Raw genomic sequence first — 51,418 nt, forward strand, 5'->3', positions numbered from 1 at the left:
GAGGTGGTAGAATCTCCTTCCTTAGAAGTTTTTAAGGTCAGGCTTGACAAAGCCCTGGCTGGGATGATTTAATTGGGGATCGGTCCTGCTTTGAGCAGGGGGTTGGACTAGATGACCTCCTGAGGTCCCTTCCAACCCTGATATTCTATGATTCTATGATCTTGTCACATCTCGGACAGACTGAAATTAATAATCTTGCCAAGACAAGTGTTCACTGCAGCCACTGAAACATTACCATTACCGTGAACTGTGAAAGTTGGTGCAAAGGCCAAACTCCCACCTTGATTTACAACATTTTAACTGTGACTCACTAATCAGTAATCTACAAAACCCACAAACTAGTCTGTTCGAAATGTACTTGTAACCCTTCTGCCCGTCAGAGTTGGCAGCAACAAGGGCCGGGTTCAATATCTAGGGGATCCATTCCAATAACACAATGCAAAACGGCTCGAGCCCCCACCCAATGACCTGGGACAAATATATACCACCCCCGCTGGGCGCCTCCAAGAGGCAATACTTCCCCTCTCGCAAGCACATAGTCTGAGTGTAGCAAAAGTCTTTTAATAACAGAGAGAAACAATGTGGCATTATGTTGGGGAAACACCACCAACAGGATTCATAACACAACCCATGAGCAAAAAAAAACCCACCCCAGGCAAATTGGGGCATGCCCTTTTCCCTTTGGTTCTTGAGTCCAGCAACCCCAAATCACCCAAAGTCCCAAAAGTCCAATGCCCCAAAAGTCTCTGTCCCTGGTCAGGGCAGCCCCAGAGTTCGAAAGTTTATCTGCGGAGCTTTACCTCCCAACCTGGGTGGAAATGGGACGGGGGTAAGAGGCACCTTACGTGATCTGAAGCTGACCGCCCCATAGCTCCATAGCGGCGCTCCACTCCGCCAGCCGCCCCACAAACTCCTTCACTCAGCTGCGCTCCGCTCCGCCAGCCGCCCCACGAACTCCTTCGCTCAGCTGCGCTCCGCTCCGCCAGCCGCCCCACAAACTCCTTCGCTCAGCTCCACAGCCCACAAGCAGCTCCTGCCATCCACACACTGCGCCGTGTCAAACTGGTGAAGTCAAACTGCTTCACCAGCCGTCCCGCAAACTGCTCCATAATATATCTTCAGGCTCCCCCACTACTTAACACAACACTCAGTGATTTCAGCTCTTAGGTGAATTCAGCTTATAATAGGGGAGCCCCAGTGTTGGTGCACTGTCAGCCCAAAGTGAGCTCAGCAGCCTATAACTAGACTTCTAATGAAATCAAAATTAGCTCTGATATTCCACAGTGGAGAGAGGAGGAAGTGCAATTAGCATGTAAGGCCCTCACCAAGGGGCCCATGCCACCAAGTATTAATACTTGTCCCCAGCCTCTCTCCATTCACACAGTTTTGGAACCCATGACCCTTGCCTAGCAAGTGCTACTTAGTTGATGGTGAATCCCTCCATCATAACAAAAGGCCACGTACAGTTCCAAGCACAGTTCCCATAATCAGGGTAATAACAATTTATTCTTCCTGCCCCAATAACAGAGACACTGGGGATCCCACAGCAGCCAAAGTGACCATTTGGGCAGCTATGGTCTCATTCTAGGCGTGGTGGGTGTGCCTATGCAAATGAGATCGGCCCCTGAAGTTCTTTTCCACAACTTGCCACACCTCACCACCAGATGTCAGGGTGGAGCTCATCCTGACACTGCTTACATCCTGAAAGAGAATGGCATTTTTCATTTAACAGGGAAATAAGGTTTTGCTTTTAATCCAGTGATGTTTCATTCCTCAGTTCCAATAATAAGTGTTTTCCCCATCTCCCAAGTGAACTTCATTCAACTACTAGACCTCTCCCAGGTTGACATCATGAAGCAACCTCCAGGTTGGGCTTTTCCAGAGCTCAGGAAAGGCTACTGATGCTTGGAGGTGGACTTTTGCAAGAGTCACTCCATTTAGATGCTGTGGGAGTGTCTGTTTTACAGTGCCTGGCCCAGTGGGATTCTAGTCCATGGCTAAGGCTCCTAAATTGTTATGGTAATACAAATAAATAATAATAATGTAAAGGGTTAATGTCTAGCTATTCCACCTGGAAGCAGGCGGGGCACACCCTGACTGTTTCCTAGAAGCAATGCACACATTGCTCTATCCAAGGACAAGGGCTAAATATGAACCCTAAGAACTTAATTGTTTGGACAGCAACTGTGGGAGGTTTCTTTAGCCTGGGCTCAAGGCCTAAGAACCAGAATTGTAGTAAATAAAGAATGGTAACTAAGCATATGAATCAACGTCATACATTCCTTTGTGTAGCAGTGTGTAATGCTTAGGAAAAGAAATATAATAAAAGGAGTAGGTGGAAGGCGGGGGGGGCAGAACAGCCCATCTCCGCTGACCAGCCTGCTTGCTTGCATAAAGCTGTGTTCTGTCTCATCACTGAACCGCAACAACTGGCGCCCAACGTGGGGCCCTCAGCACTCACCTCGCCCGGCAAGGGTTTCAGACGCGTCACTCATCCACTTCGTGGATCCCGGTGAGTATTTTTCATTGTGGTAAGTATGGGAAGCTCCCTCTCTGCTTTGCAAGTGCAACACCGCAATGAGCTGCAGTATTTGCTGCGTAAGGCTCAGCATGACTGCCCGGCTCGAGAACTCACTCTCCTGCTACAGGAGGTGCGTGCCAAGTGCCCGTGGTATCCTGAAGCTGGAAGCCTTAAGCTAGCGGACTGGGAGCGATTGGGCCAAACATTGCACAAAGAGCCTCGGGCACCCGTGCAGGCTTTACATGCCTGGCACCTCTGCCGCGACGTGGTACGGCGTGTCGCCTCGGACAGACCCTCCCTCGCGAGGCTGGTGCTCTCGCCGCCCCCGTCCGCCCCTGCAGCCATCCCCCCTCCTGGCGATGCGACACAGCGTGTCGCCTCGGAAAGGCCCTCTCCAGCCCCAACAAAGAAGCTGCCGATCCTGCCACCCCCGTCCGCTCCTGCAGCCATCCCTCCCCCTGCTTCGCCCCCAGTGCCTCTATTACCACCGCCTCCCTGGCCTTCCCCACCGGAGCCGGTGTGTGATCACCCTCCCCCCATGGGGCCCCCCGGAGAGTCATCTGCATCTGCTCAGAAGCTTTCGCTGGTGCAACAAATGGTTCACGCAGCGAAAGCTCGATCAGATCTTACAGCAGAGAAGCTGGCTGATCTGGTCTCCGTTTGCCCGGTGACCTAGCAGAATAATGACCAGAGCAACCCCGTGGGCACCTGGACCACTCTGCCATACTCGGTAGTTAGAGAGGTAAAAAAAGCAATTCGTGAATTTAGCCTGACTAGCACCTTTGTGCGTGGTCTCATTGAAGGGATGGGTACTGGGTACTCCCTAATCCCTGAGGATTGGAAAACGCTGCTGCGCATAATGTTGTCACCCAGTCAGTATGTTATTTGGCTTAGTGAGTATCGGCAAATGGCAAAACGCCAAGCCCAGGTATATAAAGAGCAAAGTATCATTTATGAGCATTTGGCAGGGGAAAGCCAGTTTGCTACTATTAAAATGCAGTCTCAACTCCCTCAAGCCGTCTTCCCCATTATTTCCACCTGTGCCCAGCATGCTTTCAAAAAAGTCCCGAATTCAGGCAAGCCTACCAAAAGCTTTGTCAGTATCCGTCAGGGTGCCTTAAAGTCCTTTTTGAATTTTACCAACAAATTGCAAAAGGCTATCCTCCAACAGGTGGATAACACTAAGGCAGCTCACAAGCTCCTGTTAAAATTGGCAGTTAAAAATGCAAATGAGGATTGCCGCCCTGCTCTCCAGGCAGCACAAGCCTCTGGTATTTTAAAGCCCGTATGGATTGACCAGTAGCCCCTCCCTCTAAAAAAGCTAAAAGCGCTTCATTCACTTGTGCAGCAGCATTTGCAAGCACAGTGATTAAAAAGCTCCACCAGTCCCTGGAACACCCCGGTGTTCGTTATTAAAAAAAAATCAAGTGCTTGGCGGCTACCATAAAATGGCCAACTTCAATAAACAAAAAAGGGGAGATAAAGGGTTAATGTCTAGCTATTCCACCTGGAAGCAGGCGGGGCACACCCTGACTGTTTCCTAGAAGCAATGCACACATTGCTCTATCCAAGGACAAGGGCTAAATATGAACCCTAAAAACTTAATTGTTTAGACAGCAACTGTGGAAAGTTTCTTTAGCCTGGGCTCAAGGCCTGAGAACCAGAATTGTAGTAAATAAAAAATAATAACTAAGCATATAAATCAACGTCATACATTCCTTTGTGTAGCAGTATGTAATGCTTAAAAAAATATATATAATAAAAAAAGTAGGTGAAAGGCAGGGGGGGCAAAACAGCCCATCTCCGCTGACCAGCCTGTTTGCTTGCATAAAGCTGTGTTCTGTCTCATCACTGAACCGCAACAATAATGAGCAAAAATGAGTTTTTCGGGTCCTTTTCCTAGTAAAAACCCATGTCTTCAAAATGGGGTTTCCACTTCCTGTCCTGGATGCTGCCATGTTACCTGCTTAACACTCTGAAGCATTAAGCAGGTAACACTCATTTTTCAGCTTGTTTTCCCAGTTAGTTTATGCTGCTGCAGAAATACAGAGCATTGTCCAAGTTCAAGGGAGAGGAGCTTGTTCAAAGCCATTTTCTTATGAAACACTAATGCCTCAAGCATAGAAATCTGGTAATCCCAGCTCCTGCTGGGCTCAGTTAATATGCACATTCTAGGCATATTTATCTCCTTTAAGTGCCTGATCCAACGCCCATTTAAGTCAACATGAATCCTTCCATTGATTTCACTAGGAGATGAACAAGGCTCTCAACCAGCACCTAGTGCTGAGCCCACGAGGAACCCCTGGCTTTCTCATGGGGACTGTATTCCAACATGAGAGCAGGATCTTGAATTTGACTCTCCTTTTGGAACAGGGAAGGGTCTAAAGAAAAAGTCTGACTAGGCTCTATTCTCCCCACACTCCTGATACGTGATGCTGTCAGAACAGGGAGAGGGGAGGGCCCACAGTAGACAGCTTAGAGCAGTACAGGAACACACTTAAAGTCATCCAGGTTAACATGGTTACATTGCTGATCAATTAGGGAACATGCTCATTTAAAGCTGTGCAATGCTCCCTTCTAAAGTCGTTTGGCAGCCTCCTGCTTTGTCCACTGCTTGCGGGGAGAGCAGCCCGTTGCAGCTAGCTGGTGGTGGCTTGGAACCAGGGTGGATCGGCAGACCCCCTGTCAGCTCCCTGCTCCCCAAAGTTCCATGTGCAGCAGCCGCCCAGCAAGCTATCAGTTGCCAGAAGTTCAGCTGTCCCTCTCCCCACTGCCATGTGCTGCTCCTGCCCTCTGCCTTGGAGCTGCTCCCTGAGACTCCTGCTTGCTGTGGGGGGGAGGGGAAGAAGAGGGGGGCCAATGTCAGGGTGACCCCCTGCACCCTGCTTACCCTATCTTCCATAGAGCAGGGGCGGGATGGTCTCAGCTTGCTGATCTAATTAACAAGGCAGTGTACTTCTGACCCCACTCTTCATACTTAAAGGGGAAATGCACATCTCTATCTCTCAAACACACACAGGGTGTGTGTCTCTGTCTGCCCTCCCTCCTTTCCTGCTGCCTTGTAGAGTGTGAGAGTTAACCCTTGAGGGCTCAGCCAATTGCTAGTTCATCATTTAGCAGTAAGGCATTCCCTGGGAAATATCCCACCCTCTGACTTCTCCACCTCAACCAAGCTCCACAATCATCATTGCTGTGTACCAGTATTAAACTGTTTAAAACTTATACTGTGTGTGTGTGTATATATATATAAATATAAAATATAGTCTTTTGTCTGGTGAAAAAAATTTCCCTGGAACCCTAACCCCCTCATTTACATTAAGTCTTATGGGGAAATTGGATTCGTTTAACATTGTTTCACTTAAAGTTGCATTTTTCAGCAACATAACTACAACGTTAAGTGTGGAGTTCCTATATAGCATAGAACAAAGCACAGTACATTAAAACTTAGGTCTTGGGCATGGCTACACTTGCAGATGTAGAGCGCTTTGAGTTAAACCAGCCTTCGTAGAGGGCAGTAGGGAAAGTGCTACAATCTATCCACACTGACAGCTTCAAGCACACTGGCATGGCCACATTTGTGGCACTTGCAGCGGCATTGGGAGTAGTGCATTGTGGGCAGCTATCCCAGCATGTAAGTGACTGCAACGTGCTTTTCAAATGGGGGGTGGGGTGGAGTGTGACAGGGAGTGTGTTGTGTGTATGTGGAGGGAGAGAGAGTGGGTTTTGGGGGGCCTGAGAGCATGTCAGCATGCTGTCTTCGAAGTTCTGACAGGAACAGACCCCCCCCCACAGCATTCCACAGTAATGGTTGCTTTGTCTCGGAGCAGATAAGCAGCCGGCTGTCAGAAACGGAGCTTTCAAAGGGCATATTCGCATTCCTGCAGCGATTCAAAAATAATGACAAGAGTGGCCACTTGACTCAAGAGGATTATGGGACATTTCCGGAGGCTGATCAGGGCGCAGTAAAGCTACATCTCGTTCACACTGGCGCTGCGACGCTCCAGCGGGGGCGCAGCAAACGTTATTCCACTCGCCGAGGTGGAGTACCCGCAGCACTGTAGCCGCGGAGTCAGAGCGCTCCACGTGCCTTGCCAGTGTGGACGGGTAGTGAGCTAGTGCGCCCGGGGTTCCTTTATTGCACTGTAACTCGCAAGTGCAGCCAAGCCCCTTGTCTATCTGGGAAAGTTGCACCAGTATAACCTAAGGTGTGAATTTAACCCAATCTAGTTAAACTGATGCAAACCCCCATGTAGACACTCTTATTCTGGTATAAAACTGGTTTATTTCACATTAGTTTAAATGGATTAGGAACAGCTTTAAATTAAACTGAAATAAGCCAGTTAACTGAAATAAGAGTCCTCACGGGAATTTAAACTGGTTTGAAAAGAGATGTTAGTTAAACCAGAGCAACTTTCCTGTGTAGACATGGCCTTAGCCGAGTCTCTTACCTTTCCTGTTGCTACCTTATTTAGGGTTACCTGTTGCCCTCTTCTTTATTTTACTGATGCTCAGCTACAACATTTCCCCCGACATCAACCCCATTTCAGGTAAGCACAACAAAAGGGCTCTTGCTTTGCTGACAAGATCTCAGCATGGTCCCAACACCCCAGAGCACTAGAACTGTCAGTTGGGATTGGACTCCATGTCCTAAGAAGCACTTGGATACCACCACAATGTGTGTGCTAGAAATGCATAGACATCACTTTGTGTCTTAAATGGACTGAGGCATCTGCCTGTGGCAGGACAACATTCTGACAAGTCAATGACACAGAGATTCTGAAGTGAAGATTTTATACAAGGAATGTCATGGATGGTTTCTCTTTGTGCATTAACATGGTAGTGAAGCTACATGCATGGAAGCCACATAGGGCATGGCCTTCAAACCAACAACAAATATTAATTGTATTGTCCATCACCGATTCAAAAATAAACAACTCAAAGTGCAGAGCTATGCTGTAAAATGTCTTTTCTAAGACAGGACTGTTACCCACTCCTATCCCCCACTCCCTTCCGGGTGACTATCAGCTTATGACAGCCTTTGATTACAAAATACAAGTTCGTCTCTGGAAGTTTAACCAGCAGGGAAGGTTTCCTCCCACACATTCCATTTCAGCTTCCGCGTGAAGTCTAGGAATAGATGCCTGGGGCAGTCACTTTGCAAACAGGTTCCTTTGGGGGTGAGAGCAAGAACTATTAGTTAAAAGGCCAAAGCCAGCACACTTGTTCAGAAGGTCTAGTCTTTTATAGCAGCTAATTTAATAATATAGTCCTAAAAGAGGGTGTCAATCATTGAGCTACCCAGCAGGTAGGACTAAATCAGTTTCAGAGTATCGTGTCAAACTCCAGCCACTACAATTGGAGACAAGTCCCCTCCATGGGAGCATCCCTTGTCTACATAAGCCAAAAGTTCAGTTCATGATGGACTCTTTATTTCTTGTCATGAGAGCCAAAATCCACAGAAAGGGAGCATATCAGTTGAGCGCAGTGGTTTGCTCATTGCTGATAAATTCAGTGGTTCAATGCAGACCTTTATGGAAGGGTAAAGTCCAGTGAGTGCCACTTGATAGGAGCTGAGAAGAGATTCCTGTTTTCCAGCTGGATCTGTAGGTTTGGTTGGTTGGTTGTTGTTTTTATAAGAAAGATCACAGTCAAATCTGTGCCGTTTCTATGCAGCCATCTGAAAGACCATTGGTGGCACCATGGATTTGGAGACCCTTTAAAACTTTAGTAAGCCTAGCAAACACTAGACTGCAGGTCATGCAATCTTCCAGAAAACTGGCACTTGCCTCGTTCTGGTCACAAGCCTCTTAGTGTCTGACAAACCTCATAAAGCAGTTAAAGTCCTCCTGAAAGAAATCCAAGCGCATGGGAATGTGGTCAAGAAGAGCGAGGCCCTGCTACCTTGTGATCTTGTGCTGACATGGAAATGGCTTCTACCACAGATACCCTAGCATTTTCCACATCAGTTGTTTTCCTTTCAACAACTCTAGCTTGGTGTCTGCCACGGTGCTAGGTTCCCCTCCACTCGCCTGCACCGCAGTCCCGTGACCTGCCAGACCAGCACCTGTGACCACAAGTCAAACAGATTTTGCAAACCCTTTAGTGCCAGCAGGCGGAGCCTCCAGAGGCAGGGACCCTCCCGTTATCAGCTGCAATTCACGCATCTACGTTTGGGGAGCCTTGGACCCTCTTGGCAGCAAACTTGACACTAGGACCATGTGATGAGCAAAATGCTCCAAGAGAAGAATTAGAAGGCACTGCAGTGGCTACGAATTCAACCCAATACAGCAGGGTCCAGCTGCGTCTCTTATTTGAACTAGAAATATTCAAAACTTCACTAGCCACCGGTATCCTTAACATCCTAAATTATATAGATATAGATGTTTAAACTGGAATAAAATACACTGGATTTTGGGTTGCTCATTTACATGAGCTCCCCTCTTCCCCAATCAGTTTACAATTAAAACCTGAAGGTCCAGTTTACTCACTTGAGCTCATGTCCCAGCATTCCAAGATGGGTAGAACATGAGAGCAGACCAGAGATCAGAAACATGCACTCTAGCTGCTAAAGGTGAAAGGGAGACCAACTATTTTTTTCTAACCCTGAGAACCTAAGGAATCGTGAAGGACCCAGACAGGAAGCTGGGGTTAAAGATCACCGGGTTTCTTATTGCAGTTAAAACAGACTCGCACTGGATGATCCCATCCACGGGAAGGGACCGCTCGGCGCTCGTTTGAACATTCATCACAGAATCCCTGGCCACAGGCTCGACAGTGGTGTTTAGAGAGCTTGATGTTGAACTCCTTCTGGCAGTTGTGGCAGTGCAGGATTTCATGATCCGGCACCCAGTAAGCAGGTCTAGCAGCATCTTTCACAAGCCCTACAAAGGATGAGAAAGAACCACAGCAATTAGAATGTCTCCTGTTCTTTGCTAAGGCAGAGGAGGGGAAGGACCCAAGGATACCAGCCATGTCTGTGCCTTTTCAAGGAGCTCATTATGGAAACTGTTAAGATCTGCCCACAGAACACTTCATTCTAGCAGGCATCTGCTAGTAGTTCAGGCTATTCCAAATCTTTCATATTGTGCCCCTGTACAATTCAATGGCATTGTTTTAATGGGGACCCTACCACCACTACGCCGCTGTTTAATAAATAATAATAATAATAATTAATAATTAGTTAGAGCTGGTTTGGTAGCCCCAGAGAATAAAATCCAATAGGCACAACATGCACTGGAAGCTTCCCCTCCACATTCAACCCTGACCAAGTCAGGGGCCAGATAGTAGATCAGTCTCCAAGTCTCTCTCAATCCTAGACCTTTGTGCTAAGACTGCCATCCAGGATACCAATTTATAGCACATGATGTGGATGCTTGTTTACTAGTAACCAGACTGAGAACTCCAGTTCATTTCACATCAGGCACCAAATAGTATCAGTGGCTTACTACACTTGGTGACTACTGACCTTGGCTAGATTTGGACCAGTGACCTAAACATGAAAATTCCTGCATTAAATCTTATTCAGTCTGGCATATCAAGTTAAGTAGATCTAATAGATCTCGGGGGGCCATACAGCCCACAATGTCATGGGCTTCTTGTACTTCACATGTGGAAGTAGGGCAGCTATTATTCTTAACCTCTAGTCTTGGCTCCTCAAGAGAACAGGGTGATCAAATCTCTCTGAATGACTGGAATAATCCCACAATCAGAGTATTATGCCAAGAAAGGCAGAGATTCTGGGCTGGGAAAAAAGCACAGCCCCACGTTGCTATTTTTTTTTGCCATTTTTTGCAGAAGGCCATCCAGGGTAAGTGGAGGTGGACACCTCCTCCGGCCATGACTCGTTCAGAGAACATTGGCTTTCTCTGCCTTATCTTCTGTCCATTGTGGTTCAGCTGGGTGGTCAAAACAATCTAACCATCACTCTTTCAGGTATCAGAGTAGCAGCCGTGTTAGTCTGTATCCGCAAAAAGAAAAGGAGGACTTGTGGCACCTCGGAGACTAACCAATTTATTTGAGCATAAGCTTTTGTGAGCTACAGCTCAAGTGAGCTGTAGCTCACAAAAGCTTATGCTCAAATAAATTGGTTAGTCTCCGAGGTGCCACAAGTCCTCCTTTTCTTCTTTCAGGTACGTGTACAATGGTGGTAACACCAACATCTGGCAGCTTCATTCCTGCTTCCATTTTATTAGATAATAAAAGATCTGCCAGCCTGATTAAATTCCAGACAGAGCAATGGAGAGAAGGTCTGATGAGTGGTTAATGCAATTCATCACCCTCTACTGCTGTCTACCTCCTGTGGGGGTTTGGTCAGCAGAACAAACAGCAGTTCAGCTGTGGAACAACATTTAAACCCAGGTACCTGCTGCGGCACCTGGGCTGGTACCCAGTGCACTAACAACCAACACACTGTCATTGTACTAAGTTCAGCATTAGGAACCATCCTCCCAGTTACTGGATGTTTAAATGTCTTGGTCCTGATTTGCAGAAGTGCCGAGCACCCGTAGATCCCAATTATGTCAACTGCAGCTGCTGGCACTCAGAACCGCTAAAAAACCTGATAAAATGTCTCATAGTTTGGCCACGATTTTTTAAGTACAGCCTAGGAAACTCAGTCTGGCAGATCACTGCAATAACCCTACTGGCGTATCAGGAAGAAGTGACACTCAGAACTCAAGGATCTGTGATGCTGCACTGTGGAGAGAATAGAAGTGAGGAGGCGTAAACTGGAAAAAAAAATGCTGAGAAAGTAGAGGAAACATAGGGAGAGAGCTTGGCAGGGCCCACGGCCCAGCAGGAGCAGAAGTCAGAAGGGGGACCCTCGAGCTACATTGGCCCCCTGAGACAAGAAGTGTCAGTGTGCCATGCCAGCTCATTTCAAGCACTGAAGTTTAACAAACAGCTCTGACATACGCAACCAACATGTTCTTAGATAGAAAAACAATTGGAAGCAAAGAGCACCCACCTAGTGGGATGTCTATGGCAGTCACCACAGCTCCAAGAGTGTTCTGCACTGCCTCACCGACCTTCCTGGCGATCAGTGTCCCACCTTCCTCCTCTGTCTGTGACTCGGGCACATCTGCATGATAGAAGAGTTATGGTTCAAAATGCAAGCCATAGTTCCTGCCAAGTCTCAGTTAATTTGTATTATCAGAGAAACTAATGTTAAACCAAGGTAACTTGGTTGGTTAGGTGCAGCACCCATAGCATAGGCCTGGGGCTCTCTGGCATCCCAGTGTAGCCAAACACCAGTCAGCCTTTATTTCACACCCTCCGTGCCTTCCCTGGGGAAATTTGCATGACCTTCACTGTTACGCTTTTCCTCCACCCACGTGGACAAGACACAGTCTACTCAAGACCAGTGCAGAGGGATGCTATCTCCCCACCAGCAGGAGATGTTGCCTTCTGGGATATTGGGATAAAGTCCAATTTAGAAATAATTCCTCCAAGAGATCAGATTTTTCAGTAATTTCTTGTGAATGGTATTTGCAGTAAAAAGGGTCTCTCAGAGTTCATCTGCTTTCCCCACCAGAAGCATTCACAAACATGATTTCAAATCCTGCTCTGAGGTGGTGTGTACCCAAAAGAATGGCACCATCTACACCCATTACAAGGGCATCAGTTGGCAGGTTGGATCAGCCATCTTCCCTATCTGCCCTAGAATGGGGCTTTTGAAAGAAAATCAGTGGTAAGATTTCAGACACAACATATGGTTAATGCTGACAGGAAGGTGGAGAATTTCTCTCCATTCCCAGAACGAGCACAGTCAGGTCAGCATTACCTAACCGGATGCCCCTGCTGTCATGGCAGTTGTCACACACTCTCACTGGCGCCGGTCCCCAGCCCCGCTCAGGGACGGGGCGGGTCTTGGAAGAGCAGCTATCGCAGAAGCCCTCCCCGCAGGCCCGGCAGTGATGTTTCGTATCGTTATCTTTAAAGGACGTGCCACACTTGTTGCAATTCTGAACAAGACAAACCAGAAAGAAAAACTATCAGTTTGATTTTCCTAATTATCTCCAATTAGAAAAGCGTCCGAGAGCTGGATCACGAGACGGCAGGGACCGTGGCACCTATGAAAGTGACTGGATCCTGCATGAGTGGGGAAAGTATTGTAAGTCTCACAGTTAACTGATCTGTACTTGCACTGCAGAGACTTTTTGATGTCTTTCTCTGAAGTGTTTTGGGCATAGACTCCACTTGGGGTGGTGCCAGCATTGTCCTTCTGGCTCAATGACTTCATACCCAAAGAAGGGACCCGTGGGAAGACAAGCATGCTGTGGCTAGGCCAGCAGCATTACCGTGAACCCTGTGGTTACAGCCATGAATTGTTACAGCTATGCTTTCTTGGGTGCCTACAGCACTGGGCAGTTGACCTGTGAACACTTGAAGGTTTTGGAAAACAAAGATAAGATGGTCATTTCCAGTTTAGTCATCTGCCCAATTCCTTTTATATGCTTTCTCAAAGGAGTTGGAAGTCTCTCTCTAATTGAATTGTAAGGGCCAAGTATTCATATCCAGCTTCATATTTTGTACAAATTGGTTGCATTTGCAAAAGTGGGAACGCAAAAATGGGAGGCCAGGACTTCAACTTTGATTCTTTATACTCAAGAGCAAGTATGTGGGAGCCAGCATTTTTATCAGCAGCGTTGATGATGGGAATGGGTCAAACTTGAAGAAGCAGAAAGGGTCAGTGGAATAATAAGGGGACAAATTGCACATCCAGGGAAGAAGGCATCTGACATGATCTTTCTCAGGCCAAGCCAAGAACGTGAATAGCAAGGGTCCCTGCCATTGGCTCTGAAGAGCTGCCGGAGGTGGGTGAGCTGCAGTTTGCAATCCACAGTAGACGAGGCACCTGAAATCTATCAGATTTTTTTTAACTGGTTACTTTGTCATTTTATTTTTTGGAGAAGGTGTGGAGGAAGGGTTATGTTCAGCTCAGCAAAGGGAGCAGTTTCCCTCAACAGCATGAAAGCACGGCAGCTGCTACATACCAGGATTTGAGAGTTGGGTCTCCAGTAGGCAGGGGCAATCTGGTCCGTCAGCCAAGAGGTCACAGCTTTTGTGGGTCCCAGGCTGAGCTCAGACACAGACTGTGCCATGAAATTCATCCCATCCAACAGGCGCTGAGCTGCATTGTTGTTGTCTTTCAGAAATCCATCTGTCTATAACACAATGGGGATTTACATGAAAATGGAAAAACAGAGAAGGAAACGTTTACTTCTCCTGAGCAGATGCTTCTTGGAGCAAATGCCCGTCCACTGCTGCTGTTAAAATGGAGAACACCACCTGGAAGAATCACACTCCCATCTTTTTTAGAGAGAGGGGATGTTTTAATGGTTTAAACATTCACACTAGGAGTCCAAATGTTGATAAAGTCAACCCACTTCTTTATCCTTCCAAGGTAGGCTGAGCACTGTTCAATTTACTGTGTGCAAGACTTTCAGTGGGACCTTAAAAAACAAGGTCCTGTCCTGTCTCCTGTCTCATGTGGATATTGAATATCCCATGGCACTTTCTGTAAGAGTAAGAGGTTTGCTCATATGTCCCTTATTCCCACGGTTGTTCAGCATGCTGTGCGGCAGGTGGCTGTATTTCAGTGGGGATGTGTGTAAGGAGCATTTTGGGATGAAAGCCCACTATAAAAATGTAGAAATCATTTACTTATTAATCAGAGATGGGAAAGACCTGTTAGGTTTTCTGACTCATCTCTTGGGGACCACTGCAATATCGTGATCTGTCCAATCCAATTTTTAATGTCCACTTGGGCAAAACTTGGTTGCCTCTTGCTCTGAGGATGCCCATCCTCGAAGAGGCTCCATACTTCAAGCAGCAGGGGCAGCTGCCATAGCGAGAGTCAGTCCATTTTTTCTGCCATTATGCAAAAAAAAGAAAGAAAGAAAGAAAGAAAGAAAGAAAGAAAGAAAGAAAGAAAGAAAGAAAGAAAGAAAGAAAGAAAGAAAGAAACCACCCACATCTCCAAAGCACCCCAACAAGACTTACTCCTGGCCAGACGTGCTCAATTTCTGTCCTCACCACTGTGTCCACAGGATCTTGGTTCCCAAACCAGTACTGCCGACTGCGGTACACCACTCCACAGTTGGGGCACTCAATCACATACCTGCAGTGAGGAACAAGGAGAACTGGTTACCTAGCAAGGGGCTGAAGGCCCAAAGGAGCTGGCAAAGGAAAGGAAAGGGAGAGCAGAAAGTACTCACCCTGACCAGGCATATTTGGCAAGGCCCATCCAAGGGGAATCAGTGGAAGCAGATGTTTTTGGCACCACATTGACCTCCTTCCCACGCTCGTAACAGGCCTGGAACAGGAGTGTTTGATTAGAATCACATGTTTTGGTACCCCAGACACTGAGTCCCATGTGACTGTTTGGTCACGAGTGGGTTTAAAGGCCTTACCTGGTGTGTGTTTGTGGAGATGGTTTGCTAAAGGGGCCACATGATGGACCCCATCATTGATAACGGAATTTTTGTGCATTATGACCCAAATGATGTCATTTGTCTAATCAACAATAAAAATATGGCTGTGGGTGAAGTAACCCCCAGGCTCCTCCACGTGACCTTTGAGTTACATACACTCCCCCCAAAAAAATCAACATTAGGGGTGGAGGGAAGGAAATAAGGAGAGCAATTCAGAGGCTTATCCATTCACTGTACGGAGACTGAAGAGCAACATCTAATGCTTAACCTGTCCTGGGAAATGGCAGCAGTGCAGCCCTCGGCGATTCAGCCAGCAAAACACGCAAGCAGTGCAACTGGGCTGCCGGCAAACAGAACAATTACCAAAGAACTGTTAAAGATCGACAGGAATCTTGTTGCCACGAGTCTTCAACAGAAAAGAGGAGCAAGACCACAGGCACATGTGAGTAACACTTCTCCCTCTCCAGGTACTGGACCCCGTCCCTAGGGTTCTGCTTACCTTGCAGGTATAGACTCTGTTATCGTACTGGTGGGAGTATCTGCATCGGCTCTTGGCTTCATGAGGAACTCCTTCTTTCGCATGGTTCATGCTGTTCTTACAGCCACACCTGGAGTTCAGAAGCAAACAGTGAGCAGGCTAGAGAGTCACTGATACAGGACAGATCTCGGTATAAGGTCAGCTAAGTTGCCAGAACTAAAACTAGGTTTTATTCAATATCTTATGTTTGTATAGCCATTGAAATGCAGCCACCATGGAGTGGAGTAAGCAGTGGTTTCACAGCAACGTTATATAGCAATTTAGTACAGGAAGTAAACACTGTATCCAACAGAAGCTGCAGAGGGAATCTAGATGGAACTAACCAAGTTCGGAATTTGGCCAAGACATGAGAACTAACATCCCACCTCTCACAAAGAAGAGCTAGAGAATCTTTAATGACCACAAAAGACAGGGAACCTAGTTTTACATCTTATTTGATAGACAGAACTTCCAGCAGCACAATCTTCCATAGCACCATGTTGATACAGCTCAGTACAGACTCAGAGGGATGACTGCAACCTACTGAATTACCAGCACCACTTCCCACACCACCTGGGCTTTCCTTAGACAGGACTTGCACTCAAGTTCTGAGGCATCTGACTGGTTAGTATGCAAAATCTCATCAGCCCCAGTGGGTGTGGCTTCTAGTCACAGGCCATAGGTCACAGTCCAAGACTGGGTGGATGTGTGTTTTGGTGATGTTTATGTCATGAATATGACAGAAAGTCTCACAGGGCAATTATTTCTGACTTCAAGGGATTCTTGTAGACCACTCATTTCACAGTCTGCCCTTTGAGGGACTTGCCAGTTCTGAGACAACATGTTTATGAACACTACGGAAGCGATGTGGGCAAAAAGAGATTACACTGATACTTAACTTGCGATATTGCGGATTCCACAATATTAGGTTTCGACGGCAATTTTGATACGGGAGCCCCGGGTGGCCGCTCTCAGCCCCAAGGGCCGACAATGGAAAATCACGGAAAAAGTAATAATGGGCTTTATTACTGCAAATAATATGGTCCATTATTACTTTTCCTCAATTTTCCATGGCTTGTCCGCAATTCAGCCACAGTTTTTTGACCCTCGTCCCGCAATTCAAGTAGGGTATTGCTGATAAATGGAAAGGAGACCCTATTGCCTAGCTGGGACACAGAGACAGCACCCCCCACAGCACACACCTTGAACTGCTTTTCAGGGAGTTCAAATGGGTTCTGGTGTCAGGGGAAACATACAACTTCTGTATTCAGACTAAGGAGTTATCACACTGATGTCACCACCTATGATGATGATGCTTCTCCAGAGTACTTGTGACCTCACTATGACAGTGCATTCTGATGCTGCAGATCTTGACAGTACGGTCTCCCAGAGGGATGAGGGTGTATTTCTTGCCTACTTACCCACAGCTGAGGCATATAGTAGAACAGGTGAAATACTCATCCGGAAAGAAGGAGCTGTGAGCCATCTGGTCATCGGGGATCTCACCGCTGAACCGGTCGCTCAATGCCTGTCAGACCAAGTGAGAGAAATTGCTGAGGAATTCAGAGCAACAAGGACATTGATTCACCAGGCCAGTGACAGCCTTCTGGAAAGGTACACATCTTCATGGACATCCTGGTAGGCTTCTCATGGACACTCCATGGGTTCCTCTCTGGGAGAGGGCCAACTAGGCTGTGTAGCTAACAAATCATGGTTCACTGACCAGGAAACCATACGGGTATGAGCTACAAAGGAAAACTATAATCCCCCCTGCCTTCCCTCTAATACAGACCAAACAAGATCAACAATCTTGCACTTGTCAGGGAGATGGAATGGATGATCTCAAGGGTTTTTTCCATCTCTAACTTCTATGATAGGGCAGAAGGGGTTGGAGGAAGAAGATTGCACAGAGTAAATAGCTGGATAAAAAGGGTTTTGGATTCCACACCAAAGGAAACAACATTTGGTCCTACATACTCAACACACCATGCAAGGTTTGAGCTAGGTGACTTACATTAACTAGCATTAATTAAGGACATTGGGAACCTTTTAGTGATGGTGAAATAGTGAAAGTTTCCCTCCTGGGGCTTTGTCAAAGTGCCTCAATCCTATTCTGCAGGGACCACATATGAGATGAAAAGGGAGCTCGCTCTCCATGGTCCATTCAGTCCTTGGCTTTTGAGCTCAGACTGCAAACAAGCATGATAATTAGGGTCAGTTGTGATGGTAGCTTCTGTGATGGAGACGTCTCCACTGGGACCTGGGGCTTGTCTACACTGGCAATTTACAGCACTGCAACTTTCTCGCTCAGAGTGTGAAAAAACACCCCCCTGAGAGCAGCAAGTTTCAGCGCTGTAAAGCATCAGTGTAGACAGCGCTGGTAGCTAAGTCCCTCATGGAGGTGGTTTTTTTAGAGCACTGGGAAAGCTCTCTTTCCGCAACCACACAAGCCATGTTAAAGTGCTCTAGCATTTTTTAGCGTTTTAGCATTGCCAGTGTAGACCAGCCCCTGGACTGTGACCAAACACATTCCACACAAACCACTAAGTGGCTCTCAAATGTCAGCCTTTTGATTACTGATGTGGGCTGGATGTGAACTGGCAGCACCATAAACCAAATGTGGCATTAGCCCTTAAATACGTGAGAAAAGCAAACCACCACAGCACACATGCTGCAGGAATGGTGAAGAGGTTGATATTCTTCTCTTCAAAAGAAATCACTTTTCTTCTTTTACTAAAAAACCAACAAAGCAAAATAACAGACTCTGCCCACACCCCTTCCCCATTAGATACTCAGAACTATGCACTGCCCCGGTGGAGCTATGTTCCTGATCTTCACTGATCCCAAGGGTCAGATCTTTCTTTATCTAGAGAAGAAAGGCAAGAAAATACTTTCTCTTGTAGGGACACTGAGGAAAACATCTGCTGCAAATCTATGTCTAGGTGACTGCCTGGAGACCAGTTACCTTGGTAACAACATAGATCTCTCCATTGTACCAAAATGGTTGAACTGTGTCTGTCTTGGGCATTTATAACGTGCCTACCGCTGCTAACAATGAGCTTCAGGGTCCAACCCTAGTTCTTATACCTGTATTATAAAGTATTTAAAAAGCTACATTTAATGCTTTAAAGAGGCAGAATAATGTTATTTTAAAAGTTTCATTTTTACAAGCTTTGTTTGCCATGAAGCCTGAACTAAACATCACGTCTAATAGGCAACTCTATCTATATAAGGTTTTCCTGGAGCCCGTCATGATAATACTGAAGAGCTGAACAAATGAACTAAATATCATGCTACTACTTTAAAGAGTTACCACATTCTTTAATATAATATTGTTTGACTTTTATGTATATATCAGTCTCTACCAGGCAATCAATTCCTGATGGTCCCTTGGGTGACTATGCACAAAGTAAAATAATAATATAATTAAAACTCCTCAAATGTTTTACTTTGTGAGGCATTTTGGAAAAGACAAGTACCATACTGTTAATCTGTCCATTTGCTTTGGTAAAACAAGTCTTTCAAGGGATGTTATGAAGGCCAAAAGTATAACTGGGCTTAAAAAATTTTTTTGTATAAGATCATGGAGGATAGGTCCATCAATGGCTATTAGCCAGGATGGTCAGATATGCAACCTCATGCTCTGGGTGTCCCTAAACCTCTGCCTGCTAGAATCATAGACTTATAGGACTGGAAGGGACCTTGAGAGGTCATCTAGTCCAGTCCCTTGCACTCAGGGCAGGACTCGGTATTATCTAGATCATCCCTGACAGATGTTTATCTAACATATTCTTAAAAATCTCCAATGATGGAGATTCCACAACCTCCCTAGGCAATTTATTCCAGTGCTTAACCATCCTGACAGTTAGGAAGTTTTTCCTAATGTCCAACCTAAACTTCCCTTGCTGCAATTTAAGCCCATTGCTTCTTGTCCTATCCTTGGAGGTTAAGAAGAACAATTCTTCTCCCTCCTCCTTGTAACAACCTTTTATGTACTTGAAAACTGTTATCATGTCCCCTCTCAGTCTTCTCTTCTCCAGACTAAACAAACCCAATTTTTTCAATCTTGTTTCATAGGTCATGTTTTCTAGACCTTTAATCATTTTTGTTGCTCTTCTTTGGACTTTCTCCAATTTGTCCACATCTTTCCTGAAATGTGGCGCCCAGAATGAGACACAATAATCCAGTTGAGGCCTAATCAGCGCAGAGTAGAGCAGAAGAATTATTTCTCGTGTCTTGCTTACCACACTCCTGCTAATACATCTCAGAATGATGTTCACATTTTTTTGCATCAGTGTTACACTGTTGACTCATATTTAGCTTGTGGTCCACTATGACCCCCAGATCCCTTTCTGCAATACTCCTTCCTAGGCAGTCATTTCCCATTTTGTATGTGTGCAATGGATTGTTCCTTCCTAAGTGGAATACTTTGCATTTGTCCTTATTGAATTTCATCCTGTTTACTTCAGACCATTTCTCCAGTTTGTCCAGATCATTTTGAATTATAATCCTATCCTACAAAGCACTTGCAACCCTTCCCATCTTGGTATCATCCATTGTACTCTGTATGCTAGAAGCTCGGACTGGACAACAGGCAATGGCTCAATCAATGATTGCTCTGTTCTGTTCATTCTCTCAAAAGCATCTGGCACTGGCCACTGTCGGAATACAGGTTACTGGGCTAGATGGACCAATGTGCCGACCCAGTATGGCCATTTTTATGTTCTTCTGTTAAATGTTTAGTAATGCTACTCCAGGGTGGGAAGGGCAAGTTAAATTGTTCCTCCTTACCTAAGCTCCCTCTAGCCCAGAGGTGGGCAAACTACGGCCCATGGGCCACATCCGGCCTGTGGGACTGTCCTGCCCGGCCCCTGAGCTCCTGGCCTGGGAGGCTAGCCCCCTCACTGTCCCCCCTGCTGTGCAGCCATGCTGCCACGTCAGCATCGCTCTGGGCAGCGGGGCTGTGTGCTCATGCAGGGCAGCGTGGCAGTGTGTCTGGCTCCAGCTGGGCGGCGCGGCTGCCAGACCTGCCACTCTGAGCAGCATGGTAAGGGGACCAGGGCTGGGGGGTTGGATATGGGGCAGGGGGTCCCGGGGGGTAGTCAGGGGACAGGGAGCAGAGGGCAGTTGGATAGGGCAGAGGTTCGAGGGGGGGGCAGGGGAAAGGGAACGGGGGGGTTAGATAGGGGATGGGGTCCCGGGGGTCGGTTAGGAGTGGGGGTCCTGGGAGGGGGCAGTCAGGGGACAAGGAACGGGGGGGATTGGATGGGGAGGGTTCTGAGGGGGGCAATCAGGTGGTGGGAAGTGGGAGGGGTCAGATAGGGGGTGGGGGCCAGGCTGTTTGGGGAGGCACAGCCTTCCCTACCCGGCCCTCCATACAGTTTCACACCCTGATGTGGCCCTCGGGCCAAAAAGTTTGCCCACCCTGCTCCAACCTGTTCCTTTCAATATGGCAGCTGCCATCCTGGTATCCCCTTGGCTTATGGAATTGCAAACTCATCAAGAAGCTAGCAAAAAAGAGTCTCCGGTACCATCTGTCAGCTCGCTAGTCTCCTGGATTCCTCTCAATCAGGCTTCAGGCCAGAACATGGCATAGAGACAGCACTTATTTTTCTGGTGTATGATCACCTCATGTCCATAAGACATTGAAAGTACACCCATATTGATCTTGCTCTGACCTCTCTGTGGCATTTGGTTCACGCAGTCATCAAATAATCCTGGCTCAAATCCAGAAACTGCAGGGGTTAACAAACACCCTGGATTAAAATATCTCAGGTCCTTCTCCAACTGAAGCTAGATGGCTGCCAAAGACACAAAAAGTAATAGCAATTTTTTTTTAAGTACATCAGAAGTAGGAAGCTGGCTAAACAACCAGTGGGGCCCCTGGACAATCGAGGTGCTAAAGGAGCACTCAAGGATGATAAGGCCATTGCAGGGAAACTAAATGAATTCTTTGCATAGGTCTTCACGGCTGAGGATGTGAAGGAGATTCCCAAACCTGAGCCATTCTTTTTAGGTGACAGATCTGAGGAACTGTCCCAGATTGAGGTGTCATTAGAGGAGGTTTTGGAACAAACTGATAAATTAAACAGCAATAAGTCACCAGGACGAGATGGTATTCACCCAAGACTTCTGAAGGAACTCAAATGTGAAATTGCAGAACTACTAACTGTAGTCTGTAACCTATCATTTAAATCAGCTTCTGTACCAAGTGACTGGAGGATAGCTAATGTGATGCCAATTTTTTAAAAGGGCTCCAGAGATGATCCCGGCAATTACAGGCCTGGAAGCCTGACTTCAATACTGGGCAAACTGGTTGAAACTGTAGTAAAGAACAATACTATCAGACATACAGATGAACACAATTTGTTGAGGAAGAGTTAACATGGTTTTAGTAAAGGGAAATCAAGCCTCACCAATCTACTAGAATTCTTTGAGAGGGTCAACAAGCATGTGGACCAAGGGGATCCAGTGGATAGTGTGTACTTAGATTTTCAGAAAGCCTTTGACAAAGGCTCTTATGCAAAGTAAGCTGCCACGGGATAAGAGGGAAGGTGCTCTCATGGATTAGAACTGGTTAAAAGATAGGAAACAAAGGGTAGGTATAAATGGTCAGTTTTAAAAATGGAGAGAAGTAAATAGTGGTGTCCCCCAGAGGTGTGTTCTGGGACCAGTCCTATTCAACATATTCATAAATGATCTGGAAAAAAGGGGTAAACAGTGAGGTGGCAAAATTTGCAGTTGATACAAAATTACTAAAGATAGTTAAGGCACAGGCAGACTGCAAAGAGCTACAAAAGGATCTCTCAAGACTGGGTGACTGGGTTATAGCGGTAACAACTCCCTCAATTGTGAACATCTGCTCTCAGATTGTTCAGTCAGATCACAGCCTTGGGGTTCTTTTGGACTCCTCGAAGCTACTGGATGGTCACATAGCTACGGTGCCAAAAAATACCCATTTTAGTGGCTCATAGACTGCTCTACACCCTATCGGATACAAACCTGGACAGTGACTCCCACATTGGTGACCTCCAGAGTTGATTATTGCAACTCATATCTAGAAACAAAGCGACATACCCTGAAAAAGCTCCAACTGGCTCAAAATACAGCAGTCAGTCTGCTTAGTAACACAGATCATTGTGAACACATCATCCCAGCATTCCGCTATCTGCAGTGACTATCCACTGAATACAGAGTCCAGTTCAAGTCACGTGTTCTGATATTCACAGCCCTCTCTGAGGCTAGCCCTAACCACCTGACAACTAACCTTTCCCTTCCCAACCATGACCTCCCATGACAGCTACATTCCCCTGGAGCAATTAAAATGCCCACCAACAGGAGGCAGCATATGAGTGCAGGGGACAGAACTTTCACAGAAGCCAGATCCAGATCAGGGAACTTCCTCCCTCAGGAAATAATAGTGGACACAGGAATAACCATTTTCAGAACCAGATGCAAAAAACTCTTTTCTTCAACTTTTTGAGGGAGAACCAAGTTCATCACAAGCATACATACATAGAAAATAATCATGCTCTTTCTCCTACAGAGAGAGAGTGATTGTTATTCTTATTTTTAAATACTTAGGAAGCCCACTGATATTATGGTGATAATATAATAGATATATTAGAGAGGTCTTCAGCCTCTCTTCCACCCCTCCAGCTCCTTTCCATCAGCCCTCAAGTATGCTACTGTATCTCTAATCCTAACAATCTCTCCCTTGATCTCACTTGCTTCTCCAGATACTGCCACATCTCCCTCCTTCCCTTTGCCTCCCAGCTCCTTCAGTATACTGTCTGTACCCAGTGCCTTTACTTCCTCACCTCTCAGATCCCTGGCAATCAGAACCTAGGAACTGGGTTAGACCAATGGTCCATCTAGCTCAGTATCCTGTCTTCTGACAGTGGTCAATGCCAGGTGCTCCAGAGGGAATGAACAGAACAGACAATCAGCAAGTGATCCACCCCCTGTTGTCCACTCCCAGCTTCTGACAATCAGAGACTAGGGACACCTAGAACATGGGGTTGTATCCCTGACTATCTTGGCTAATGGCCACTGATGGACCTATCCTCCATGAACTTTTCTCTTTTGAACCACGCTATAGTTGTGGCCTTCACAGCATTCCCTGTCAAGAAGTTTCATAGGTTGTGTGTGTTGCATGAAGAAATACTTCCTTTCATTTGTTTTAAACCTGCTGCCTATTAATTTCATTGGATGACCCCAGTTCTTATGTTATTTGAAGGAATAAAAAAAACCTACTCCCTTATTCACTTTCTCCACACCATTCATGATTTTATAGACCTCTATCATATCCCCATTAGTCATCTCTTTTCGAGCTGAATTCAGTTTCTACCCTTATTACAGTACTGATGCTGCTCTTAAGAAAGTTACTGATAACCTCCTCCTGGCCAGATCCATGAGCATCTTTATAAATATCCTCCATGAACTGTTTGTCACTTGCAATAAAGTGTATCACGCTTTCCTCCCCCAATCAGCTTTCTCCCAGGTGTGGGTTTGAGATTTTGCTTTTCTGGTTCTCCTTTAACCTTTCCGTCTGATTCCTCAGCGGGTCTCCCTCTGTTCTTCTTTATTTCCCCCCTGTCCTGCTGTCTTCCCCCAGGATAGATCCACCCAGCCCATTCAACCGTCTATACGAGATACATGGAAGACTTTCCTTTTCTCCGGATATCTGCAATTCTGCATTAGAGCTTTGTGTGAACTTTATTAGGGTACATGATACTTGGGAATGGTGTGACAGGCATGAATGAGTAACCCCCGGAGACTCTTCCCCAACCACTGGTGAGCCACACTCTTCAGCACAAAGAACAGGAGGACTTGTGGCACCTTAGAGACTAACCAATTTATCTGAGCGTGAGCTTTCGTGAGCTACAGCTCACTTCATCGGATGCACGCCGTGGAAACTGCAGCAGACTTTATATATACACAGAGACCATGAAACAATACCTCCTCCCACCCCACTGTCCTGCTGGTAATAGCTTATCTAAAGTGATCATCAAGTGATCATTTCAGCAAATGACTTACTTTCAGTGCTTTGAAGATAACCCCAGGTTGTCGTGGGGAACGGGTGGTATTGTTCTCCAGCTGGTACTCCACAGCTCTCCTAAGTCCCGAGAAGTCTGTGGGGGGATTGTAAGTCCTCGTTCCCTTGTAGTGGATTGAGCTGAAGGCTTCGGGAAAGCGGCTCAGTTTCCGGAAGCGATCCTGGATGAGTTTTTCAGGTGCCTCAGAGGGGTGATCTAAACCCATTCAAAAGCAGTAACAGGTGTATTAACAACTGCTGGTTTAGCATAACACTATTTAACAACCAGAAAGTGCTTTAACAATGCAAAGTGCTATACTCACATTCCTAACTACTCCTCACCACTCTTCTGTGATGCAGATAAACAAGTATTCCCCATTTGACACATGGGCAGAATGAAACATTTTCAAAAGTCGCCTCTGTTTTGGATACAGTGTTAGCCCCCTACAACCGAAGTTGAGAGCTGCTTAGCACAGCTAAAACTGAAATCAGTGGGAACTGTGGGTGGTCAGTATCTCTGAAAATCTGGGCTTACTGGTCTTAAAACTGGGCACCCAAAATTAGAGGCCAATTTGACATATCTGACATAAAAAAACAAACTTTATGCTAAAGTGTGATAGAACTCAGCAGTTCCTGGCTCGGGGCCACTAGGCCATACCATGAAAGGTTTAGTGTTAGTGCCTTCATTCCCACCACTCCTTATATGTTCTTTCTACATGCAGACCCTATGGCAGGAAAGGGAGTGTCTAGGTCTACTCTCACCCAGAAAAAACAAGCAACACAGAATTAGCAATTTCAGGTCAGACCAACAGTCTACCAACTCCTAGAACATGCTTCCAGCAATGGCATATGGTGTATGCTTCATAAGAAGGCAAATCCCCACCCCTTTTAAAAAAACACAACTCAGACATCCCAACATTGTCCGTCAAGCTGGACAACTGTGCGTTGCTGCATACAGTGTGTGTTAGGGAGGTGGATTCCCTTCTGGCTTCCACAGAGATCAGCTGATGCTCTGAAGTATATGTTTTTATTACCCTGCCATTGTGCATATAACTACAACTGACATTATTGGTCATAAAATTAACCAGCTACAGCATTTGACTCTGACCTCCTGAGGCAGTAAATTCCAGCAGCTAATTACATGCTGTGTGAAATCCTGCTTCCTTATTTATTCTACATTTACCTACCAAGGTGAGAAGGTGATGCCATTTTTGTATAGCCACTTTGTTGCTTAAAAATACATTCTGAAAAATAACTGTAGGGAGATGCTGGGCTGAGTTCCTTGTTTTTTCTATTTTGCTGAGTGCCTTGTGGTCAGCAAACACCCACCCTGAAGAAGCCAGCAACAATGTTGTGGGCCTGCAGGGAGTTGCTGTGGTCTTGCACAGCAGGGCACTTCTGGATGTACACAAACAGAAGGAAGCTAAACCCCATCTGCACTGATGTAGCCAGGTGTACTGATCAGGGCTCCCCACAACATATTAGAGCGTGGTAGGGGTGGACAAAGCCAAAAGAGGCTTTAGTGTACACTTTGAAAGAGTAGGTAAACTCCTGGTCCCTTTGAAGTCAATCACAAAACGCCCACTGACTTCAATGGAGCTAGGATTTCACTCATAGATGTGTAAACAAGCACTATGACTTAAATATGCTTAGTCTGGCATGCAATGAACCAAGTTAAAATGCTGAAGAAGGAAATAGACAGTGGTGAGAAATGACAACATAGTGGTGCTGACATCGTGTAAGGCATTGAAGGAAAACCTACTGGCAATATTGCATATTTTGAGCGACTCCCATAGGAAGAAGCAGGACAACCCACCAGCCATTGGCGACCACACACTCAGTCTGTTTCCTAGAATTAATGCCTGCCTAGGAATGGTACCAATCCCCAGAAATCCCAGTGCCCAGGGAAGGGTGCAGGTTTATAAACAAGTCCATTTCATACCTCTTACCCATTTAGTTCTGTAAGTATGATCTGTTTTATTTATTTTTGTGACAGGGTCCTCTACATCCCTATTATAATGTTAGGGTCCCCACTTTCACCTTGCCTTGCTCTATTACCCATCCTCATGGTCCAATGCCACAGTCACTGTCCTATGTTGAGGAGGATCACAGAAGTCTCCCTTCAGGACTAATCAGTGTTGATCATTAACTGGCTAACTGGGTTGCTACCCTGTGACTTAAATCCCTCACTCCACCATCAGAGCATAGCATGCTGCCTCTGCAGACCCTCTGCCAGCCTGAAACATGAGCAAGACCAGACTTTCACCCAGATCTTCCACATGGCAGTCCAATTAACAAATAACATTTAGCTATATTTTGATTCACTGTTTCTTTCTCTCTACTCACCGGAGCCCAATAGCTTGGTGTGCACAGTCTCATGGAAGATAATGACTGCAGGACCCAGAGTGGACAAAGGAACATCCAAGCCACAGCGGGCTGTGGTTGCCTTCAGCTCCTTAGTGAAATGTTTCAGGTAGGCCTCTGAAGCATCCCCAAGGAATTTGAAGAGGTCATTGTGGAGTCTGTCAGCATGCGTACGGTAGATGACAAGGTCAGAAATGGCCAGGACCTTCAGAAGCAGCCGCGTTCTCTGGCTCACGTTTACTGTGGCCCCAAGCAGACCTTCTGTGTCAATCACCACCACTTTGCAGACTGGGTCATAGGCTGCCCATACACCGACCGTGCAGGATTCTTGAGCTGGCGATGTCTTAAAGACCTCATGACCATAGAAGAAAGTGTGGTTAAGGGTGTGTGACTTGCCATCCCCAGTGTTCCCAAAGATGGACACCACCTTCAAGTGTTGGTCAGGCTTGCAGTCCAGTTTCTTAATAAAGTCTTCTTCATTCATCACCTTCCAAAATAAGAAAATTACAACATTATAGATGGGAAACTAGAGAAGACAACACTAAAAACAGAGCTGGCTTCAGGGCTCACAGGCTTCGTGAGGTCGAGCAACTTCCATTTAGGTCCTTTATAAACCTTACAAACATATAGGAGTCCCAGGCAAAATTTTCAAAAACACCAAAGTGTTGTAGGAGCTTAAGTCCCATTGACTTTTAATGGGACCCAGGCTTCTAAGTCATGTAGGTGCTCTTGCCCTCCATCATCAGTGGCCAAATGACAGCTCCTCCATATCCTATCACCAATTCTCCAAGCCCCCCAGAGCAATTTCTCACCCCCCCGGAGCAATACATCTTATGGGATGAGTAGAAAGAAAAAAAAAAAAAGCCAGAGATTTAGATCCACACTTCTGAAGTGGATTAAAGCAATTTTTAAAGCAGGCTTTTCAAAACTGCAAGACAGACAGGATATTCCATCTTGTAATATACTTGATTAGGCCTTTTTTTTTTTTAAGCCACAAAAGTTTGAAAAACAAAACAAAACAAAAAACACATCACCTTCAATGCATACAATACATCTGGTTTCCGGGGCTTTTACATAGGATAAGTGAGACTTGTCATACTATTTAATGGCAGATTGTGAGACACTTCTGTTCAGATAGCACAACAATGGGGCTCAGATAAAAGAGACGATCAGATAGACAAGGCAGGCTCACCTTAAATCCTAATTTTAATTGGAAAATAACAGTGCTTTAGAGTTCAAAGTTTTTGTCCTGCTGAAGGTCTGATTATTGTAGTTTACCATGTGTGTTCACATAGGGACAAGGCATCCTTCCTTCAATAGGTGTTTGCTCAAGACAATTTGTGTCACAAGAAGAGCAAAATAAAAACACTTACTGAGTGGGATTAAATTCAGTTCATTCCCCCCTTCACTCCTCCCATGGAGTTCCCTTCAATAGCGAAGGGCCGGATTTCTCTTCTACTGGCCACTAACTTCTGGAGGCCTGGGTCATCTCCAAGGAAAAGGAATAGAAAAGATTTCTTCCCATATGCTACTTCTCTCACAAGTGTGTCCCAAAACTCCCCACCCCTGCAGGCCAGTATGGTTGGAACATCTCAGAACACAAGATCCACAGAGGTCAGGAGGCAGTCAATGGATTTCTTTGAATAGGTTTATTCTTAGATCACTGATTCAGGTTCTAAAGCCCCACCCTGCTATGGTGAAATCTGTGAGCAAGATGTAGACTGTACATTAAAATAAAGAGAGTCTGTGTTCGAGGGAAAGGCTTGGAACAGCATTCAGAAGGAGAAATTATAGAGTATGGGGCCAGGTTAGTTACAGGCAGCCTCACAACATGAGGGAAGGAAGGAAACCATCCAGAAGCGCCTCTCCTTCTCATCCACGCCTTTACATGGAGTTATCAGGCTTTCCAGGGACACAGTGGGAAGGACGAAGGCACACCCGGGTTTTAGCTGGGGGCAGGAGTGTGCCTGTTTTTGACAGCTGTGTGTTTAAGGGACAGCTTCAAATGCTCAAGTATATTGTGACTGATTAAGACAATTGCCTCTGTAAGGCTCAATGCAGAAGCCTCGCTCTTTAAAAACATCTGCTAGGTTTCCTACTCCAGCCCTTTTCCGAGGACGCCAGTCTTTAAAGAAAAAATAATCTGTCCTTAACCCCTCCCTCCCTCTGCCCCAGAAGCTAGCACTAACCATAGTGCCTGACTATTACGGCCTCGGCACTCTCTGGAGGCCAGATGGGCAACAGCTTTGTTAAAACAATTGCTTAACTATTGGCTGGGCAACCAAGTGGGGATATTTCAGTGTCTTTGGTTACATGGGGTCAAGATGTCTGGTCTGGGATGTCTGGGTCTGGGGGAGGATCAGCAATGTTGGCAGCATGAAGGCAATAGAGAGAGGAAGAGGAGGCCAGCTCCATACAGAATTCCCAGCAACAGGTTTGTAATTCATTAGGGGCCTGATCCTGGACCAGGCCCTCACTGGGTAGGGGCAGTGAGCCCCAGCACCTCTTTCCTAACAAATTAAGCACTGGGCAGGGGCATTAATGTGATATGAATCTGCATAGCTCCAATGTTACTGTTCAGCACACACTCTTCTAAAATTACACCATGCTAGTGACCTGAACACTGAACTGTTTCACCTCTTTCCAATGCACTGAATACACCTGGGCATCCCTAGAGAATACAACACAACTGTGTAAAATCCAGCCACAGCAACTGGCTCACCAATTTCCCCTCCCAGATTTGGTCCATTTATGCCAGCCAATGACAATTGTTAAGCTTCATCCCAACTGAAAGCAATGAAGATCTAGAACTCAAATGCTTGCTTGCTCCCCTTTTTTGGGGGGGTGAGGGAAAGTCCTAAAGAGGCACAGATCTGCCAGGGTGAGCAACAGCATCTCCTGGTGTTGATGCTAAGGCCTAGGTGGTAGCAGCCCATCTACCACAAACACAGCTGTGTAAATTTCTCATGCTGCATAACACCACACCTCTAAAGTGACAATATCAGGGGACACGGGGCGGGGGGAACAAAACCACACCCATAAATGACACTGCAACATCTGATTTCAGAGAAAGAACTGCACAAGCCTGTCTAAAAAGTGTGGCCTTTTCCTTAGCCCTAGTCCCCCTGCCCATAGTGCTCTTTCTTCCCTTTTGCCATTGGAGATTAATTTACAGCTTTATTATACTTAGAGATCATAACTGATAAACACACTCTTCTACCTCTAATAAAAAGAAATCTTATCTTATTCCCCATATCACAGGTTATAACCACGTTTAGTCTTATTTTCGGTATAGATATTTATGATTATTTGCATTTGTGTTAATAATTGTCATATACTTACATAAAAGCCCCTCTCTAACATGCACTTTTGATGACATCCCCTGAGTGGGTTGTTAATGGGTTTGAATGTGGAACCTTCAGCACTAAAAGCATGAAACTCTACCACTACAGTTAAAGGGATCACTTCTGTAGCTGATAGGATCAGTAGACTCTTATCCTTCTGTGTGGATCAGCCATCAGACTGGGACAAAGATCCATAGTGCTAATGTGGTTCATGTTTGGCTCACTTGTCACTTGTAGAGGGAATTATATACTCAGAAATTTATAACACCTAATCTAATAACATGAGACTTGAGCAATAATAAAAGCAAAGCCATCAAAAAGGCAAGAGAACTATTAACATAACTTCTCTTGATCATCCTCAGGGCACGAAACATAGACTGTCAAAAAACTTGGATGTTAACTTGTCTGGAAGTTAAGTACACTGTTTTGAACTTTACCCAATAAAGGGCCTGATCCAAAGCCCACTGAAGTCAACATATATCTTTTCACAGATTTATGGGCCATATGAACTGATGGGATCAGGGAGAAGGTAAAAAGATAGCCCAAGACTCCTAAGATGAACCTCCTATCCATGAATTTCTTGAAACCAATCTCATTCATTAACAATACATGTTAAAATTCATGTACAAAACCCATAAAATGAAAACATTCTCAATGACTGGCACCCAAACAACCTCAACTCTGACCCACAGACAAAACACTCACAATGACTACTACATCTAAATTAGTCTTATCCATTTTTCACAGAACTTTCTCCTCTCAGAACTGTGCATAGGACCTTTTATGTCTTACTCTTATTCATGCAAAGGTTGTACAAAGCCTTCCTGTTCATAAGCCATACACAATTCAAAAAATCAACAATGCTTCATATGATATTCAGGTAGTGTTGTATTGATAGTCTTGAACTGAAGTTTGGAATTCTATTAGTTTGAATTGTATTGACTGTTGCTTTTTAAATCCTACTCTTGGACTGGGTTCATTTTGGCCCAGCATTTCTGGTGACTAAAACTTAAAAGTGTTGGCAATCTATAGTTTTAGATGCCAAACGTATAAATCATCATATGTATCATTCAACAGACTTGTTTGACAACCAATATACCACAAAATCCCCCAACATACAACCACTACATCGCTTAAAAGTGTATATTTAAAAAACAAAACAAAAAAACCCCCAGAAATCAATGGAAAAATAAATGACAAGATTCCTGATATGTTCAAATATGTGTCATATATATCAGTTTTCAAATATCTGCAATAAATCAATGTCTAGAAAAAAAAGAGCAAAAATAAATGAATCACAAAAGGACTTCTTTCATTCTGAAAATTACTGGGTTTTTTTTAAAGTTATGCAATACAAAACATTCTATTTCTACAAGTCTAAAAATCATTTTTAAAACTGGTAATACCTACATAAATTCAGACCAATGGCTCTTTCAACTAAAGTCAGAGTGGGAAAGAGTCAAATTAAGCTTTATAATGGAACAGCAGTTGCAACTTTAATTGTGTGGTCTCAACCAGTGCCTCCATAACAGACAGCACTGAACTTCTGAAATGCAGAAGTCAGGAATTTTTAAGCAGCGAATCTCAGAAAGGGTTAGCATTTAAATCATAGAAGTTGGAAATCAAAGAAATCCAGTCCATCTCTCCCAAGGCAACATGGCTCGCTGTGATACTAATGTTTTGGCCATTTCAGTTTTAAATTATTCAAACTATGGGGCTCCATCCAGGGCTGGATTAAGGCTGAAGCACTACAGACCCAGGCCTAAAATGCCAGCTCCTGGAATCAGGCAATGAAATCAGAATTTCAGCTTTCCTTGGGGAAAAAACCCCCCCAAAATCTAGGCCATATGGTTGTGAATTAAAGTCTGAAAATATGAACAGAGCATAACAGACGGAATGATATCTGTCTGGTTCTGCAAATTGAAAGAATGGCTCTGAGAGGTGTGAACTACTCCATGCATCTCAGTGCTTTGGGAAGCCCCACCAGTACCACCCAACGGAGGAAACTGTGCCATGAGACAAGCACAGTAAGCCCACCCACCAACCCCAATGCACCTCAGCTGTTGGGATAGTTACTGGGGGACCCCATGCTCCTGCCCCTACACCTCCAGAGGGGACTCCTGTTGGTGTCCTCACTGCCCCTCAGTGGAGGGGAGCAGGGGAAAGTCCCTGTTGTCACTCCAGGAGAAAGGGATTCTCTACAAGGGGAGGGAGCCCTCCCTCTGCCATGCAACTCCAAGTGGAATGCAGGACCATGGAATGCGGATGGGGCCACAGTGGGGCCTCTATGTTATGGTGCGCTTAGGGACTCAGACTGCCTTAATTCAACCCTGTTTCCACCACTCCTTTCCAGCTTTCAAATGCCTCAGAGACCAGAGATTCCATTCTTAGCAGGCAGTGTGACAAGTGGGCCAGAAGGATCAAAGCTGAGCGTTTAGTCTAAAAGGTAACCTGTAGATTTGGTTTCCTACTCACTTTATCTAATATTTCTTCTTTCTTGTCATGAGATTTTTGCTAGTGTGAAAAGTCTTTCCAAAAGGGTTATGCAAAGTAGTTAATTTATAAAATCAAGTATTCCTTACTTACAATTAAAATCTAATTTTTCATAGTGAATTACGCCCTGATACTGAAAACACTTCTGCACATTTAATTTTATAGTACCCTAAGTAGTCTCATAGACTTCAATAGGACTAACAAAGATAGGTAACCATGGGCACAAGTGTTTGCAGGAACAAGGCCTTATACCATCATAGGCCCTAATTCTGAGAGAGAGCCCAGGCAGTGGGGAGGGAAGGGAACAAAAGAGGCTTTAAATCAACTTTGTGCCTCTAGAATTCTATATGTGGCCCCCACAGCTGCCTATGGGCCACTGTCAGCCCAGAATAGTCAAAGCACAGTCTTAGGATATAGATATTCAGGCCTGTCTGTAAAGGCCTATCGTCTAAGAATTTAGGTGTATTCTTACCACTTGGCTAGTTATAGAGGTACAAAAGAGAATCAAAATCACTGCCTGCCAATGTAAGGGCCTTCTCTTACTGTGACAGTCTGAGGCCCTGTTCTTAGGCTAAGGCCTTTGGCTAAGCAACAGATGCAGCCATAAGCTGGGAAGCGAACGGTCACATCCTCACATTCCAAACTAGTCACATTGAAATAAGGTGCTATTGGGCTGTTAGGATACAATCCCGTCCTGATAGTGCCTATCACCTCCAGAGAAAGGGAAGTGCCTAGAAAATGTAAAAGGAAACTTAGTTTGATAGCATCCTGTCTGGCAAGAACTCACTTATCAATAGTTGGGATGTGAAATCCTCACTTCTGTATTGTTTTGTCATTATAGTTCCCACTTTGCTATTGTTTGTCTGTATAATCTCTGTCTGGTTCTGTGATTGTTTCTGTCTGCTGTATAATTAATTTTGCTGGGTGTAAACTAATTAAGGTGGTGGGATATAAATGCGTACATAGTCATGTTACAACATTAGGATTGGTTAGTTAAATTTCAGGAACATGACTGGTTAAGGTATAGCAAAGCAGAAGTCAAGTTTTACTATATAGTCTGCAGTCAATCAGGAAGTGAGTGGGTGGGTGTGGGCATGCGGGTGGGGGAGATGGGAACAGGGAATGGGGGTAAGGAAACTGGAATCATGTTTTGCTAACTGGGGAAATAGGAACAGGGAATGGGGGTAAGGAAATTGGAATAATGTTTTGCTAAGGGCAGGAATGGGAACAGGGACACAGGTGTAAAGCTCTGTGATGTCAGAGCTGGGAAGGAGGATACTAAGGAAGGAAACTGGAATCATGCTTGCTGGAATTTCACCCCAATAAACATAGAATTGTTTGCACCTTTGGACTTCGGGTATTGTTGCTCTCTGTTCATGTGAGAAGGACCAGGGAAGTAAATGGGTGAAGGAATAAGCCCCTTAACACACAGCTCACTCCAGCCATGCCCCTTCCCACCATTAACTCTCCCCTTGTGCTAGGGGCTGCAAGGAGTTGCATAGGACTGTTCCACCAGGGAAGCCCCTTTACGCTGAGGGTATTCCCTAAGGGGAGGCCACTGTACCCTCTTTTTGCCTATGGAATGGTGTAAAGAGAGAATGGGAGAGAATCAGGACCATCTTTATTCTTAGAATGAAAATTGTTCAGGGTGGAGGCAGTAGCTTCATGTGTGTTTGTACAGCTCCTAGCACAATGTAATCCTGATTGGCGCAGCTGGGCATTTAAAAAAATAACATAACGTTATTATTGAAAAGTACAGGCTGCCCACGCATGGAACATGAGACTGTTGGGCTCTTGCCCATGAAAGGCAAGAAGGCAGGAGTGACAAAACCTTTTTTACAAACTTTGGGCAAGCAATGGAGACTATGAATCCAATTTCAAAGGTCTTGAGGCACACCAGGCATATTGTGGGGAAAAACTGTAAAGAGGACCCATTACCCTGAGACAGGACAGTAATTGGGAACCAAGCAATTACCGGGGAGGTTACATCCATAAGGGGCAGCTGGGTGGTACAAAACAGCTAACGAGCTTTCTAACAACTTCTGAAAGCAAGGTAGATAGATCCCCTTGTAACTGATCCCCTAGGTGGAGTACTCTTTTTTATTTTTGTGCTAATCTGAGAACAATGAATACTTCCTCTGCTCTGTGAGGAATCCAACCAGATTATTTATTTTTCAGAACAGCTGACAAGAATGGAGCAGGAATGTTAATAATACTTTGTACTCACAGTATTCAGATTTCAGAGTGGTAGCCATGTTACTCTGTATCAGCAAAAAGAACGAGGAGTACTTCTGGCACCTTAGAGACTAACAAATTTATTTGAGCATAAGCTTTCATGTTGAAGGGTTCTCCGACTGGTTTTTGAATGTTATCATTCTTGACATCTGATTTGTATCCATTTATTCTTTTACATAGAGACTGTCCAGTTTGGCCAATGTACATGGCAGAGGGGCATTGCTGGCACATGATGGCATATATCACATTGGTAGATGTGCAGGTGAGCGAGCCTCTGATAGCGTGGCTGATGTGATTAGATCCTATGATGGTGCCCCATGAATAGATATGTGGACAGAGTTGGCAACAGGCTTTGTTGCAAGGATAGGTTCCTGGGTTAGTTCGAAAACACTTCAATCTCCCCAATCACTCGATTACAGATCTAAAAGTCGCAATACTACAACAAAAAAACTTCAAAAACAGACTCCAATGAGAAACTGCTGAATTGGAATTAATTTGCAAACTGGATACTATTAAATTAGGCTTGAATAAAGACTGGGAGTCAATGGGTCATTACACAAAGTAAAACTATTTCCCCATGCTTATTTTCCCCCCTACTGTTACTCACACCTTCTTGTCAACTGTTGGAAATGGGCCATCCTGATTATCACTACAAAAAGTTTTTTTTTCTCCTGCTGATAATAGCTCACCTTAACGGATTACTCTCATTATAGTTGGTATGGCAACACCCATTTTTTCATATTCTCTGTGTGTGTATATATATATATATATATATATATATATATATATATATATATCTTCCTACTGTATTTTCCACTGCATGCATCCGATGAAGTGGGTTTTAGCCCATGAAAGCTTATGCCCAAATAAATTTGTTAGTCTCTAAGGTGCCACAAGGTGTCTCATTCTTTTTGCTCGTAGTATTCAGAGTCCTTCTCAGACATTAATTTGGCCTCCCAATGTGCTGTGAGGAAAACAGGTATTATCACCCCCATTTTACTAATACAGACAGGGAGTCACAGGCAACTGAAGTGATTTGCCCAATGGACAGTAAGTCAGTAACAGAGCCAAGAATAGCATCCAGTGATCCTGACTCCTAGACATCTTTTCTAATTACTAGACAACACTCCCTCCATACTAACAAAGTTTAACTTCATTGTGGCGCAGAAACATCTTATGCAAGGGCCTTTGATGGGGTTGTATTTAAAGAATATTTTCTACATGCTGCATCATAAACTCTCTCTTAATCTAATCCCCTTTGAGCCCAATGGGAAAGTGTGAAATAGGATGGGGGAGGGGGAAGGCAGGGAGTCAAGATCTCACTAGGAGGAATATGACAGTTCCAGTTTCATATGACCACCAAGCTACTCAGCCAACAGTGAGAAAAAAGCAGTGGGAGGCACTGAGCTCCAAGGGCTGCTCCTGTACCTGCCTCTGAGGGTACGTCTACACAGCAATGTAAGCCTAGGGTTAGTGGGACTCACGTCAGCTGACCCACACTGCATTTTAACCCTAAGATAAGGGGTGTTAGATGGGGTGGGATCTGAGTTACCCAGGAAAGAATTTTCTGTAGTATCTGGCTGGTGAATCTTGCCCATATGCTCAGGGTTTAGCTGATTGCCATATTTGGCGTCGGGAAGGAATTTTCCTCCAGGGCAGATTGGAAGAGGCCCTGGAGGTTTTTCGCCTTCTTCTGTAGCATGGGGTACGGGTCACTGACTGGAGGATTCTCTGCTCCTTGAAGTCTTTAAACCATGATTTGAGGACTTCAGTAGCTCAGACATAGGTGAGGTTTTTCGCAGGAGTGGGTAGGTGAGATTCTGTGGCCCGCGTTGTGCAGGAGGTCAGATTAGATGATCGTAATGGTCCCTTCTGACCTTAGTATCTATGAATCTATGATTTTCTGACGCGTGCTCAAATCAAGGGCTCTGGCATCCACACTGCAGTGCACAGACCTGAATCAAAGTAACCCTAGCCCAGAGCATCTAGCACACCCCTTCCCATGTCGACACACCAGACTTACAAATGTGTTGTACCGTGGGAAAACTCTGCTGCCCCCCTTTTTCCTAACCGTGATGGGTGCTATTGATGGGACACAGGTATCCATATGGAGCTCATGGACTGCATAATTAGCTCCTCTCGTGGCTGTCAGTAGAAGAAAACCTGGATTTGTGTTGGAAATGGCCCACCTTGATTATCATACACATTGTAAGGAGAGTGATCACTTTAGATAAGCTATTACCAGGATAAGAGTGGGGTAGGAGGAGGTATTTTTTCATGCTTTGTGTGTATATAATAATATCTTCTAAACTTTCCACAGTATGCATCCGATGAAGTGAGCTGTAGCTCACGAAAGCTCATGCTCAAATAAATTGGTTAGTCTCTAAGGTGCCACAAGTATTCCTTTTCTTTTCGTGAATACAGACTAACACGGCTGTTACTCTGAAACCCATCTAATATGAGAATTGGGCTCTTCACCTCTAGGCTGAGTCACACTGGCAGGAAAATGCCCACGTGCTCCTGTCCTGAGGATAATTAGGCCATCAGGCTCCAGGGCTGTCAGACTATTCAAATGGAGCTTGGCCATTCTTAATTTTTAAAATGGGATGTTCCATGAAGGTGGTTTTAGTTGGTTGTTTTTTTATTTATTTGTGTGCGTGTGTGTTGAAGTTTGACATAAAAGGTAGGTTTCAGAGGAAAAAAACCACACACACCCGCCTCAGCCTGGCCCCTGCCAGCTCTTGAGCAGTGAAGTGCATCCCTAGGGCTTGGGATACAGTGTATTCCAGCACTCTCCCAGGATCCTTTATCCCTGCCCCCACTACACCCCAGAACCTGTGGGCCTGGCTCCAACTCACCACCCTCACAGTGCCCGTGTGCCCCTTCACACGCAGCCCCAGGGCGGGCAAGGAAGGCCCAGGAGCAAAGGCCACAGAGTGGAGTGGGGAACCAGCAGCTGCCCTGCAGGCAGGGAGAGCAGCAGAGTTCCTGACTCAAAGCTGTGGGAGGGGTGACCCCCAACATTCTGGCAGCCGGGAGCTGTCTCCCACCCATCAGCTTTGCTCCCTGCTCCAGGCAAGCTCTGCTCAGCAGCGAGGAGGAAACGGAGCAGCTGCAACAGGAGGCTGCGGGGAGGTTTTGGGGCTGACTCCCACTCGCCTCCCTGATAGTGCATGTGTCCCAGGCACCTCTGCACATGCAGCCCCAGGGAGAGCAGGGGCAGGGGCAAAGAGCAGAGTGGGGATGTGCAGGGAAGGGGAGCAGCCAAGGTATTGGGGGTCATCCTCCCCCAGTGGTGCTGCTCCTTCTTCCTGCAGGGCAGCTGCTTAGTCCCCCCTCCGCTCTCTGGCCCTTGCTCCCAGGCCCTCCCAGGGGCTGTATGCACTGAGGCACCCGGGCTGTGCTCTTGTGACCAGAAAGCAGCTCTCTTTGATCAGAAGCTTTTTGCAGTCTCCACTGAAAACCCTGTAGGCTCTCTGATAAGGCACTTCCAGACCAGTGCTCAGCAGACAATGGGCTAACGCTGACCTAAGCTGCTGCCATTTGCAAAGAGATGTGTGGTTTCATTTTGCAATACAGTGCAAGAGACTGTACCACAGATTGTCAGCATAGAGAGGATTAAGTAAATTGCCCAAGGAACTCTGGGATACATCTGTGACCCGAATCAAACCGGAGCTGTGTGCACATATGAAAGCAATAGAGCTCAGACCTTAGATCCCAGCTTAACACAGGCTCAGACTTTCCAGCCTTGCAGGGTCCTGGGACCCTAGGTTAGCACAACTGTTGTGGACACAAAGGGGTCTAGGTTTACATTGCTGTGTAGACATACCCTGACTGGCCCCGGCTGGAACAGGGGAGTACAGCTGTGGGAAAGGCCAAGAGAGACTGCATGAGAGGAGAAAAGCGGTCAGGAGATTACCAGACTGCCTCCCATGGCTTCTCTTCAAGCCTCTACTTGTTCTGTCTGCCTGTCTTCTGCTTCCACTGGAACCCTACAAAGAGCCCTTTGGTAAGCATCGGGAAGGCATCAGCATATCTGCCAATAATCCTAGTTTAGCTAGGTTTTGAAAAACCATCCTGAGACTAAGGGACAAGCAAATACTAAGTAGCCTACACCCTATTTTCAGATCTGTGCCTAGTTCAGCAAGAGGGCAGAAGTGTGACCACACATGCAGTGGTGAACGGCAAGAAGCAGGAAAGGGAACCTGCACTCTCACTGCAGGCAAGAAGAAGCCAGTTGCTCAGGGGGAAGGTAGAACAAGCAAGCCATAGGGAGAAAAGTGATGATACAATGCTTTCCAAGAATTATTTTTCAAATCAGCCAGGAGTCAGGCTGGGGACCACTGTCAGAGTTACGTATTCTGCTGAGTTTTGTATGACTCCTCTTGCACTTCTAAGAAAAAAGTATCCTAATGTTCTCCAAAATGCTTACAGACCCGGGAGGTAGAGAGTGAAGAGCTGCTTTGTAGGAGCAGGTTTCAGAGTAACAGCCGGGTTAGTCTGTATTCGCAAAAAGAAAAGGAGGACGTGTGGCACCTTAGAGACTGACCAATTTATTGGAGCATGAGCTTTCGTGAGCTACAGCTCAAGTGAGCTACAGCTGTAGTGAGCTTGAGCTGTAGCTCACGAAAGCTCATGCTCCAATAAATTGGTCAGTCTCTAAGGTGCCACACGTCCTCCTTTTCTTTTTGTAGGAGCACTGCATCTGTCAACACTTTTCAGTTGCTACCATTCTTTGCACTGGGAGAACAGAAAGCCAACCAAGTGGGGGAGAGGGAACTGGAAAAGGAGTAGGAGAAAGATGAGGAAGTGCTGGGGAGGGAATGACAGGGACTGAGAGCTGAGACATTCATAGAAGCTGGGGAGAAACAAATTCACAAAGATACATAGGAAAGAAAAGCTTCCTAAATCGAATGGGGGGAGGGGAGGGGGGGGAAAACAGGTGAAACGGATGCCAGGGACATGGAAGCCCCAGTTTCAGACCATACAAACAAGAGGCCCCACCCCTAAGAGTTGGGAACCTCTGTGCAAGCCCTGCATCTGATTGGTGCCACAACTCTGCCTCCTTTTAGAAGTCTGCTGCAAAGGCCCCACTGTGGCACTTAAGGCTGCAGGAAAGCAGGGAAAAGTCCTGGGGAAAAAGCTCAGGCTGACAGCGTCATCAAAATATTCCCACATCAGCAGATGCGGGGGGAAGATGTTACAGAAACTGGGAGCATTTGCCACACAAATGCTTCTCCACACACAGAGGCAAGCAGTAAAACACAGAGATGAGATCTTCTCCAAAGACAGAAGTCATTTTGTTAGTTTGTTTTGATTGCTAAGGATTTCCTCTTTAGGAAAATGTGTCCCATGACTTTCTATCCTTTCACCTCTGGACTCTGACCTGGCTCAATCCAGCAAGTAATAAAGTATTTTCAGGACTATTCAGGGAGTGAAGCAGCTCAGCAATGCTCCTTAAAGCAGCTTTCCATCAATAGTGCATGTAACTTTTAAATTAGAGGGAACAGTAGACCCCAACAGCAGAGCAACCTATTGCCCAACAGTTGCATAAAATGACCAACCAGATCATCTTTAATGGGCCATCCTTGGGTCAAGTACAGGATGTAGTTTCCTTTCCATCTTCTATGTTCAGCAGTCATCCAGGGCATCTAAACTTTCTTTAGTGTTTCCATGGAGCAGTATATATATCCTGTGCAGTGTTTAGAGGAAGAAGCTCAATTCCATACCCTTGAGCAACAGTTGACAAAAGGTCTCTCACTACAGGGGTTACAGAGAAACTCAAGCATGGGGCTGAACTCAGGAGGTGGAAAGGGTTGCTCTGTTAACAAGGAAAGTAAAATTCTTACATTGGAGAGGGAGATGTTGGTTGCTGTAGGAGTTTCAGCTGAGAGAATCAACAATAAGTGGACCAACCTTTCTCCATTTAATATTGTGGCTTCCAGGAACCTAGGCCCTTGTAACTCGCTGCAGGAAGCTTTCTTCCTCTCTTTGTTAAGAAACTCTAGCAACAAAGCTTTTTTCCTTGCCCCACTTTGACTGAAAACAAGAGGCCTAGCTGTCTCTTATGACTGCTGCTCTAGGTTCATAAGTCAGTCACCTCATGCTACAGAAGGCAGAATGCACATGATCAACCATAGAATCATAGAATATCAGGGTTGGAAGGGACCTCACAAGGCCATCTAGTCCAACCCCCTGCTCAAAGCAGGACCAATCCCCAACTAAATCATCCCAGCCAGGGCTTTGTCAAGCCTGACCTTAAAAACTTCTAAGGAAGGAGATTCCACCACCTCCCTAGGTAATGCATTCCAGTGTTTCACCACCCTCCTAGTGAAAAAGTTTTTCCTAATATCCAACCTAAACCTCCCTCACTGCAACTTGAGACCATTACTCCTTGTTCTGTCATCTGCTACCACTGAGAACAGTCTAGATCCATCCTCTTTGGAACCCCCTTTCAGGTAGTTGAAAGCAGCTATCAAATCCCCCCTCATTCTTCTCTTCCGCAGACTAAACAATCCCAGTTCCCCCAGCCTCTCCTCATAAATCATGTGTTCCAGTACCCTAATCATTTTTATTGCCCTCTGCTGGACTCTTTCCAATTTTTCCACATCCTTCTTGTAATGTGGGGCCCAAAACTGGACACAGTACTCCAGATGAGGCCTCACCAGTGTCATAGAATCATAGAATATCAGGGTTGGAAGGGACCCCAGAAGGTCATCTAGTCCAACCCCCTGCTCAAAGCAGGACCAATTCCCAGTTAAATAGAGGGGAACTATCACGTCCCTCGATCTGCTGGCAATGCCCCTACTTATATATCCCAAAATGCCACTGGCCTTCTTGGCAACAAGGGCACACTGTTGACTCATATCTAGCTTCTCGTCCACTGTAACCCCTAGGTCCTGTTCTGCAGAACTGCTGCCTAGCCATTCAATCCCTAGTCCATAGCGATGCATGGGATTCTTCCGTCCTAAGTGCGGACTCTGCACTTGTCCTTGTTGAACCTCATCAGATTTCTTTTGGCCCAATCCTCCAATTTGTCTAGGTCCCTCTGTATCCTATCCCTACCCTCCAGGGTATCTTCCTCTCCTCCCAGTTTAGTGTTATCTGCAAACTTGCTGAGGGTGCAATCCACACCGTCCTCCAGATCATTTATGAAGATATTGAACAAAACCAGCCCCAGGACCGACCCTTGGGGCACTCCACTTGATACCGGCTGCCAACTAGACATAGAGCCATTGATCACTACCCGTTGAGCCCGACAATCTCGCCAACTTTCTATCCACCTTATAGTCCATTCATCCATCCATCCCATACTTCTTTAACTTGCTGACAAGAATACTGTGGGAGACCATGTCAAAAGCTTTGCTAAAGTCAAGGAAAAACACGTCCACTGCTTTCCCCTCATCCACAGAGCCAGTTATCTCATCATAGAAGGCAATTAGATTAGTCAGGCATGACTTGCCCTTGGTGAATCCATGCTGACTGTTCCTGATCACTATCCTCTCCTCTAAGTGCTTCAGAATTGATTCCTTGAGGACCTGCTCCATGATTTTTCCAGGGACTGGGGTGAGGCTGACTGGCCTGTAGTTCCCAAGATCCTCTTTCTTCCCTTTTTTAAAAATGGGCACTACATTAGCCTTTTTCCAGTCATCCGGGACTTCCCCCGATTGCCATGAATTTTCAAAGATAATGGCCAATGGCTCTGCAATCACATCCGCCAATTCCTTTAGCACTCTCGGATGCAGCGCATCCGGCCCCATGGACTTGTGCTCGTCCAGCTTTTCTAAATAGTCCCGAACCACTTCTTTCTCCACAGAGGGCTGGTCACCTCCTCCCCATGCTGTGCTGCCCAGTGCAGTAGTCTGGGAGCTGACCTTGTTCATGAAGACAGAGGCAAAAAGCATTGAGTACATTAGCTTTTTCCACATCCTCTGTCACTAGGTTGCCTCCCTCATTCAGTAAGGGGCCCACACTTTCCTTGACTTTCTTCTTGTTGCCAACATACCTGAAGAAACCCTTCTTGTTACTCTTAACATCTCTTGCTAGCTGCAACTCCAGGTGTGATTTGGCCTTCCTGATTTCACTCCTGCATGCCCGAGCAATATTTTTATACTCTTCCCTGGTCATTTGTCCAATCTTCCACTTCTTGTAAGCTTCCTTTTTGTGTTTAAGATCAGCAAGGATTTCACTGTTAAACCAAGCTGCTTGCCTGCCATATTTACTATTCTTTCTACACATCGGGATGGTTTGTCCCTGTAACCTCAATAAGGATTCTTTAAAATGCAGCCAGCTCTCCTGGACTTCTTTCCCTCTCATGTTATTCTCCCAGGGGATCCTGCCCATCAGTTCCCTGAGGTAGTCAAAGTCTGCTTTTCTGAAGTCCAGGGTCCATATTCTGCTGCTCTCCTTTCTTCCCTGTGTCAGGATCCTAAACTCTACCATCTCATGGTCACTGCCTCCCAGGTTCCCATACACTTTTGCTTCCCCTACTAATTCTTCCCGGTTTGTGAGCAGCAGGTCAAGAAGAGCTCTGCCCCTAGTTGGTTCCTCCAGCACTTGCATGATCCATCTCCATGATCAGCTGGAGCCCAGGAGGCTACTTACTCTACCTAAGCGTGTACATTACATAATTATAGACTTGGACAAACTGATATTATCCCACCTGCTACTGATGGTGAGATTACACCAAAGGATTGAATTCACACTCTGTGGTAAGAACCACCCATTATATCAGTTCTCTGTGATTCTTAGGCCAAAGCTACTATAAGAGGTAAGATGAATAGTTTAGTAAAGCTAACCTATTATTTGTAGTACCATAGTGCCTAGGAACCGTACTTAGAGCCCAGAACCCCATTGTGCTAACCGCTGTATAAACACAGAACAAAAAGATGGTCCCTGCCCAAAGGGGCTTATAATCTAAGTATAAGACAAGATACAACAGATGGATACAGATAGGGAAGAAACAATAAGACAGCATTGGTCAGCATGATAAGCAGTGGACTCAGCACACCAGCAGCATAACCATTGCTAAGTTTTTTGTAGGTTTCATGACAAAGGAGAGTTTTGAAGATAATGAGCAAGTTCTGAGGATGTTTACAGGGAGCACCTGTTAAAAATAAAATCTCAGCCTGTCTCTTACGTGCCATCATGGATATCTAGCAGTCAGCTCAACCTCACTGTGGCTAAAAGAGAGCGCTTAGTGGGAAGGGCTTGTGGGGAAGGGAGACTACCTCCTTTCTTGATCCCTGTGGATACCCCCACCACCCTGCCGGTCACTCAGACCTGTAACCTGGAAATGATTTTTGACTCAGACCTCTCTCTAAGTCCTCACATTCAGGCTACATCTAAATCTTTCAGATTCTTTCTGCAGAACATCTCAAAGATATGGCCTCTTGTAACCATCCGTACAACTAAAACTCTCATCTCATGTCTCAACGACTGCAACATCCTTTTCTTTAGCCTTAACAAACTCAGTTTTGCCCCACTCCTATCCATGTTGAATGCTACTGGATAGGTCATTTTCCTAGCTCATCACTCTGTCTAGGTCACCCCCTGCCTTTGAACCCTTCCACTGGCTCTCACTTCTCTATGCATCACATATAAGCCACTTTCAAGGCCTTTCAGAGTATTTCTACATAGTGAGAGATGATGTTGACTCCTCTTGCCAATCAGTCCGTCACCCACCTCTGATGCCAGCCTCCACCATCCACTGGTTACATTTTCAAAACAAGCAAAGAGTCCTGTAGACTAAGAGACGTATTGGAGCATAAGCTTTCGTGGGTGAATACCCATGCATCCGACGAAGTGGGTATTCACCCACGAAAGCTTATGCTCCAATATGTCTGTTAGTCTAGTCTATAAGGAGCCACAGGACTCTTTGCCGCTTTTACAGATCCAGACTAACACAGCTACCTCTCTGATAATTTTCAAAACAGTACCTTTGTGCTTTCTCCCATGCTGCCCCTCATGCCTGGTAGTAGTATTTATTATACACTAATCAGGGTGATGGTAAAATAGGGTCTCCTGCAGTGGTCATTCTGAGCTAAGAGCTTATCTTGATCTGTTCTCCATTAGTCCACCCAGTTCTTCTCACAGCTCTGCTCATTATCACATGATCTCTCCCAGAGAAGACTTCTGCTGTGCAAAGGGCTTATCTTTTGACAACCTCAGCAGGAGAGGATTCCCTTCTTGGATGATAACTATTTTCATATGCTAGGCATGTAAGAAAATTCCTGAGCACTATCAGCAAAAACGAGGAGTCCACTTTGGCCAAGGATGCTAATTTAGCACCAAGAGCAGATTATCCAAATTTCATCATTACTGCTGTTTTATGATTCAAGTGTCTGACTACTTAGACTCCACTTGAAGAATTCTTTAGTCTAACAGAACTATCAAGAAGTGTGGGTAACACAGAAACTAAAATATCTTGTCTGTTCAAAAGATACAATAGTTCTTACCTGAATCTCTTCTGTTTCATCCACCAGGAGGAAACTAGCAACCTTTTCTGCCATCCTCCTTCTTTTGGTCTCCTCATCCATCCCTTCCTCCTCTTCCTCTTGGGATTTGCTACCATGGTACATGGTAATTGGGTGTTTTCTTTTGTTTCCCCCAGCATGCATCCTCTTCTGACACTCCACGCATAGGTTTGTTTTGCACATCTGGCACCTCATTGCTGCCCTCTGCCTGGATCCTGTGGCATTGTTGTGCATTATATTCCCATTGGCACCCTTGCAGTTGTCGCAGTAAGGGATGTGGCCAGGTCTTATACGGGTACGTTCATGGTTTCGCAGCCTTTCCTGCTTGTGCAACTCTTTTTCACAGCACTGGCATTGCAGGGTCCCACACTCATCGCACTCAAAGACTGCTTCATCGTTCCCACTGCAATCATAGCTTTCCTGACACAGGAGCGCTGTGTTCAGTCCCTTCTCGGCTGTTGGAGCGTGAGCACTCATCTTCAGCTTTTTGAAGTTGTATTTATCTGACCAGGGTTTTTGTTTTTTTTAATGGAAACATATACAGGTTTTCAAGAGCTTTCAGTTGTAAAATTAATCTGTCTTCACAAGGACAAAAAGCTGCAAAAAAAGACTTTGGATTCTTAACTTTATAAACAATGTAACGACTGCTGCTGTAAAGATTTGTACCCGCCTGAACATTGAATCTCTCTTTCCCTCTACCCCCCCCAAAAGGTTTAATGATAAGTAAAGTGCAGATGAAGTGTTCTTTCTCTAAAATAACCTTAAACAACGTTGGTTGTTTCAATTGCTGACCCACAGGGTTTTCTGCTTAACTTGAAGCTGTAGTTTCAGTGATGTAGAGAAATCAGACTGGGGTATTTCAACAGACAGGTTCAAACGTTTCCCTGGAACACCTAGAGCCGAGGGGGGAAAAAAGATTTCTTTTAATTAGTAACATATGATCTTATGAAGAAAGTAGATAACCTTAGAAATGCACAGTGTCCAGCATTGGCTCCCTAGAAAATTCACCAGTCTCACCCCACAGTTAAGCTCCTTCCTCAGAGTTCACAGCACTCCAGGGACTTTCCTGATCTGCTTTCCCAAAGAAGAAATTCTCCTTGTATGCTCAGCCCTGTGATTCTGGATACAAAATCTAAGTTATTATAACCACACTGATGTTTGTTTGCATCCCTCACACACACAGTATTTCCAAAATAAGGCTACTAAAACCAATAGCTGCTACATGTACATTGCAGATCAACTAGTCTTTGTCTGACCAAACTTGTTTACAGTTGCCACCCCATACACAAAGCCTATCTTGACTAAAGTCAGCTAACCTGTCATTTAAAATGTATGTAAAAAACAAACAACTTTTTAAAAATTGAAGCTGATTGATTATATTTGTAAAGCAATATAAATCAAATCAACCAACTTTAAATCAAAACAACCAACAATTTTTTCTTGGTCATTTTAAACACTTGTTTAAAGCAATAACTTATTAAAAAATATCATCAATGATAGGGCAGGGGGAGAGGTGCCAAGGAGAGTTAAACTGCACCTATGCGCTGTTTACACTTGTGTCTTGATCACTCCAAATACAGACTCTGCCTGGAGCTAAAACAAATGTTTTCTTTAGTCACTTCACATTTCTTGAAACAATTCTACATTTACTAAATAACCTTAGTATCGGCTGCTTGCCTGCTCATGCTTTCACCATTCACCTACCTTAAACCAGACTAAACAACATTTTGTCATTTTAACAGTTTTTTTAAAAAAGCAGTAATTCCTTCTGTTAAACAACAGCAACACTATCACCGGGCAGGCGGGTTTGCGAAGGGGATGGTGTATACTGCGCCTAGAAACAAAGAAGGCCCCCCGAAGGGGACTCCACCACCCTGTCTATTGTTTACAAAACAGCAGGCACCTTCCTCCTCCTCTTCCTCCCTCCAGTACTTAGTGACTAAGGAGTCAGATCTCGGCCGCCTCTTCCTCCTCCTCCTCTCAGCAGCCTGGGGGGAGTCTGCCTCTCTCCTGCTCCCCCACCACGTTGAGGTGTAGCCCCCGGGATGGCTGTGCCCCACCAGGCAGGCTGGCTGCCCCCGCGGGGTGCTTGTGCCAGTTCCCCAGCTCCTCGCCTCCGTCTCCCCTTCTTGTCAGGGGGGATCAGCTGATCGCAGGGAACTTCAGGCTTATTTTCTCGCCGCGAAGACAGGAAGGTGAGAGCGGAGAAAGGCGCCGAGGCACGCCGGGAGTTGTAGTACGGCCGCGCCGCGCCCTCATGCCTGGGGAGGCGCGGGCGGACTGCACGTCCCAGGGTGAGCACCGCGGAACGAGGCGCCGCCGGCGCGCACAGGCGGCCGGGAGTTGTGGTTTCCAAGGCCGGCTCCGCGCAGCCCACAGAAGGTGGCTGGGGGTGGTGGGGTGAAGCCGGGGTGGGAGGGTGACTTGCGCAGGGCTGAGCGTGTGGATTGGTGACTTAGGGAGAGGGGAGCTTTATCGTAGGGACTGTGCTGACGTTTTGTTGAGGGGGGATGGTTTGCCACCACCCTATTCTCATGCTACTAGTGATTTCCCCGCTCCTATTCTTGTAATCACTCACTGAAAGATTTCAGAGTAAGAGCCGTGTTAGTCTGTATTCGCAAAAAGAAAAGGAGTACTTGTGGCACCTTAGAGACTAACCAATTTATTTGAGCATGAGCTTTCGTGAGCTACAGCTCACTTCATCGGATGCATACCCTGGAAACTGCAGAAGACATTATGTACACAGAGACCATGAAACAATACCTCCTCCCACCCCACTCTCCTGCTGGTAACAGCTTATCTAAAGTGATCACTCTCCTTACAATGTGTATGATGATCAAGTTGGGCCATCTCCAGCACAAATCCAGGTTTTCTCACCCTCCGCCCCCCCACCCCACCCCCTCCATACACACACAAACTCACTCTCCTGTTAGTAATAGCCCATCCAAAGTAACCACTCTCTTTACAATGTGTATGATAATCAAGGTGGGCCATTTCCAGCACAGATCCAGGTTTTCTCACACCCCCCCCCCAAAACACACACACACACTCACTCTCCTGCTGTTAATAGCTTATCCAAAGTGACCACTCTCCCTACAATGTGCATGATAATCAAGGTGGGCCATTTCCAGCACAAATCCAGGTTTTCTCACTCCCCACCCCCATACACACACAAACTCACTCTCCTGCTGGTAATAGTTCATCCAAAGTGACCACTCTCCCTACAATGTGCATGATAATCAAGGTGGGCCATTTCCAGCACAAATCCAGGTTTTCTCACCCCCCCACCCCCATACACACACAAACTCACTCTCCTGCTGGTAATAGCTCATCCAAACTGACCACTCTCCTTACAATGTGTATGATAATCAAGGTGGGCCATTTCCAGCATAAATCCAAGTTTTACCAGAAAGTCGGGGTGGGGGGTAGGAAAAAACAAGGGGAAATAGGCTACCTTGCATATCTTGATTATCATACACATTGTAAGGAGAGTGATCACTTTAGATATGCTATTACCAGCAGGAGAGTGGGGTGGGAGGAGGTATTGTTTCATGGTCTCTGTGTATATAATGTCTTCTGCAGTTTCCACAGTATGCATCCGATGAAGTGAGCTGTAGCTCACGAAAGCTTATGCTCAAATAAATTGGTTAGTCTCTAAGGTGCCACAAGTACTCCTTTTCACTGAAAGAGTCCCTCCCCCCGCTTCTCAGGTTGGGTTACCACAGTTTTCACGTGGGAGTTACACCCAGAAGTCTGTGTGCTGCTGCTGGGCTTTTTACAAGCCCCTGGGGCTTGGGTGCTTCTCCCACATCTCTCTCAGAGCCAGGAGGATACAGCCTCTTCTGCTGATGCACTGTCTTGGGCACAAGCATGATGCCATGGCAGGTGGAGCATTGCACATACCTTCAGGATCCTCACTGATGACTCAGTAACACACACAAAAGCCTCCTCTCCCACTCTAGCAGCAAAACTGGAGTGGAAATTGGCACCAGTTCAGATCCGACCCTATCGCTCATGGCAGGTCAAGAGGTGGAGAAAACTGACAGTTCGCCTTGCCTTCTTTTCATTTCCAGGACTGACTGGGAGGGGGGGAAAGCAACTTATAGCTCATTTTCCACCACCATCTCAAGTATCTTGAGCTCTTGCAAATAATTAGGTCCTCTAGAAGGTGGAGAGACTTTTCTAGATTTGATTTTGACAAAGAGGGAGGAACTGCTTGAGAATTTGAAAGTGGAAGGCAGCTTGGGTGAAAGTGATCATAAAATGATAGATTTCAGAGTAGCAGCCCTGTTCGTCTGTATTCGCAAAAAGAAAAGGAGTACTTGTGGCACCTTAGAGACTAACAAATTTATTTGAGCATAAGCTTTCGTGAGTTTGCATCCAATGAAGTGAGCTGTAGCTCACAAAAGCTTATGCTCAAATAAATTTGTTAGTCTCTAAGGTGCCAAAAGTACTCCTTTTCTTAAAATGATAGAGTTCATGATTCTAAGGAATGGTAGGAGGGAAAACAGCACAATAAAGATAATGGATTTCAAGAAGGCAGAGTTCAGCAAACTCAGGGAGTTGGTAGGTAAGATGCCATGGGAAGCAAGTCTAAGGGAGAAAAGAGTTCAAGACAGTTGGCAGTTTTTCAAAGAGAAATCATTTAGGGTACAAGAGCAAAGTATTCCACTGTGTAGGAAAGATAGGACGTCCGGCAAGAGATCACCCTGGCTTAACTAGGAGATCTTCAATTATCCGAAACTCAAAAAGGAGTCCTACAAAAAGTGGAAACTAGGTCAAATTACAAAGGATGCATATAAACAAACAACGCAAGCATGCAGGAAAAAATTAGAAAGGCCAACGCACAAAACGAGATTAAACTAACTAGAGACATAAAGATAACAAAACAAATTCTACAAATACATTAGAAGCAAGAGGAAGACCAAGAACAGGGTAGGACCATTACTCATGGGTGGCAGGAAACAATAACAGAAAATATGGAAATGGTAGCAGTGCTAAATTACTTTTTTGTTTCAATTTTCACCAAAAAGTTTAGTAGCGCTTGGACATATAATGCCAGTGAAAATGAGGTAGGATAAGAGGCTAAAATAGGGAAAGAACAAGTTAAAAAATACTTAGACAAGTTAGATGTCTTCAAGTCGCTAAGGCCTGATGAAATACATTCTAGAATACTCAAGAAGCTGACTGAGGAGATATCTGAGCCATTATCGATTATCTTTGAAAAGTCATGGAAGATAGGTGCGCTTCCAGAGGACTGGAAAACGGTAAATATATAAAAAGTGGAATAAGAACAACCCGGAGAATTACAGACTAGTCAGCATAACTTCAGTACTGTGAAAGATAATGGAGCAAATAATTAAGTAATCAATTTGCAGACAACCAGAAGATAATAAGGTGATAAGTAACAGTCAGCATGGATTTGTAAAGAACAAATTGTGTCAAACCAACCTAATAGCTTTCTTTGACAGGGTAACAAGCCTTGTGGATAGGGGGGAAGCAGTAGATGTGATATATCTTGACTTTAGTAAGGCTTTTGATACTGTTTCACATGACCTCACAAACAAACTAGGGAAATACAACCTAAATGGAGCTACTATAAGGTGAGTGCATAACTGGTTGGAAAACTGTTCCCAGAGAGTACTTATCAGTGCTACACAGTCAAGCTGGAAAGGCATATCAAGTACAGGGATCAGTTCTGGGTCCAGTTCTCTTCAATATCTTCATCAATGATATAGATAATATGGCACAGAGAGTACACTCCTAAAGTTTGTGGACAATACCACAAACTGTTTGTCAGAAACTGGGAATGGGCGACAGGTGGATCACTTGATGACCTTGCAAAGGGAACTAAAACCAATAGTAAAAGGTTCTATAGCCATATAAATAAGAAGAAAACAAAGAAAGAAGAAGTGGGACCGCTAAACACTGAGGATGGAGTGGAGGTCAAGGATAATCTAGGCATGGCCCAATATCTAAACGATTACTTTGCCTCAGT

General features: G+C 45.5%; 1 protein-coding gene across 3 annotated transcripts; it reads right to left on the reverse strand.

The window, feature by feature from the left end:
- Window positions 1-7,295: 7,295 nt before the first annotated feature.
- Window positions 7,296-47,619, reverse strand: ZFYVE1 (zinc finger FYVE-type containing 1). 3 transcript variants are annotated; one of them, XM_084629904.1, is made up of 13 exons: window positions 47,324-47,619; window positions 46,181-46,313; window positions 45,403-46,017; window positions 26,856-27,360; window positions 24,512-24,726; window positions 16,894-17,000; window positions 15,455-15,563; window positions 14,740-14,837; window positions 14,525-14,642; window positions 13,516-13,686; window positions 12,303-12,483; window positions 11,487-11,600; window positions 7,296-9,402 (listed from the first exon to the last, which is right to left on the reverse strand). In XM_084629904.1, the coding sequence occupies exons 3-13, from the start codon at window positions 45,895-45,897 to the stop codon at window positions 9,170-9,172; spliced, it is 2,346 nt and encodes a 781-aa protein (XP_084486030.1). In that variant the 5' UTR covers window positions 45,898-46,017; window positions 46,181-46,313; window positions 47,324-47,619; the 3' UTR covers window positions 7,296-9,169. The 3 variants fall into 3 exon arrangements, with proteins under 3 accessions (XP_084486030.1, XP_084486029.1, XP_084486028.1); XM_084629903.1 differs by adding an exon at window positions 46,438-46,539 and having other exon boundaries at window positions 45,403-46,313; XM_084629902.1 differs by having other exon boundaries at window positions 45,403-46,313.
- Window positions 47,620-51,418: the final 3,799 nt, after the last annotated feature.

This window comes from Lepidochelys olivacea (assembly GCF_965140295.1).
Source record: "Lepidochelys olivacea isolate rLepOli2 genome assembly, chromosome: 6".
Classification (NCBI taxonomy): Eukaryota; Metazoa; Chordata; order Testudines; family Cheloniidae; genus Lepidochelys; species Lepidochelys olivacea.

Coding starts and splice junctions, on each gene's coding strand:
- ZFYVE1 (XM_084629904.1), bottom strand. CDS start 45,897: ATGAGTGCTCACGCTCCAACAGCCGAGAAGGGACTGAACACAGCGCTC. Junction 14,643..14,739: donor GCCAAATATGCCTGGTCAGG/GTGAGTACTTTC, acceptor TCCTCACTGCAG/GTATGTGATTGAGTGCCCCA. Junction 12,484..13,515: donor GACCCAACTCTCAAATCCTG/GTATGTAGCAGC, acceptor TGTCTTGTTCAG/AATTGCAACAAGTGTGGCAC.